Genomic DNA, 72,089 nt, shown 5'->3' on the forward strand with positions numbered 1-72,089 from the left:
AGAAAAGGCCAGACAAGAAACAATGGATGGAAACTAATCAAGGAAAGAACCAACCTTGAATTAAGGAGAAACTTCCTAACAGTGACAACCAGTGCAACAGCTTCCCTTCAGCAGTTGTGATTTCTTCATCACTGGAAGTTTTTAAGAAGCAAAAGGGCAGCCACTTGTCTCAAATTGTATAGGATCTCCTGCTTGAGCAGTGGGATGGACTAGAAGACCGCCAATGGTTCAATTCTGCAAGCATAGAATGTGAGTTAATTCAGTAACTTTGATTGTGTGGTATGGTTTTGGCTATTGGGCAACTTCAAGCCAAATCAGTTTTCCACAAACTGCTCTACTCACTAGATTGTTCTTGTGAATGAGGGAAGTTGCCTATGCCCATGTGTGTTATACTCCTGGAAAAAACATAGGGTAAGTGTTTCTCTGAATTCCATTCATTGCAATAGGAACTTCTTTCAAACCAACTTCCTTTTAAAGCATGTGCCATTATTTTATATGTTTATCTTAATTTTGAGGAAGGAAGCAACTATACACCCAAAGCCCTGCTTCTTTTCTACATGTTTCACCATCTTGACTTCTTTGACTTTCTCTCTGCAGATGCCCTGGGGACATCATCCCTTCTTCAAAGTCTATCTTTTATTTTTCAGAATTAAAATATGAAGCATTCCTTCTAGGATCAGACATGAATAGGCATCTACTCTCCCCATTTTCTCTTCACAACATCTTTCTGAGGAGAGTTAGGCTGAGAGATAATGACTAGTCTTAAATTTCCAGTACTTAACCTAAATCGTGTACAGCTGAAACAGCTTCCTGCTCCCTCAAATTATTCCTTCACAGTCACTGGTGAAGGTATACATTGCTGCTCCTTTGAAATTTGTTGCATTTTTATAATAGATTAATTTGCGGCCTTTAAAACTATTGTAAAGTAATTGTTGGAATCTTTAAGCACCAAAGCATATAATACCCAATTAGAAGTATTAAAATGCATTCATATATATTAAAAATTGTTGGAATCTTTAAGTACTGAAGAATAAAAATACCCTATTTGAGCCATGTGACCTGCTTCCTCTGCTCAAGGGATTCTTCCAAAATTACATTTGCTATATGCATCCATCATATTAACTAAAAGAAAAAAAAAAGGTTTAACTTCCCCCATCTGCTTCTGTTGGCTTACAGTATGTAGAATAGAACCATCATATACTTCATGAAGACTGCAAGAGAGAAAAGAAAAAAGAATTATCAACACTCTTAGCCAAGGCTGGTCAATACCCAGATGCTCCATGAAGTTATAGTATTGTTTCCCAAATGGTAGTTTCCAAATTCACAGATTTCCATAGCCAGCTTGGCCATAGATGAGAGTTCTAGGAATTGAAGTCTATACACCAAGGTTGGAAAGTGCCAAGGTTAGAAACAGTGACCTATAGCATCAGCAGCCTTTTCCCCCCAAAATTATAGCGACAGATTTTAAAGCATGAAGATGCAGATATAGATCCACCTGTACAAATAAAGCTATGATTTCATCTTTCTGTCTAAAATGACCTCAGGAAAGATGATTCCCTTCACAGGAAACCACTGTATCTGTAAAACAGAAGTTTTCTGCCTGATATTGTTTGCGAGAGAAACAGCCTTTGGCATTTATAGTGTGCTGGTGCTGGTTCAACATTAATATTTACTTGAGGAGATGCAGTAGGTAAGAATCTAAATGGTTTATGATCATGTTAAAGCATATACTAAATGAAATTTTTATTTTCCCTAAAATCTGGCCATGTGGAAGATTTTAAACCAGCGTAATTTAAGTTGCCTGAAGTTACTAAGATACAAATGAAAGCATGGAAAGGGATAATCATAAAAATAGAATTTGAATAGACTATACAAATACATGTATGTTCCTACCACAGAATGCATGTGAGCATACATAGAACCTGGGTCTAGTTGTGTGTGGAGATTTTGTTCAATCCACATTTTGAAATGAATCAACTTGATCTGCGTCTCCCTATTTGATATGAAAATTGGAATGCTGTTTTCCTGTGGGAATTTTACTTTACCAATTTGGGGGTGTTCTTTCTGCTTGAAAAATTATATTTTTACAAATAAATGTATTTAGAAATTCATATTTTGGGATAAAATAGTTTGTAATATTTTCAACTTACACTTACATTTTCACTTATCTGTAAGAAAAATGCCAAAATTCACAGTAAGACAGTATTTGCTATTTATTGGGGAATAATTTTAACCACTAATTCTAATTTATAGTCTGATAGTTAATTTTGCATTCTGGCCTCTTGTAAATATCTCTGGATGTGTGTTTCTGAGCAGAAAGATATCCATACAAGTTACATATTAAGTAGCGAACAGATTCACAATACTCACACAGACTTTCATTAAATGATATATTTGAATGTGTAAAGGTCAAAAAGCAGCCGTTCTTTCTGCTGTAAATTTGTTCAGCAAACAATGGCTTCCAGAGGGGTGATTGAATGATTATGTTTCATCAAGTTAGTGACAACTTTTAGTGATCTCATTAATAGACCTCCAGGATGAAGTGTCTCTAACCTGGCCTTTTAGATCTCCTAATACTGTACTGCTGTAATCAAATCCATCCACTTCATGGTTGGTTGCCTTCTGTTTGTTTCTGCCTTTTTTCTAGTATTATAGACTTAGTGGAATACTTGATCTCACTGAGCTTGTTTTCTTGCAGACATTTCATTAACAAACTAGGTAATGTCATCAGTACTGATAATGTTACTTAGTTTGGTAATAAAATGTCTGTAAGAAAACAACCAAACTCAGAGAGCACCAGTGACCCCACTACAAATATTTTCTTCCATCAGTATTATAGACTTTTCAAGAGAGCTAGATTTCTGTATAATGTATACAAAATGTGATAATTTGAGAGTGGTTATTTGTACCTCAATTGAAAACTCTGATTTTATTTATTCAATATTCTTTCTTTCTTTCTTTCTTTCTTTCTTTCTTTCTTTCTTTCTTTCTTTCTTTCTTTCTTTCTTTCTCTTTCTCTTTCTTCTTTCTTTCTTTCTCTTTCTTTCTTTCTTCTTTCTTTCTTTCTTTTTCTTTCTTTTTCTTTCTTTCTTTTTTCTCTTTCTTTCTTTCTCTCCTTTTCATTCTCTTTCTTTTTTCTTTATCTTCTCTTTCTTTTTTCATTATCAGTGTTACTTTCAGAAACTTCTCCAATACCAAAGTTCAAAAGTTTCAGAGAGAAAATCATTGCATATAAGATTTTTGTAGATATCAACATATCATAGCACCTGAATATTTTTACAAGACCTTGATTGCTACCCTACCAACTGCTAGTCTGTGCAATATGTTTGGATGCTGGTTCATTTACATGTTGATGTTTGTTTCCAGTGTCAGTTCTGACATTGGTTCTAATGTTGTCATTAGTTTGAGCTTCTGGTTCATTTAGATGTTGATGTTTGTTTCCAATGTCAGTTCCAACATTGGTTCTAATGTTGCCATTAGTTTGAGCTTCTTTATATTTAATCTTAGTTCCATTGTTTCACTGTGCTCTTTCACTTTCATTATTAGAGCTTGCATATTATTTCAGCTATCATTTTATATTACCAGCATAACACATTATATTTTTCCTTCAGTTACAAAATCATATTCATATTCTTTTAGCCCATATTCCCTCAATGTATATTCAGTGAAGAGATTGAATAAATAAGAAGAGAGTATATACAGTAGTTTCATCTCATTCTTGCACTAACCTAGAATCAGTCTGTTGTGTTCCATGTGGACTATACTTTCCTAATCTGTCTATAGGTTTGCAAGAGAACAATGGGCTTCCCATTTTCCAAAGGAAAAGTCATAACCTGATGTGGTCAACACAATTGAAGGCTTTGATATTAATAATTAAGCACATGTGGACTTCTATGGAGAATTCTTTGGCTTTCTGAATTATCCATTGCCCAGAAGCAATAATGTCTTTTGTTCCTTCATTTTTTTTCAACCAGCATGAACATCTGGCATTTCGCCTTTCATGTAGGGCTCCATCTGGGATGGATGATACTAAGCATTATCCAGAAGGGTAACCACTGTTTATTAGTCTGCTGAAGCAATAACTAAGCACCATAGGGTATATTTACATTTAGGACTTCCTTTAAAATATTACTGATAATTCAGAATGCTCTGACAACTTAATATCCTGTCAGCAAAAACAAATAAAGTAGAAGTTTAGACAACTGTTTATAGAATTGTGATATGTATATGTATGTATACATGTATACATAAAAAGGTAAAGTTTCCCCCGCACATGCGTGCTAGTCGTTTCCAACTCTAGGGGCCAGTGCTCATCTCCGTTTCAAAGCCGAAATGCCAGCGCTTGTCTGAGGACATCTCCGTGGTCATGTGGCCGGCATGACTAGATGCCAAAGGCGCACGGAATGCTTTCTTTCCATTTAGTCCGTTATAATAAACTTGTGTTATGGTTGGCTGAGCTAAGAAAAAAAAAGTGCATTAGAGCACTTCCTCCAATCTTGCAACAGGAAATCAAAGAAACCCTAGAGCCTGTAGGGTGTCATCTCACAAATTGTAGGGTATTAGATGGCTCTAGCTCTACTTTGAGCTAAACAGATGCCTAACTAAACTAGAGGTATGGAAGATCAGTGGGATGTTCACCAGCCCTCAACAAATTTCTTCTAATATTGATCTAGCCCTTCTTCCCTACATCAATATTGTGTCCCAACATATTCCAATGTGATAGATTGAATGATGTTCTCCATAGATTAAAAAGGTCCCTACGAATAGATCATTGGGATTCAATGCACCTAAATGAGTCTGACAGTCCCAATATCAGTACTGGTCCAGATGCCAAGTCAAATCTTCTTCCACCCTAATATACTTTCTCTGGATGCTGAATAGCTACCATATATAATTCTTATATCGCACTGACCAGCATCTATTATGTACTGTGAGAATTAAGCCTGGTGGCTTCATTAACTATTTCATTCTGGATTCCATCCAAAAACCACAGAGAGTTCTGAGTAGATTGCTCATGTGGAAGAAACAAGTGTTAAATGCTATAACATCAGGAGTTAGTTTCAGCACTTGGACCTAATGAGGTGCAACTTCAAGAACTTTAATTTGTCTTGTTGGGTGGAGATAGAAAAAAAGAAGTCTTCAGATGATAATAAGTTGTACTCACATCTTATAACTAGTACACTAGCACATATAGATGTTGGAAGGGTATTTGGAGAGTTGCATATTGTCCATCGCAGTCAAAAGGAAACAAGATTATTTGGCTTCTTATCCATCTTAATATACTGTTGTATATTTACCTTATGCACACAAGTAAAAATCTATTTATAGAACAAATGTGGAGAAAGCAGATGTCAGGGGGTAAGATTTAAGCTCCGGCTACATTATGGGATTTAAAGATATAACTTGCCAGCTTTATCATATAATTTACATGCTGGAAGTTTGGCTCTGTTTATTTCCATACTTACCAGCACAGCTCAACAACATGAAAATTATCTTACATCAAGGCAGGCAATTTTGATCAAATCTTTTTTCAATTTTGTTCATGGATGCACTAATTGTATTAGGGGTTTCTGCAATCTCTGAAAATTTGGAGATATCAGAATATCCCCAGTAGTAGATTCCAAATTATCAATTTTAATTTGATAGGTAAGGGAATAATTGAATATATGAGGTGTCACATAATAATTACATTTAATCAATTTTAATGAGATGAAATGTATTTTTTTTTGTTTCAAACCCAGGTAGTTATTGGAATGTAGCCTTTGATGCTATATTATTGATTAGTTTTTATTTATTATATTCAGAAGCTGCCAGATTCCAGAATGCTGGTTATAAATGGAGTACTTCCAACTGATGGAAATTGAATCTGTAATCTTTTTCATCCACAGCATGAAATATTCATATTAATGTTCTTCATATTAATTCTGTACGTATTTGCTTTTCCACAAGTCTGGTAATACTTAAGAAAACTATTCCTGAATCTCTTCCATATTTTATCATTGTCTATCCTGCCATATTGACTCTGTTAAAATATTGTTATCAAGGCCTGCTCACAATCATTCAGTTCTTACACATTGCATTTCCATTCCCTGATCAAACAGGAAAGTGATTTGATATGCATAAAATATTTAAAGTGCAGGAAAGATGCCAAAAGAGTAAAGGGGAGAGAAAACAGGTATTGTACACTTTCAACATGAAGTGTTCTCAAGTCAGATATTTTACAGGATGGGGTACTACAGTACTATATGTAGCCCACTTATCTTTGGAAACTGAATCAGACAGTATTCCCAGTAATTATTTCTTTGTTGCAATGAGATTTACTTTTGGATTTGCTGATTAAATTCACTCTGTGGTTTAATTAAAAATAAAAAAGAAGCAATCGGAAAAGAAAAGAAAAAACAAAACAAAAATAATACCGAAGGATTATCCTCCCACCACAAAAAACCACAACAACAGTAATTTAGTGGAATGTTAACTGATGTTGCTTTTAAGATTAGTTGGTTGGAAAGTTGAATCTAGTAGATTCATTACAGTGCTGGATTCAACAAGTCTTGCCTTCAAATCAATTAACTTTAATACATTCAAAACACAAAACAAGAGTGAATGTAAATCATCTTTATATACGGTCAGGATGTTAGTTGCTATAACTCTTAATTTTCTAAAAGACAAGTTCCACTTATTTGGGAACTTCTTATCCTTTAGTTATCGTTTTTTATGTGTGAGAGAGAGGCACAGAAAGCTAATTCTTCCCTGTTCCTACTAATTCTTGTTCAGTTGCTTATCTAAACTTTTGAGTGATTTCAAAGTTAATAATTCAGTATTAATGTAAATATTATGCATTAATTCACTAATTTAAGTGGGGACATACTTGTCTTTTTTTGGTTTGCCTTTTTTGGTTTTGTTTGTGGGGAAAATCAGTTTTGATGTTGCTTTATTGGAATATGCTACTTTATCTGTAACAGGGCAGATTTTAAACATTAGAAACACAAAAAAGTTCACATCTAATACCGTATGATTTTGTGATACACATGTCAAGTGACAGATTATAATAGATTATAAAACAGATTACAAAAGTCTGCCTGGAGGCCACTGAGTAGCTCAAAGTTAATTTTATAATATCAAGGCAAAACAGGAAAGACGGTACTTGAGAAATTCCAAACTATAACAGCTTTTCTGTACTCTTTCCTGTATGTGAAGCTAGCTATGGCATGAGTCAAAGTGTGTCAACAGAAGAAAGAAATAAGTTAAAGTGTCTTGGGAACATAAACATACAGAGTAGTTTAGTCCATGTACCTGCAAAAAAAGGAAAAGTCTCAGCTGATTTTGCATTTTCATAAAAATGCAAGGGAAATCATGCCTCTCTTCTGCATTTATGGAAGGACTGGTGAAGGGTCCCTCCACTGGTCACTTTCTCACACTTTGGAAGCCTTAATAATACAAACTCTAATAGAACTGACTGAATGATTTGTAAAAATGGTGTTTGACAGTTTCCAGTTTCATTTTGGTAGTCCTTGTGATACCAATACTCTGCTGTACCTTGGAAGCATAAATGATTTGGGGTTCTATTTGTGGACAGATTCTCCAGTAGGAAGAGTAAAGGTGAATTTGTTTTAAATGCTGGGTATTCAGGTATCAGAATTATGTCAGGATTTTTTCGATAAAACCATTGCTTATAAAAATCTATTGTATTTATATTTTTTAAAATATTGTTAGGCATTTAAATCTGATTTTTCCCTGTTTATTTTATTTTTGGATACATAATCCTATCTCACGTTTCACACAAAAAATAATTTTGACAATAGAAATATCTGTCAAAGAGAAAAAGAAAGTATTCCCAGCCTGTAGTTTTAATATTTCTACCATGTAGACTTTTTTTAAAGGCTCTGAAAACCAGTTGAGTAACATTTACCTGGAATGAAAAGAGGGAGCAAAGTATCACATCACACAAAAGATTCCACATGATAATGGCATCTTGCTACCACCGAATGTGAAGACTCTTATTTTAAAAATATCTCAGGCCAGAAATATGAGTGTCAATAGGGAAAGGAAATAGGTTGTAATAAAAGCTTTATCTATTCCATGTAAAAGGCACTATTTGATTCATTATTAAACAATTTTAATTCACAGAATGGATAGGTGGAAAATGAATTACTAGAAAGCTGGTAATTTGTTTAATATCTACATTTTGCCAGTTGTTCAAAGTTCTAAAACTGCAACTCATATCAACAGTGTAGTAATCAATGGAAAGTGATTCATCTACATAAAAGTTCTACATATATTTGCAGGCTGACAATGAAGATATGTGTTCTTATTTGCTTCATTATCTGTACACATAAAATCTTGAATTTCAAGGATTAAGAATCTCTGAAGACTGAATGGGTTGTAGCAAAATGGGAAGGCAACTGAAGGAAATCTACCATTAATATCCCTATAATGAATTTTATGGTGCAGATATGAGCAACATCTAAAAATGTCTCTCTCTTTTCCAAGCCAATGTTTGGCAAATAATTGTGGAGAATAATTAATTCTCCTACTTGTACAATTTTCTACTTTTATTTTTCTTTTCAAGGACATTCTGAAAATCTGAGTCATGGAAACAATGATATCCCTCAATACTAAATTATTGTTATAGACCTGGAGGCTATAGAAAATCTGAAAAAGACTCTGCCAATTTAAGGGCCTTAATTTGTTGATATCATTTCTTTTGTGGTCACAGTGATATGTTTCTTGGTACAGCCTTAAAAAATAGGTTCTTCAAAGTGTAATCTTCTGAAACATGTACTATAATAAATGGATCAGATTAAAATGACACAAAAGGAGGTTTGGGTTTACCAGATTTGAAACTGTATTTTGATGCTTGCTATTTGGTCTGGCTAAGAGTGGGTGAACTTCCGAAATAAGAGGGTCATGAATTAAGATTTGGTTGGCACAGTTATCTATGGCAGGGCTTTTCAACCGGTGGTACTTTGGCACCTGGCAGTTGGTACGCAACCATCCTAGAAAAATGTAGCAGGGGAGGAGAATGAGCTGAAGTGGTGGCAGTGCCACATAAGCCTGAGAGAGGCACAGCTGGAGCTGCAGGGCCGTCGGGGCTCGGTAGAAGCCCAAGGATCAGCACGCATGGCTACATGCTGATCAGTGCTTCTGCAGGGCTGTTGGGCTCAGCAGAAGCCCCAGGATCAGTGCTGGGCTCCAGCTGTTTGGCGCTTCCGGAAGCAGCACATAGCTGGAGGTGCACCGAAGAGAAAAGGAGGCAGGCAGGAGAGAGGAGAGTATGTGAAAGGAGGAGGTTTTGGTGGGAAAGAGAGAGGAATAAAACAGACACTGTGGGGGAAAGAGAAGGGGATGGAGAAGAAGCTGTGGAAGGAGAGCCCAGCAGGCAGAGAGGAAAAAGTGAAAGGAGAAGGAGAAAGGAAGAAGGGCTGGCCAGAGAGCTGACCACCAAGGTAGTGGTGCATATTAATAAATATGGATAAATTCATCATACTTTTGTCAGTGCCAAGGGAAAATGATTCAGCAAAGGAACCACCACTGAAGAAATTATGACCGATACTTTTTCCCTCTTTTTTAGGGTTTGCAACATTTTATTAAATTATAGAATAAAATACAAAAATACAAAAGAAAATAGTAGGACACAGTGGGGAGGAAAAAGGGGGGGACTGAGGGGAGAAGGGGAAAAGAAAAGTCATTGACTTCCAAGTCCCTCTGTTGCAGTAGAATGAAGGATTAACATTGAACCTCAACTTCTTAATTTTCCATAATAGTATAAACTAGCCATTTTTATAACAATAGATGAATCTAATCAGTAAAACCCAACCTCTCGCCCCCTTTTTTTTAGTCATCAAATTTTTGACACCTTGCTTAGCACTTGAATATGTACTCAAATATGTCCCAAAAGTAGAACAATCTGTGAAAAGATTGAAAAGCCCTGATTTATGGTATGACAAGATTAAAGTAACCCCTTCATGGATTACTGCCTTGTCGTGGTGAAGGGGCTTGCGTAATTCAATGAAGCTATGAGCTATGCCGTGCAGGGCCACCCAAGACGGAAAGGTCATAGCAGAGAGTTCTGACAAAACGTGATCCACTGGAGAAGGAAATGGCAAACCACTCCAGTATCTTTGCCATGAAAACCCTATGGACAGTACCAAAAGGCAAAACGATATGACGCTGGAAGATGAGCCCCTCAGGTCGGAAGGCGTCCAATATGCTACTGGGGAAGAGCAGAGGGCTAGTACTAGTAGCGCCAGAAAGAATGAAGCGACTGGGCCAAAGCCGAAAGGACGCTCAGCTGTGGATGTGTCTGGTGGTGAAAGGAAAGTCCAATGCTGTAAAGATTTTTTCTCCATAGGAACCTGGAATGTAAGATCCATGAATCAAGGAAAGCTGGACGTGGTCAAACAAGAGATGACAAGACTGAACATCGACATCTTAGGAATCAGCGAACTAAAATGGACAGGAATGGGTGAATTTAATTCAGATGACCATCAGGTATACTACTGTGGGCAAGAATCCCTCAGAAGAAATGGACTAGCCTTCATAGTCAATAAAAGAGTAGGAAAAGCAATACTGGGATACAATCCTCAAAATGACAGAATGATCTCAGTTCGAATCCAAGGCAAACCATTCAATATCACAGTAGTCCAAGTCTATGCCCCAACTACCAGTGCTGAAGAGGATGAAATTGACCGGTTCTATGAAGCCCTACAGCACCTTATACAACTAATACCAAAAAATGATGTCCTTATCATCATGGGGGATTGGAATGTTAAAGTAGGAAGCCAAAAGATAACTGGAATAACAGGCAAGTTTGTCCTTGGAGTACAAAATGAAGCAGGGCACAGGCTGATAGAATTTTGTCAAGAGAATACAATGGTGATAGCAAACACTCTTTTCCAAGAACCCAAGAGACGGCTCTACACATGGACATCACCAGACAGTCAACACAGAAATCAGATTGACTATATGCTCTGCAGCCAAAGATGGAGAAGCTCTATACAGTCAGTAAAAACAAGACCAGGAGCTGACTGTGGCTCAGACCATGAGCTTCTCATTGCAATGTTTAGGCTTAAACCGAAGAAAGTAGGGAAAAGCACTAGGCCACTCAGGTATGAATTAAATCATATCCCTGTTGAATATACAGTAGAGGTGACAAATAGATTTAAGGAATTAGATCTGATAAACAGAGTGCCTGAACAACTGTGGACAGAGGTTTGCAACATTGTACAACAGGTAGCAACCAAAACCATCCCAAAGAAAAAGAAATGCAAGAAAGCAAAATGGCTGTCTGAGGAAGTTTTGCAAATAGCTGAGGAAAGGAGGGAAGCAAAAGTCAAGAGAGAAAAAGAAAGATACGCCCAATTGAATGCAGAATTCCAGAGAATAGCTAGAAGAGATAAGAATGCCTTCTTAAATGAACAGTGCAAAGAAATAGAAGAAAACAATAGAATAGGGAGGACCAGAGATCTCTTCAAGAAAATTGGAGAGATGAAGGGAACGTTTCATGCAAAAATGGGCATGATAAAGGACCAAAATGGGAGGGATGTAACAGAGGCAGAAGAGATTAAGAAGAGGTGGCAAAATTACACAGAAGAACTATACAAGAATGAGCTTAATGTCCCTGATAATCACAATGAGGTGGTCACTGACCTCGAGCCAGACATCCTAGAATGTGAAGTGAAGTGGGCCTTAGAAAAGCTGAGCAACAACAAAGCTAGTGGAGGTGACAGTATTCCAGCTGAGCTATTCAAAATCTTAAAAGACGATGCAGTAAAAGTGCTACACTCAATTTGCCAGCAAATTTGGAAAACTCAACAGTGGCCACAGGATTGGAAAAGATCAGTTTACATTCCAATTCCAAAGAAAGGCAGTGCCAAAGAATGTTCAAACTATCGCACCATTGCACTCATTTTTCATGCTAGTAAAGTTATACTTAAAATCCTACTCCAGTAGTATGTGGATCAAGAACTACCAGAAGTCCAGGCAGGATTTTGAAGAGGCAGAGGAACTAGAGATCAAACTGCCAACATATGCTGGATCATGGAGAAAGCTAGAGAGTTCCAGAAAAACATCTACTTCTGCTTCATTGACTATGCTAAAGCCTTTGATTGTGTGGATCATAACAAACTGTGGCAAGTTCTTAAAGAGATGGGCATACCAGACCATCTTATTTGTCTCTTGAGAAACCTATATGTGGGCTAAGAAGCAACAGTGAGAACTGGACACGGAACCACTGATTGGTTCAAAATTGAGAAAGGAGTCTGGCAAGGCTGTATACTGTCGCCCTGCCTATTTAACCTATATGCAGAGCACATCATGAGAAAAGCAGGGCTAGATAAATCAAAAGTTGGAATTAAGATTGCCAGAAGAAATGTCAACAACCTAAGATACGCAGATGATACCACTCTAATGGCAGAAAGTGAAGAAGAACTAAAGAGCCTCTTGTTGCAGGTGAAGAAGGAGAGTGCAAAACATGGGTTGAAACTTAACATTAAGAAAACCAAGATCATGGCATCTGGCCCTCTCAATTCCTGGCAAATACATGGGGAAGAAATGGAGGTAGTGACAGATTTTATTTTCCTGGGCTCCAAGATCACTGCAGATGGGGACTGTAGCCAAGAAATTAAAAGACGCTTGCTCCTTGGGACGAAAGCCATGGCAAATCTAGACAGCACACTAAAAAGCAGAGACATCACCCTGTCAACAAAAGTGCGTATATTTGGGAGGGGTTTTGTTTTGTTTTGTTATAAATAAAATGTACTGTAAAACTTTTCAATAAAAAAGTGCGTATAGTCAAGGCTATGGTCTTCCCAGTTACAATGTATGGCTGTGAATGTTGGAGCATAAAAAAGGCTCAGCGCCAAAGAATTGAGGCCTTTGAACTATGGTGCTGGAGAAGACTCCTGCGAGTCCCTTGGACTGCAAGGCGATCAAACTGGTCAGTCCTAGAGGAGATCAACCCTGACTGCTCTTTGGAAGGCCAAACTCAAATACTTTGGCCACCTAATGAGAAGGAAGGACTCAATGGAGAAGAGCCTAATGCTGGGAAAGGTTGAGGGCAAGAGAAGAAGGGGACGACAGAGAATGAGGTGGCTAGATGGAGTCACTGAAGCAGTAGGCGTGAGCTTAAATGGACTCCAGAAGATGGTAGAGGACAGGAAGGCCTGGAGGAACATTATCCATAGGGTCGCGATGGGACGGACACAACTTCGCAGCTAACAACAACCACCAAGGTTAAAGTAAATGATGTTAAAATCAACATTTTCTTTAACCTTGTCATACCATTTTGTTAGACATGTCATTCTAAGAGTTTGGACTAAATATAAAATAAGGTTTTGTACGAGGATGCCTCTTTTGGTTTTCCCCCAGGAAGCTTTTTTTTAGAAAAAAAATGGTGCCGAAGCCAGACTGGTGGACATATGGTCAAATAATATCTTTTAACTTTGGTGATCTTATCCTTAGGTATAAGGAGAAGTTAGAATCAGAAGGACATGTCTGCCATTGGTTTACATATTTACAATTGAAAGAAAGATTTAAACCAGACAAAGAGTTATGGGTTTGATTTTGTGAAAAATTAATTGGAAATCCTATTGTGAGGTAGTCATGAACATATTATTGCCAAAGTTTATAAATTATTATTGAATTTGGAGAATAAATATGCAAAGCACTGCATGATTCAGTGGGCAAGGAACTTTGGACATGTCATGCTTGAACAATGGGAGAATGTGTTAAATGAAAGGTGTAACATTTACATTAAATTATAGCTTAAATTTTTTATAAGATGATGTATCATTGCTATTTAACATCAGATAAGTTGTCAAGAATGTATAAAGTAAAGAAGGGACCGTTTATCACTTATGACATATGACAAAGCAAAGAAATATTGGAGTAGAATTCACATCTTAATACAGAAGATTCTCAAAGTGAATATAAAGATAAAAGTAGAAACTTTTCTTTGGGGTTTAATGGAAAAAGACTTGGAAAAGAAATGGAACTTTAATGTTATATATCTTGACCACAGCAAGATTACTTTATGCGTAAAAATAGAAGGACACTTTGATTCCCACAATGGATGAATGGCTGCAGAAGTTGGTGGAGTTAGCAGAGATGGCTGAATTCACTGCTTTGATTAAAGACAAAAACACAATCACTTTTGTTTCTGCTTGGAAGCCACTTCTGGACTTTGTGCTTGATGTGGAAAAAAATGAAACTTTGATTTTGGGTTTTACCGATTAGATGGGTTTGCTGTTATACAAATGGCTAATTTATACTATTACGTAAAAGTAAAACATTGAGGTTTGATGTTGTTATCTTATTCAAGAAGTCAATGCCATTTTTTTCTTTTTTCCCTTTTTCCTACACTTTTCTCTTCCCTTTTCCCTCCCCTATCTTTCCTACTATTTTCTTTTCCATTTTTGTATCTTATAGTATTAATAGATAAATAAATGAACTAGAAAAAGAAAGAAAGAAAAACTATGTTGTTTTGGCTCCAATGGATTAGCATGACTTTTCTGTTAAAGGTTTACAATGGAAGGTCTTACAAAAAGAAACAACAACATGAAATCAGAATTCAGGAGCAGCTTTTTCCAGCTACAACAGATATCAGAGTGTATTTGTATTCATAAGTTTAACTACATGAATTATAAAACTTTGGATAGGCTGAAATGGAAACAGATATTGCTCTTTCTCTGGACAGATTTCCACTGCTGCAATATAATCCTTCATAGGTCATGAGATAAATGCAAGCAGCTCAGATAAATTCTACAGGTGAAACTCAAAAAATTAGAATATTGTGCAAAAGTTCATTTATTTCAGTAATGCAACTTAAAAGGGGAAACTAATATATGAGATAGACTCATTACATGCAAAGCAAGATAGTTCAAGCTGTGATTTGTCATAATTGTGATGATTATGGCTTACAGCTCATGAAAACCCCAAATCCACAATCTCAGAAAATTAGAATATTACATGCAATCAATAAAACAAGGAGTGTACATAGAACAATATCGGACCTCTGAAAAGTATAAGCATGCATATGTACTCAGTACTTGGTTTGGGCCCCTTTTGCAGCAATTACTGCCTCAATGCGGCATGGCTTGGAAGCTATCAACCTGTGGCACTGCTGAGGTGTTATGGAAGACCAGGATGCTTCAATAGCGGCCTTCAGCTCTTCTGCATTGTTCGGTCTCATGTCTCTCATCTTCCTCTTGGCAATGCCCCATAGATTCTCTATGGGGTTCAAGTCAGGCGAGTTTGCTGGCCAATCAAGCACAGTAATCCCACGGTCATTGAACCAGGTTTTGGTGCTTTTGGCAGTGTGGGCAGGTGCCAAGTCCTGCTGGAAAATGAAGTCAGCATCCCCATAAAGCTCATCTGCGGAAGGAAGCATGAAGTGCTCCAAAATCTCCTGGTAGATGTCTGCGTTGACCCTGGACTTAATGAAGCACAGTGGACCAACACCAGTAGATGACATGGCTCCCCAAATCAACACAGATTGTGGAAACTTCACACTGGACTTCAAGCATCTTGCAGTGTGTGCCTCTCCATTCTTCCTCCAGATTCTGGGTCCTTGGTTTCCAAATGAGATGCAAAAGTTGCTCTCATCAGAAAAGAGGACTTTGGACCACTGAGCAACAGACCAGGTCTGTTTTTCTTTAGCCCAGGTAAGACGCTTCTGACGTTGTTTGTTGTTCAGGAGCGGCTTGACAAGAGGAATACGACATTTGAAGCCCATGTCCAGGATCCGTCTGTGTGTGGTGGCTCTTGATGCACTGACTCCAGCCTCAGTCCACTCCTTGTGAAAGTCCCCAACACTTTGGAATGGCCTTTTCCTGACAATCCTCTCCAGGCTGCGGTCATCCCTGCTGCTTGTGCACCTTTTTCTTCCACACTTTTCCCTTCCACATAACTTTCTATTAATGTGCTTTGATACAGCACTTTGGGAACATCCAACTTCTTTTGCAATTACCTTTTGAGGCTTTCCCTCCTTATGGAGGGTGTCAATGATGGTTTTCTGCACAACTGTCAGGTCAGCAGTCTTCCCCATGATTGTGATTCCTACTGAACCAGACTGAGAGACCATTTAAAAGCTCAGGAACCCTTTGCAGGTGTTATGGCTTAATTAGCTGATTAGAGTGGGACACTTTGAGCCTAGAATATTGCACCTTTTTACAATATTCTAATTTTCTGAGATTGTGGATTTGGGGTTTTCATGAGCTGTAAGCCATAATCATCACAATTATGACAAATCACGGCTTGAACTATCTTGCTTTGCATGTAATGAGTCTATCTCATATATTAGTTTCCCCTTTTAAGTTGCATTACTGAAATAAATGAACTTTTGCACGATATTCTAATTTTCCGAGTTTCACCTGTAGAGTCATAAGACAGAACTGAAGGACAATTGAAACCAAGTACTCTTTCTTTTTCAGGCATGCTGAACTTTGTGCTAGTTTGAAATCTACATAATATTCCTATAATATAATCCCCACACTACCGTAGTAAAAGGCTACATTAGACTCTGCTACTTTGGAGAATAGGGACTGAAAATAAAAAATATGCTGACAATAATTTCCACACCTAACTAGCTTGCAGGAACAAGTTCAAAGTATTTATCATCCTTTATTATAAATTTTCAGTCTAGAGCAAGTAACCTAGAGCAAATAAATCATATATATTAAAGAGGTGTCATCTCTTTCAGATAGATTGTACATAACTAAAATTGCCAATGACATCCAGCTTTTCTCAGGAACCAGCATGGAGGATAAAAAAAGGAATTAACTTGTGCAAGCTAGGTCTGATGTCAGCATTGTTGATGATTATATCCTTGACCAAACATTGAAGCTCTTTCCTACTGTTCATCACTGCTGCAAGAAGTTTATCATGCTGAGTAAGTTAAGGGTAGGTACTCATGTTTGCATTCTTATTGCACTGAATTTTTTTTATGTTTTATTTCAACAAGTGAAATCTTCCCCTTCTGTTTTTCTAATTGTTAGATTTTGTTTGATTGCTCCTGTTTGTTTAATAGACTTTTAAAAATGTTGTTATATGGGCAGCCATATAAACGATTTAAATAAACTGATCTTAAAAAAGCAAAACAAAAAACAAACAAACCAAAAAACCACTTGAGAAGCTCTTGAAGCCACAAAACAGGATGCATGGCTGTCCATAATGATGGGCCAAAAAATTGTTCATCTTTGAAGTAATCCATAAAAATACCCTCCATTCACTCACAACACCTTCTTAGATTGCAAACTGAGATGAAAAGAGGAAGAAGACATTCAGTAGGCAATAGTAATAATTCATTAATCTACAAGATCACTTAGGAAAATGGCTTCACTCATAGTACCACCTCATATATGAAGCTAGTAATGATCTCATGTTGACAATGACTCTGAATAGAACCTTAAAATCAGAGGCTATCACAGGCCTGACACCAAAGATGCTCCCTGTCCCTCCACAATTCAGAGAACACTGTAACACTCTGAATGAGGACTAGAAGTTAATGCTTTTGTGTAGACATGGAAACATCCAGAAGTTGATCCTGCCACAAAAATAAAGAAACAAGAGTCTATTTATATAACCATGAAAGGGATTCCAAGGTCATGCATTAATATATTAAATATAAACAACTAAAAATGTTTGGTACTTAAAAATGAAATTGAAATAGAAAAAGGAACTTTTCTCAATCCAGTAAGAGATCTGACATTCTGGTTGCTAATAACGAAAAAATAAACTGTTACTTTTATATCTGCTACCAACCCCTCCATAAGTGGCTCTGCAAACTTTGCTAATTGGTTCTGTAGGGATTCAAGATATAGATTACTGGCTATGAAATAATTGAATAGCAAGTTACAGCCAGTTACAACCTCTTTCTCATATCAAAACACCTCCCATAATTGATATGCCATTATTGGTCTAGGTGGCGGAATTCAGAGACACCATGGGCTAATTATATCTAAAAGCAATAGAACTAGATGGCTTTTTTCAAGAATGCCTTCCTTAATTAAAAATGAAGGAAAGAAGGAGTAAAAAGCTACATATAACTGAATAGTCAGCTTCTATAAAGTATACCAATTTTAATAGATGATAGTGATGATAATGGTAATGATAATGGTATACTTAATTATTACACTTTTTAAATGTTCAAGGCACTTCTTAAATACTAATGGTGATTTAAGACATCAACTCCAAACTTTGCTAAATGTATCCTAATTAAAGCATCCTAAAAAGATGATTGTCCAGTCTCTGCAACCTGAACTCAAACAGTATTTTGTCAAATAAACATACTGTAGCTGCAACAAATATTTAAATAGTATATAGTAGTGTATAAACAGACTACAACTATAGATTTTAATTAAAACAAAGCAGAAGCTTGTCTTACTTACTTAGTTTACTTCACAGCAAATTTAAAATCTGAAGTTCTGATTTTCTTAACTCATAACCCAGTCTCTTTGCCCTTTCAAACTCCTTAAATGCCAAGAATGAATTCTGCCCAATCCCAACACCCAAATATATTTCATTTTACTTATCACAATATAAAAAGCTGCTAAATTTAAGTGCTGAATGTTTAGTTTTATCAACAATTTGACACTCAATGTGTGCGCTGCTGATTAAGGCCCCAAACATTTGTTGGAAAAATAAACAGAACACCAACTCCTTTCTTATCCAATTCTAAAGGTACAGCCTCTCACCTGAAAAGAAAGTATCAACCACATATAGAAACAGCTGCTATCTGAACATAGCTCACTGTATATTTCCTCACTGAGCAGAGTATTGTGATTATATTACTATAAACTAAGGGTACTTTAAGAAACATATTTTGGATAACAAATACAACTTTCCTAAGAAATAACTAAGAATAGAATAAATTGCTAATCTATTACACCCTAATGTAATTAAGCTAGTAAACTTAAACTGTCAAGGGATAGTAGTGTTGCTGTCATTTCTCCTTACTTCTGCTCTTGGCTAGGCAGCAACCTGAAGGTTTCACCCATGGTAAGAAAGAATTTTGATGTACAACTGACCTTTTTGTTTTCAGAATCTGTCATTTATATAATAAAATTTATAGGATATTTTAATCACAGTTGCAATGCTAGGATGTGAACTGGCCCCACCGCAAGATCAATTAGTAACTGATACAAAAGTTTGCATCTCAAGGCTGACTCTAAAATCAGACCACATGGCTACAACACCTGAATAATTTTGGCTTTTCCTCCCATATTCCTTTTGTATGATCTCAGAAGATCAGATCATCAGTGCTGCATAGACAGTTCTGTGATTTTGGTCAGTCCTAATAAAAGTACAGTTCACCTATGTATCTATAGTGTGTGTATGTGTATGATGAATTTAACATGATTTGTTGGTATGTGTATGCGTGTTGCTTATTTTGGAAAGCAATGTAATCAATGTGCTGTATGGACTGAATATTTTATAATCATTTGACCAAGAAGACTTGGGGTAACGTTGCTAGTAGATCTATTATATGTGAAGTTTATACTGTATTCTGCAAATTAATAAACAAACAGAAAAAATATTTCCAATGTAAGTTAAAGTCCCATCTTATATAGCTCCCTTGCTCCAGATGTTTTGTGACTACAATTCCATCAGTTGAGAGATGGTTTCTACAAACAATTATTGGAACAGACGTGCTTAAGATTTGGCGGTTTGCTGGAGTCTGCATGTTCCAGCTGCAGAACCAATTGTTACATTTTCTGGATTTTATAAAAATGATTTGAACCAGAACACCTGATGTGCCAATCAGCTGTTCAACAACTAGTGGTATGGTGTGGCAGTAGTAATGGAATTAGCAGAGCCAGTGATTAAATGTTTATCAACACACATTGCTATGATTGCACTGTTGTTCCTAGTGAAGGGATGAGAAGTCCTAAGAACTAATCTGTTTTTGTATTTCATGCAAAATTCAACTTTATTCATTGTTTTGCTGCTTAAATATTAGAATGTGGCTTCAGCAGGCTTGCATATTAATGCTCAAAAAGCATAATATATTTCAGTGTGCATTAAATATCAGAGTGGAATATTTTTGTTTAAACACCTGCAAAGCCTCTTAAAAATGCAAATAAATCAGCTTGATTGTAGATAGGATTTTTTTTCCCATTCCATTGACCGACTTATATTTTAATCTCCATTGGAATAAACTGTAAAAATCACCTACATGCCTAAGCTATCCTTTGGCAGAAAAAAAATATTCTTGAAATTAGTCATTGCTATGAGATTCCTGTCTAGTGCTTTTCATTTCTTCCCCCAAATTCCCTAAAACACAATTTGGAAAGAAAAATAAGGATACTTGTAGCTCCACAGATTTTCATCATCAGCAAACCCCACTCTCTTCTACCACTGTTGATGTTACCTGGTTTGGTAATGAAACATCTGCAAGAAAACAACCATGCTCAGAAGCACCAAGGACCCTACAGTTCAACGCTGAGCTACAAATATTTTCTTCCAAAATAATTATTTCCTCTAAGGCACCGGCACCATTGACGACAGCCCTTTTCGAAATGATCAGGTCTGTGAGGTGAGGTATCTTTTAAAATCTTATACAGATTTGGCTATTGTATGGAGTGCTTAATTATATTAAATATAACTTTTCCATATACTCATAGTAGGAATTCTAATACTGAGTTCCTTGAAGTTGGCATACTTAGTAAAGCTGAGTCTCACTGAACTTTACTTTTGAGCGTCATGCTACAACATGCTGTATACAATTAACTTTTCCTCAAAATGAAAACCTTTGCAAGTTTGCTAGATAACCCTAAATCACCTCTCCTGAAAGCTATGCACTAACTGCTCACTTCAGTTTAAATTGTGTAATTTGGACACATTCCATACTCTGCAGTTGGCTTTTAGGATTTTAAAACTTGTCTTGGAGAACTTTGGAAACTATTTTATTGATTAAGGGTTTCTTCACAATATCTCTCTATATGCTTCTTTACTCTGTTCATTGACTTAAGCGCAATTTGATGTAGAAATTACAGGTTACAGAAACAAGTAAATAGCAGTAGGCACTTGAAGATAGTGAACATTTTGCTTACTAGTTTTCTAAAAACCAATTTTGTATTGCTAACTTGAAAAATATGACCAATTGTAAGGAGAGCTCTTCAGCAAGGATAACTAAGTGCATCTGCACCTTTTCATACAGAAAGATCCCTTCCAAGGCCTGTCCTGTCCTATCCTATTTTGCATTCTCCCTATGCAACCAAACTTCTCTTTTACAGTATCTTATTCTAAGACATTCTAAAAAAAAACCACACCAATATCTCTGAATTATCATCTCAAAAAAGATTCGGTGTATAAAGATATTACTTTAGTGAGCTCTTCCGTCTCTGGCATCACATCCAACAATGATATCAAGACATGAATTGTTACTTAAATAGGAAATAGGACAATATATATATATATATATATATATATATATATATATATATATATATATATATATATATATATATATATATATATATATATATATATATATATATATATATATATATATATATATATATATATATATATATATATATATATACACACACAGGGAAAATGCTTCTGACAGTATAGTTTAAGCAGAAGGCTGCAATTTCCACAAGGGACATCTTTCTTTGGCAATTTCTCATGAGCAGATGAAGCAGTTAACCCTCATCTCTCTATATTAAACTATCTAGGCTACTGTGACCATTAGTAGCAGATACCTTTTCCCCTTATTTTTACTGCTCAAAGATCCTACAATCATTTTAGCAACAGCATGGCCTTAATTAACTCTAAAAGGAAGAAGTACAGATGCAAAATGTTTTATAATACTTTGTAAGAAAATATTACACATTTGGTGGAAAGGAGCAAACTGAGGATTGGGTATGTTCCACTCCATAGGATTGGGTGAAGAGTACAAATTTTATCTAATTTTGCTCAAACTCAGCAGTGGATTTGGCATTGTTTCTGCAATCCTTTCTAATCATGTGCAAGATATAATGCTATTTGGCTATTTTGTGCATACTGCAAAGACCCTATGCTGAAAAGAATCAATGGTAAAACTTCACTCTATATCTAAAACCATTTAAATATAAAATGGCCTGTTATAGGCCCAGGGTCTTTTGATGTGGCACTAGTTTTGTTTTATGCTATCTCTGGATTTTCATGATATGCGATTGTAAAATGTTTCTCTTCTGATCAGAACCAAATATTCTAATTAGAAACAATCTAATTAGAAAGTTTCTAAAGCAACTTTCAAATAAATGTTACTCTATTACTACTAACAAGGACCAGAAATGTTTGTCCTATGTATTCATTAGCTGAGGCACCAAAAATATTCCACAATGAGATGATGAATATATCATTATATTCCATAATGATATGTTGGAAGTTATACTGTGTAGATGTGTAGCCACTTAGAAGTCTTATGGATATCTTAGTACCAGTGGCCACTATCCTAATGATCCCAGTCTGTAATGTCTGGTATAATTTGGTTTTAAACCAAAGTCTAAATGCTGGGGATTGAGTTTAAGATTTCCTGCAAGCAAATACACATTCTTACTATATATTGTACTTTTAATCATTTGTTATATCCCTGCATCATTCATTCATTCATCTACTGATCTTGGTTTGGTCCATCTTTTCTATTATTGGAAATAAGTTTCTAACTCTGTTTAACAATCAGAAAACATATACATTAACAAGAACTTTAAAAACACACTTTTTAAAGATAGTTGAAATCAAGCTGTAGACATATACGGTCTGAATATGCTTGAAGGTACAATAAATCCTTATCATATCTATCTCACTGTTTTGTTTTTTTATTACTGTATCCTCAAGGCCATGCTTTCTGTTATCAGCAGGAATAATTCTCCAGTTCTCAAGACACAATGTAGTCAAAGACATTAACATTCTTATCATACCTGGATTTATCTGACTGTGGAAAACTACATTACCATTCAGTTATTGCTAAACATAGCTTTAGTGGTGTGGTTTTTTTTTTCCTTTTTCTCTAAGCATAACATTAACCTTTTGAATTTTAATTTTGTCCATTTGCTATATATTAGAATCACTTATATGGTAGAGCAAATGGAGTATACAGCAGATATATGCTAATTATATTTTATATGATGCAAGAATAGGAAGAGGTACGCCCTAAAGTTTAGGCTTCAACTCAATCAATGCTAGGCAGCAGGACCAATGACAAGAGAATTTTAATCTAATCAACAGTTCCCTTTCATAGTCCTACTTGAGAGAATAGCTACCAATATTTTTTTTTGTTTGACATAAGTTTCTGAAAGTAGTAAGGAGAGTTTCAAGTGGTCTGAAAGGAATCTCTACTATCAAACATCTGTACTGAAACCAGAGGATGAGATATGTAGGAAAACAGCTTTCAGTCTCTTTTAATGAAGTATATTACTAATATTTCAAAACTGACCAACCAGAAAACTCTGTACCCCTTGGGTAAAAAAAACAAGTATCCTATCCTTAAGCTTAAAAAGTATTATAATGGAAACATCAGTAAATATGTTATCTGCAATGAGCAATAATTCTAAATACTTTACTTAGATGTAGCATTCAGTAGCTACCTACTAGACCAACTCAAAAATCCCAAATATGTATGAACTTTTAAGTTCTCCACAATTGACTCGATCAGGTGAGATATTATACAAAAAATAGGATGAGAAGACAGAGGCTTCTTTGATGTTAATACTGTCTCCCAACAATTTTGGATTTTTTTTTCATGCTCAAGGTACTTTTAAAAAAATTTCTATGGGTAAGAAAACAAGCATTCATAACATATACCTTATGGCAGCAGTTCTATAAAGTACCACTGAAATCACTAGTGCTTATATCTAGTAATTCTTGAGACTGTTACCCCAAAATGAGATTATATTAGCAGGAGTAATAAGCAATAACACCATTGCAATCTGCCTTGGTTAGATGGCCACCTTGACTATTATGTTATTTACTAGACATTGTATTGTAAGAACAAATGAGAAATTGGAAGAGGTGCAAGGAAGACTCTCCTTAGGAGAGACTCAGTAGTTTAATCTTGATCAAAGAAGAGGGGGAATATAAGAGCATTTTAAAAAGACCCACAGAGCATCACACCGAAGTTAGGACTCATTCCCCATCATTTCAGAGTGTAGTACATGGAATAATAGTCCTAAAGGAATTCAGTGTTCATTTGAATATTAAGAAAAATTCCCAATTGTAAACAGTTCAATGGAGAAACTGATTTATAGAGAGCCCATCCACTAGATATCTTCAAGTAGAGGAGGAATAGCAATCTATTGGGGTTGATTTAATTTGGGTTTCAGCATTAAACAGCCTGTTGGCCTCTTAATGACTCTTTTTAATGTTATAATTCTATGAATAAATTAAACTTTGAATCCTGTAAAGCATTTGAAATGTGAATATCTATATATATTGCATGATTTAGCAGAATCCGGCACAAGTTAGGATTCAGTTCCAATATCAGATACCAGACCTTAATAGTAAAAATACTTGGCCTCAATTGTTATTGCTTTAGGCAATTATTTGTCCACAATAAGTTATAACCTACTATGATAACACAGATTTCCACAATATATAAAAACCCATAAAACTGTTCTTTTTAAAAAATTGGCAACTGTATTAAAAGATATTGAAATGAATAAACGTCTGTCTGGGATTTAAAATTACAATTAGAGATTTTGTTTTTCAGATACATTAACAATTTGTTTCATTGCTGGTTGAAAATACATCATTTTGGAGGAAAACGGAAAAAAAGGTGCACGCACAAATACTCTCTCATACAAAAGCACACTAATACCTGTGAACGTGAATAATAAAAAAAAACCCTGAAATCCATGGCAACTAAAGTGAAAAGTCTCAAATGGATTAAAAAAGAGGAAAATAATTCCATTAATAATAGGCCCTTTTGTTCTCTCTTGTTCACTGAAATAATTACTGAAAGGAAACTGTTAACTAGGGGTTTTGGGGGGCAGGGAGTAAATAAGTGGGATTTTGGAATTTCCACAGGTTGGCACGGGCTGCAACAGCTGCTTTGAAGGCACTCTACACACACAGGGGCGCTGTTCACCCTGTGCCACATTTTAGAAACTCTTTGTACTTTACAGATCTAGTTGGTTATTGCCAACCCCCCCTCCTCAAATTGAATAAGGCATGTTATTACTTTGCCTGCCCTGTCTGTCCCCAGCCATTCCACAAAGTACATACAACTTTAAAACTGTGCAGGTCTGTTAGTGTTTTCATAGCTGATTTTTTAAAAAAAAAACCAACACAAATAAATGCTCTTCATTCCTTCCCTTTCAATACAAGTAAACAAAATAGATTTCACAAGTAATCAGCAGATATTTCTGTGGCACCTCATGCGCTGTATTGGCATCCGTATTATTAAAGTCCCAGGCAGTACTTGTGCAATACTTCTTCAGATGGAGATAAGCATGGTAACAAATATTCCAACTTTGCATAGAAATCCTCAAAATCAAAAATTGCCTAGTCACTAGCTAATTTCAGGCTGACAAGTGTGAAAGATTTGAACTTCCTCCACATGTACTTCCTTCCTTTGATGCTTCCCTTCGTTTCTTATAGGTGTGTCTCTGTGTGTTTAATCTTCCAGTTATAAAGCAATTCTTAACTCCCTCCCTCTGCCCCTGCTGCAAACAACACAGGAACTTCTCCTACTGGTTATCAATGGCCAATACAATCCTCCCAATTGAGGCAAGTACAAGAAATAAGCAACAATCAAACCGCTGGCATGTACATGCGGAAAGCGCCACATTTCCAAAGATTTTTTTTTGTAGTTTTTCTTTTCCTTGGGAGGAATCAGATGTTAACGAGAGACAATGCGTACTCATGACACCGACAACCACCCGCAGCAGCATGAGTATATAAACTATAACCTGGAAGGGATCCGGGTGCAATGCAAAATTTGTTTCAAAGGCTTGGGAGTTTCACAGGATGACAACACTGCTGCTCCAGCTGCCGCCACCTTTTTCGTGTGGTGCTGTTGCTGTAAACCTTTTTTATTTCGAAATGTAAAGAAAAGGAAAGAAAATAATAATAATAATAAAAAACACCACATAAAGCAACGCCGCTGTGCTCGTCTCCGCCACCCTCCCTCCCCCCCCTCCTCCTCCTCAGAGGATAACACAGGAAGAGCAGCACTGATCGTCCCCGTTGGGTTGGGAAGCGTAGTTCATTTGCCGGACGATCTCGGCAAAGAGCTCATCCACCGAGGCTTTGTTTTTGGCTGAAGTTTCCATAAAGGGGCAGTTCCACTCCTCCGCCAGAGCTTTGCCTTCCCCGAACGAGACCTCCCGCTCGCCTTCCAGGTCCACCTTGTTGCCCACCAGGATCATGGGCACCTTCTCGTACCTCTTGACCCGAATGATCTGATCCCTCATGGGCTTAATGTCCTGAAAGCTCTGCTGGTTCACCAGGCTGTAGACCAGGATGAAGCCCTGCCCGTTCTTGATATACAAGTCCCGCATGGAGGCGAACTGCTCGGTGCCGGCCGTGTCCAGGATCTCCAGTACCGACGGCGAAGAATCCACCTCGATCTCCTTGCGATAGAAGTCCTCGATGGTAGGATCGTACTTCTCGATGAAGGAGCCCGTCACAAACTGGACGGTGAGAGCGGATTTGCCCACCCCGCCAGAGCCAAGCACGACCACTTTGTATTCTCGCATGGCTCTTTCACGCACACCCAGGGCGGGCGGGCTGAGCGCGGCTGGCTTCCTTCGCCGGGCTCCTATTCTTCTCCCCTCCCACCCTCAGAAAGGAAGGGGCGAAAAAAAGAAAAAAGACAAGCGGGAGGAAGGAGGGAGGGAGGGAGGGAGGGAGCGAAGAAGAAGAAGAAGCCGTCCCCCGACGGAAAGGGTGCTTCCTTCCTTCGCTGGAGATAAGGCGGAGAAAAGCACTCGGGAAGCGGCAGCGACGGCGGCAGCAGCAGCAGCAGCAGAGGCGCCGAGCAAGGAAAGGAGGCGACTATCGGGGCAAGATACTCTCTGGCTTTTCCCTGCGCCCAGGCAGAATGAAACGAGTCGCGACGGGAGCTTGGAGACGCTTTCGCCCGGCAAGACCTGCGCCTCAACAGCTCGAGGAGGAGGAGGAGGAGGAGGAGCAGGGGGAGGAAGGGAAGCAGTGACGGCGGCGGCGGCTGCTGCTGCTGCTGCTGCTCAGGGTGGCGCGGAGGCGGCGCGCGCTAGTTCCGATTGCGTCCCGGCAGCGAGCAGAGCGCCTCAGCCAGGCGCGCGCCGCTTCAGCCCCGCGTTGTCTGCTTGCTCCGCCGCGAGCCATTCCTTTTTTTCCCCTTGCGCCCAGCCGGGCTGCGGGTCTTGCTTAATTACCCGCTTTCCCCCCCTTCTTCTGCCGACCCCATTAGGCACTATAGGACGCACCCCTTTCCCCACCTGAAAGGGAGGCGGAGGAGGGAAGAACAGACGCTCACGCCCCCTAGCCTCCCGCCTTTCTGGTTGGCATTGGCTGCCGTACAGTGCTCGTCAACCGGCCACGGCTTATTGGGCGAGAGAGGCAGCTTCCTCTTTTTAGATTGGCTGTAGGGGAAAAGGACTGTCGAGAGAGCAGCTGTTTCTTTCTTTCTTTCTCTTTCTGGCTGCCTCCGCTGTTTGTTTCTCTCTCTCTCTCTCTCTCTCTCTCTCTCTCTCCCCCCCCTCCCCGTTTTTGTAAAGGCGAGAAGTTTTGGCGGACAATTTAGAAAAGGAGAGGAAGAGCGCAGCTGGTTCTTCCAAAAATGTATCCTTGAAAAACAAGTTCCGGAAGACCAGCTTGAAAGAACCCTTGGAAGATCCAAGGGTGAAACTTATTGCCTACTCACAAAGCGCTCGGCTAAAGTCTGACTTTCGGCGTGGCGATAAAGCAGGCAGTGAAGTTAACGTAGTGATCCATCTTTCAGTTGTTCAAACAGCCGTAGATATGACACGATGGTGGGCAAGTGAAAGCTGGTGGATTTTTATTTTTTTTATTTTTTGATGTCTTTAGTTCACTGTTGCCTGGTTAGTCCATGCAGGTTTTTTTTGGCAAGGTTACAGAAGTGGTTTGCCCTTGACTGCCTCCTAGGGCTGAGAGAAAGTGACTGGCCCAAAGTCATCCAGCTGTCTTTGTGCTTAAGACAGCACTACAACTTGGTCTCCCAGTTTCTAGTGTGGTGCCTTAACGACTACACCAAACTGGTTCTTCACTAGGTTTTTAAAAAGCTGAATAAATCTCTACTCCGTCTACTCCTGTCATAAGAAACCTACTGCTTTAGGGCCAGTCTAGTTCAGCGCTCTGTGTCAAACACGCTCAGATGCATCTAAGAAACTCCTTTGGAGGACATGAAAGTAATAGCACTCTTCCACGGTTTCTTCACATGCTCTGGTTTTTAGGATATGCTGCATTTGGAGGCTTTTGCATTCAACAAATATGTTGATTTTCAATCAATCCCAGCTAAGTGACATAATTTGACATGAGAAAGACACTAATTGATGAAGATTGATGTATATATTTGCAATCTCTGGATGAACAAAACGGGGTGAGCATCATACAACAGGATGATTCCGTGGTCTGTTAAGACTTAGGAGTCAATATGATGGGGAGAAATGCAAAAAATATATCATTAGACAGAACAAACTACTTGAGAATTCTGGCTGAATAACATTTCTGTTGTTGTAGCACAATTTATTTAACAGCGTAATTGAGTAAATGCTGAGTTTCTTTTAAAGAGAGACTTACAAATTATACCTTAAGTTAACTTTTTTCATGCTTGTGAAGCAAACCTGAAAATACACTGCATGTTTTGAAATTATGATTTCCAGTTAATCTGGAAATACCTAATACATTGGTGGATATAGAAAACAGAGACCCTTTTCACTAATTTGAAAATCCCCAGATGGAATTTCTTTCTGAAACTTTTATTTTAAAATAGCCACATTAAGTAGGGTGAGGAGAACAGGAAAAAAATAATCCCAACCATAAGGCTGGAAAATAGCAGGTAATTCCATGAACAAAATCAGGAATAGAAAAATAATAATAAAATATTTTGATCATTTTCATTACTGAAAGTAGGGAGAGGATTAAAAAAGAGCAATGCCTCCTTCATAGGCAGTCCAAGGTTCAGATGAGTGATATTGGCATTTCAGATGGATTACTAAATGCATTGCATCTGCTATGATGTACATCTCCAGGCATTACAGATCAGGCTGGAGTTAATTAGGATTGTAAAACTCCTTTGGTCAAACTTTATAAGCCATCTTTATACAACAAAGGGACGCGGTGGCTCAGTGGGTTAGGACGCTGAGCTTGTCGATCAGAAGGTCGGCAGTTTGGCGGGTCGAATCCCGAGTGCCGCGTAACAGAGTGAGCGCCTGTTACTTGTCCCAGCTTCTGCCCACCTAGCAGTTCGAAAGCAAGTAAAAATGCAAGTAGAAAAATAGGGACCACTACGGTGGGAAGGTAACAGCGTTCCGTGCACCTTTGGTGTCTAGTCATGCCGGCCACATGACCACGGAGACGTCCTCGGACAAACGCTGGCTCTTCGGCTATGAAACGGAGATGAGCACCGGCCCCTAGAGTCGGAAACGACTAGCACGCATGTGCGGGGGAACCTTTACCTTTACCTTTATACAACAAAGCCTAGATGCACTAAAATTGAATGGTAAGTTGACGGCAAGAAACATTTTTGTTGAAGCAATGAGGCATAATGAAATAGTCTACCTTGATGCTTCAATCAGAGACACAATGGTGCAAGAGCTATCATTTCTGTGTTGCAATGCCTTTTTTTTACAGTAATCAATACTAAAAAGCATCAATGCCATTTTAGTTACAGCAATCAATCTGCGAAGCAGCAAAGCTTTAGTTATTGTAATTATTGTTCTGATAGTTACAGTAATTATAATGCCTGTACATACTTAAGTTAACTTAATGGTTAAAAAGCAATTGCCTTTTATATTACTGTGCTGCAGATTATCTGAAAAGATAGGGAAGTGAGCAGTCACCCAAACTAAGGGCTATTTCTTCAGGTTAAGGAGAAAGTTATAGCTTAAAGGGCAGTTCTGAGAAATAAACAATTTAACTGATTCACAATTGTGACTCAGCCATGAACCTTGCTGAGCTTGCCATGTTATGATAAGCTGTGGTTCATTTGATTGTGTCTTAGCTTGTGTAACATGAGCCATTGTACTTTGAAAAATGTACTTCATATCTTGCATATCAATTTAGCCAGTGGTGGCTTCTTTAGCAAGCCAAGAGTTACTGCAATTAGCCCAACACAAATGTATAACTTGAAAGGAATGTTGGATTACAGATTGTACCTGTACTGTATTTTGAGATTTGAATTAAACTGATATTGCCAAAAAAATGTATTCTTTTTTCTATCATAAAATAACATGATCATACAGTAACTCTATCCAAATGTGCACTCTGTTTTTTCTTTGTACTTGAATTGCTTGTCATAATAATCTAAACTTAATGACACTTAATAAACCTATCCAAAATGCTGGGCAAAAATATTATGCATTTTACCTGGAACCCTTACCTAAGAAAATCAGAGTTAGTTTTCTACCCCACCTAAATAACTTTCAGTTCCTCAAAATGTATTAATTTAGTACAGAGTTTACTGATCTACAGACTCTATAACCTTAAATCAATTTAAGAAAAGCTTTTTTCCACTCAACTGCATTCTAACTGGTGAATCATTTTAGTCCAGTGTGGGATAACTGCCACATGATATTATTTCAATTTTGTCTTTGTTAATGACAACCAGACTGGCTGTGATTTGAATTATAAGGAACCCTGGCTATTTGCCATAGTCATAGTCAAGCTATTTTATTGTTGCTTGCTTTGTCAATCAGGCATTGCTTTAAGAGAAAAAATGTTACAATTTCCAGCCTTTGCTATTTCTGTCCAATAGTCTGTTACAAAAGTTTTAATTCTTTAGATTCACAAAATATGCAAATGTAAAACTTCCACTGAATAAACAGTGTTGGCTAAAAAAACAATTACCACAAGCTTCATCTCCTTCTCTGTGTGGGATTCTCTTCTTGTACCATTCACATCAACAGGGTGATCAGTGCCTAACTGCTAATGAAGGAAGAATAATGCATTATGTTTGAAAGCCACTATTCTGGCAACATTGTATAGGGTTTCTTAGAAAGGCAAGCCTGCTCGTTACAACACTCCCCTGCTTAAAAGCTGAAAATGCACCACAGAGCACCAGCTGATAACTTTAGTTAATGTGCTCTTTTATACAATGAGAGGGAAGTTCCTGGAAATCTTGAATGTGGTTCCCGATGCCTTCAAAAACAATTAAAAAGTCATCTTCAAGTCAAGCTTAGTTTCTTCCTGGTGACTTTGTGTAGACATCCTTGTAGATTTTTTGGAAACAATGTGGAAACAATTTGAAACTGTTTTCTTCTAGTTTCCCCACCCCCATCCCATTTTCTCAGTCCTTGAGGCCTTGGAATTTTCTGATCTTCCATCCAAGGACTCTGCTGAGATAAAAACTATTACCAAACGGGATTTTTTTTAATATGACAAAAGAAGGAGATCATCCAATACACCACTAATGAATAATCTCATATTATAGTATTGTATTAAACATAAAGACAATTGTTTTTTTTTAAATTTTGTTCATAAAACGTAGGATTATGATCAAGAAAAGCCAGGTTCAAGGCCACCTCAGCTATGGCAGTAGGTAACTTTGGGCTGCTTGCACCCTCTCAGCCCAACCTACCTCACAGCATTTTTATTGTGGGGAGAATTGGTCAAGAGATGCTATGTGTAGCCCCTTGAAGTCTTTGAGGAAAGTGGGGACAGAAATTTAAGAAGAACTGCTATGACTTTGATCATTGAAATACAAAATTATCTCTTCAGAATAAACACAAAAATGTAAGCTACCTTATCATATAAAGATCTCACCAATGCTTTGCTTCCCCCCTCCCCCCCAAAACAGAGTTTGAGTCTTCTTTTTTTTTTCATCTCCATGACGCATTTCTGTTCAAATATTACCAATTCAGATATTTAGCATCTTTGGTGATTATCAGTTTGTCACTGAGCCATCACCTGGCAATATTACCTTGTGGGGCAACATAAGTATAGATGAACTAACATAAAATGAGATATTTATTGACAAGTAGAGTTCTTATGAAACAGCATGAGACAGATGCCTTAAGGTAAGTGGGTTTAAGCCACAGCAGTTCTGTTAGCCCTGAGACTCTTGAAGCAGAACTGGGCTATCTCTGATAACCTGAGTGCAATTTAGTGTAATAGTAATACCTTAGTATTAAAATAATAATTGGCTGTGTAGCCTTGTGTGGGGGTCACTGGGGCCCCACACAACTATGGGGCTGGTTGGCTCCATGATCAGCCTCCCCCCCATATTAACTAGTCCCATCTTGGAATTATTCATATTTTAAAATGTTTATAATATTGTTTTATAGTTTTAATTTTTTAATCCTAAATTATTCTGATTTTAACGTTTAATTTTATTAAATTGTGCACCACCTAGAGCCCCTTTCTGAAAGAGATGGGAGGTTAAAATGCATGAAATATAAATAAATAGTTGCAAACTGAGGACCATATTCCAAACAAACAGAAGGAAATAAGTTAGCTTCCAGTTGCCTAAGGATTGCCACCTTCTATTCTACAAAAACATAATCATTCAAGAGGAGCGTTTGGACAAATGCTTGCAATCCTAGGACTTCCCACTTCCCATGTATCAGAGCATTCTCTTAACAACAAAGGCAATCATAGTTTACCCCTTCTCCAAAAACTTTTTTATTTCAATAATAGTACTTAATGAAGTCATCGTAAAAAAAATCCACATACACTCAGATAAAAAAAGAGTCCTGGAATTTAAAAATAGAAAAAAACCCCACACTTTAATGCATAAAGTTTATTTTTAAAAGTCAGAATAATGTTCCAAAATCATATATACTATATGTATTTATATATCACACTTGTGTATTGCTCATCTCACCTAAGTGACTTCATGCCAATACAGACTTATATTAAAATAATTGAAAACCTATACAGATTTGAGGAACTGGCTTTAGCCAAATTCATTATAGAAAAACTGGCAATTGACATTATCCTCATTTTAAACAAGAACAGCATTTTTTCTTGATGTTTATTTTTACTTTTATGGAATTATTGTAAAGCTCTGGATTTTATACTTCAGTCAATAAAAATTGCTTAAAGCAAGCAGCTTTATATTTTACCTAACAAAAAATGCCCCATCAAAATAAAAAATAAGCAATCTTGTGCTCTGTGCAGTCCCAGCTTAAAATGTTCCACTACCTATGGCAGCAGTTCCCAACCTTTCTGGCACCAAGGACCGGTTTTGTGGAAGACAATTTTTCCATAGAAGGGGTGGGAGGATGGTTTCACATGCAATCTAGATCCCACACATGCACAGATAAAGCTTTGCTCACTCACCTGCTGCTCGTGTGGCCCAGTTCCCAACAGACTGTGGACCGAAATATTGTACATGAAATAAAATTTATTACTATTTATCTTTAGAAGAACTATACAAGAATGAGCTTGTTCCAGAAAAACATCTACTTCTGCTTCATTGACTATGCTAAAGCCTTTGATTGTGTGGATCATAACAAACTGTGGCAAGTTCTTAAAGAGATGGGAGTACCAGACCATCTTATTTGTCTCTTGAGAAACCTATATGCAGGTCAAGAAGCAACAGTGAGAACTGGACACGGAACCACTGAATGGTTCAAAATTGGAAAAGGAGTCTGACAAGGCTGTATACTGTCGCCCTGCCTGTTTAACTTATATGCAGAGCACATCATGAGAAAGGCAGGGCTAGATGAATCAAAAGTTGGAATTAAGATTGCCGGAAGAAATATCAACAACCTAAGATATGCAGATGATACCACTCTAATGGGAGAAAGTGAAGAAGAACTAAAGAGCCTCTTGATGTGGGTGAAGAAGGAGAGTGCAAAACTTGGGTTGAAACTTAACATTAAGAAAACCAAGATCATGGCATCCAGCCCTCTCAATTCCTAGCAAATAGATGAGGAGGAAATGGAGGTAGTGACAGATTTTATTTTCCTGGGCTCCAAGATCACTGCAGATGGGGACTGCAGCCAAGAAATTAAAAGACGCTTGCTCCTCGGGAGGAAAGCCATGACAAATCTAGACAGCACACTAAAAAGCAGAGACATCACCCTGTCAACAAAAGTGTGTATAGTCAAGGCTATGGTCTTCCCAGTTACAATGTATGGCTGTGAATGTTGGAGCATAAAAAAGGCTGAGCGCCAAAGAATTGAGGCCTTTGAACTATGGTGCTGGAGAAGACTCCTGCGAGTCCCTTGGACTGCAAGGCGACCAAACCGGTCAGTCCTAGAGGAGATCAACCCTGACTGCTCTTTAGAAGGCCAGATCCTGAAGCTAAAACTCAAATACTTTGGCCACCTAATGAGAAGGAAGGACTCACTGGAGAAGAGCCTAATGCTGGGAAAGATTGAGGGCAAGAGAAGAAGGGGACGACAGAGAATGAGGTGGCTAGATGGAGTCATTGAAGCAGTAAGCATGAGTTTAAATGGACTCCAGAAGATGGTAGAGGACAGGAAGGCCTGGAGAAATGTTGTCCATAGGGTCGCGATGGGTCAGACACGACTTCGCAGCTAACAACAACAACATTTATCTTTATTCTTAGACACTCAGGGCTCTTCTGTACAACTGCTTGCCTCTGGTGGCAAAAATCATCTAGAAATTAAACTAAATTAAGAAATTGATGTTTAGATTTCAATCTGTTTGTCAGCTTTGGCACCAGGCTGCCAAAACTAAAGGACAGCTTTGAAGAACAAAGTTGCTTTGTCTAGATGATGGTTATCAGGACTTCTTTTTGGTAGTTTTGGTGACTTCTTCACTTTTGCCCACCCTTGCTGGAAAAACATCCTTCCGGTGGGAACAGGGTTTCCATTGCTGGACCTTTTGCACAATCCCTCTCTATCAACTCCCTTTTGTGTTCAAAATTCTCCTTTTGCTGTACCCATCAATGGATCAGTTTGAAAAGGGGTAAAAAAAGCAAAGAAAACACCACAAGAAAACTTCCTGTCATTTATCCTAATGGCTGAACACCTGTTGATCTTACCTGGTTAAAAAAAAGAGAGAGAGAAAGGTGAACAGGTGGAGGATACATGTGTGTGCATGTGCACACAGATACACAAACAGAGTGCCTTTCCCAGAACTACTTGTGAAACTATAAAAAAGGTCTACATCTCCTTTCTATTGAAGGTTCTTTCAAAAAAGTAGTAGGATGAAAGGAAGGGGACATTCCTACCACAGCTCACAGTAGCCAAGTGGACCATAGGTGTTTGCATTCTATGAAATGACAGAATTCACTGTACTCCTTGGGCTGGCCAAAGTCAGAAAACCCTATTTTTAACCCAAAATAAGAAACTAGTGAGGTGAGCTGGGAATGATTTAGGATGACGTAATGTATGTGTGTCCTTTAAAAATATTTAGTGGACTGTCCTCATGCTGGACAAACAAGACATGCTGATGAGTTCTTGAGTATTTGATACCTTGGAGAATGGCTAAGTGATGGCTTTGTTTTTCATGAACTTACCAGTATTTTTAACTACAGTTTGATACAACTATCACTATTTCAAGTTTATGTTGTAAAATAGAAGGTATTGTAGTATACAGTACATGTTTTTCCATTTCTATAGAACCTACTAGTTATTTCTTTAGATAATCCAATATTCTAGTGTTTTGAAATAATTCTCTTTACTTGCCAGTGCATTCATAATGAAACTGCTACTATCAATAACTGCTACTATTAATTCTTCAAGTGAAATGGTATCTATTTATATGTTAAGTGCAATTGGTTTATTTATCTGTTAATTGTGTTCTGTTCCGGTTATGCCTGGGATAACAAATGTAAAGCCCAATGATCCATGTTTACATTAAAAAAAATGATTGAATTCAACATGATTACTTCTAAGAAACTGCACATAGGATTATAATTCTATATGCATAATTTAATTATTTCCATGGCTGTAATGCATTGTATACTGTCAACATTAGATTTTAATTCATGTAAAGTCCTAGTGTCCCACATGCTTACATCACATGCAGTTTTCTTGACATGATACCAATGTAGTTTGGCATTCCTTTTTTTTTCTCCAGGACATTTTCCCCCCAAATTTCTATTTTAGTCTACAACTTTGTGCTTTCCAAATTATTCCCATCCAAGTAGTAACCAAGGCCAGGCCTGCTTAGGATTCTAAGTGCAGCTAAGGTCAGCTATGTGGTCAGCTAGTTGGATAGTTCTCTTCTTAATAATGTTCATAATCTTTTAATAACTATGCAAACAGGAGACATTTAAAAGTTCCTTGGAGATGGAGAACAAATGACAAAACAAATGTGACACCACACAAACTTACCTAATTGCATCAGGGTGCAACTACTGTATGCAATAGTGACATTTGCATTATGAGGTTAGCATTTGCACATCTAATCATTTTGGAACCATTTGCTAAAGATGCCACTGCTGGGTTACAGATATAGTTATGGGATATATACTGTCTACTGATATATAGCTGCCAAAGACAAGGCAACCAGAACAAACGCTGGCAGCAGCAGAAGTGATGAAATCTGTGATCAAAGATTTGCAGTTTTCAGCGGTTCCTTGGAACAATTTGTAGAAAGGGAGAGTTTTCTTTGCCTTCTTTCTTCTGTTTGTTCTTCTACATGACAACCAAGCTAAAGAGTTCTATAAAACTCATGCTCATGATTCTGTCAAACTTCAGCTTATTTTGGTAAAATTATCAGCATACCTTGGACTTATATTAGAGAAGAGAAAGATTGTACTATAAGTAACAGCAAACATTAGATGAGAAAAGTGTAGCGTATACTTTGCATTAGATAAATGAAATTAATCATAAAGAGACTTGGATTAAATGTAAATATATTTCTGTTCTGTGTATTTATTAGAAATGCTCATTAGAAACATACTCTTTCTATATGCATTACTGGTAAATGATTCTCACTATCATTTATGATAACTACTTGTAACTAGATATGTTTATAGTAAGAGTCAGTTTCTCCTTTGGCTGAGGAAATTAACTGCCATATGACTAAAGCTGATTAATGCTGAGTCACTCATTTCCTGCTTCCCTGCTATGTGACAGTTAACACCTTGATAAACAGATATTCTCTACTCTCAGAGGTGTTCTCATTATACATTAGGTTTACTCTCACATTGCATTTGGGTGACATAAGGATTATAAAAAGAGTTAACTTCCAGAGGATGCAGGTTTTCATGATTTGCCTTGTTGTTTTAGCACAGTCTTTCCTTCTTCCTCCTATCCCTGCCTTGACTTTTGACCTTTGCCTGTTTGCAACTATTCATACCTTTGTTTTTTGTTTTTTTAATTCCATGTGCCCTGAGCCCTAGAAAAATTCAGACAGGGAAGGTTCTGCCGTCTCTTCCAATCTTGGTGCAGCCCCAATCTCTAGAGCCCTTGAGTTCCTGGCCTCATGGTTTGTACCATCTGAATTCATGAGGGCAGGCAGGCAGGCAGGCAGCAAAGAGAAGTAGGCTACACAACTGAAAATGTCAACCAGTGGCTGTCGCTACAGTCCATAGAGAGTAAACACCACTTTTTAAAATAATAATAATAATAATAATAATAATAATAATAATAATAATAATAATAATAATAATAATAATAATAATAATAATAATAATAATACTTTGATGGATCTGGGAATGCATCATCCAGCCTGGCTGGCCAGTTCAAAAATATGCTGGAAAATCCAGATGTTTAAAAGTTTGCCTTCCCCATACCCTCTGGCAACATGACTTTTGTCCATTTTAGTTATTTTGTCCTTTTTTTAGTTACACACTATCTTCAAGGGCCAGCCTATGAGAAAATAAAAGGGAAGGGAATTTCAAATAGATCCAGGCTGCTTAGATGGTATTAGCACCTTCAAAATGTAACTAGGTGCGCTGTTCCTTTTTACTGCAGGAATGTGTGTTTCTGGACCAGTCAAAAGCCATACATGTTAAAACATGAGATGGAGTCAGACTCAAATCTAAGTTTGATTTCATTTTTTGAAATATTTAATTCAAATAATGTATATTTCATATTATCCTCTTTGGCAGGGGTGTCAAACTGCTGGCCCGCAGGCCGGAGCGTCACAGAGAAACCGCGCCCATCCCATTTTTGGCAATGGGAAAAAGTTCCGATACGTCATGTGACGTTGCGAGTTTGACATGCCTGCTCTTTGGTGATATGTTTAGTAATTTGCTTCTTTGGCAACATGAACAATTAGTTTTATAATTACTTTTGAAGGTCTGTGGATGCTTAGTTAAGCTTTTGAGCTATCAGGTTTACAAAAAAAATAGAATAGCTGTTGTATGAGATTTTTGTATTTAACCTATTCCTTTCAGATGTTTTTATCAAGTAGAATTATAATCAAATTAAGTACCTTATTATAATCTCTTAAAATATGAAGTTTTTAACCACGGTAACAACAATACAATTTGCATTATGTCAGTATTGTCATTACTACACCTTTTCTCTCTCTGTCTCTCATATACAATTATATAAAATATAAAATATCACTCAAATGTAAATGTAAACAGAAGGTGTTCTTTCTCTGAATGAAGAGGCCTAGGACTTGGTTGTTTTAACTTTTTTATTTGAACTAATTGTTTAAGCTTCCTAAGCAGAGGATAAGAATTCTGAAAACGCAATTAAGTTCATTAGACAATGGAAAAGAGCTAAAGAAGTATGAATTCCCCCCAAACATTTATTTTAAAATGGAATATTATAAAAACAGACAAAAATGTCTTAATGATAAGCACATAGCCCATGCTGTCATTTAGTCTTGCTGGAACTTTAATGCACAATCCAACTTTCTGATTGCTACAACTTTTTGTTTTTAAGTCTACTTCTCTGGTAGAACCTATTTGCTCTACAGGACTTCACCCTCTGCCTTGTGTTCACACTATTGGTAATGTTTTACCAAAGGTTCTGTTCTCCCCTTTGATCACATGTTGCAACAGCATTCTGATTTATCATGCTCACATACGTTAGGTCACAAGGATATTTGATTAGTCAATTCATATGCATTCCATTATTCATCAGATTTTATGCTAACATCCTTAGCACACCTTAAAATGTAAAAATGTCAATAAAAGGCATAACAAGATCAATACAAATCAGTAAAACAGCCATAGTAAAATAGAAATGTCAACAATAAATGTCAACAATAAATAATAAAACAATCCATAATAAATAAGGCATTTGTTTTCAGCCTGTCTTTATTATTTATACAAATAACTCAGAGTAGCGACCATATTCCTTTCTCCTCCTATTTTTCCCAGGACAACAACTCTGCCAGGTGAGTTGGGATGAGAGAGAGTGACTGGCACAAAGACACCAGTTTTCCTGTCTTAAGGTGGGCCTAGAAGTCCCCTCGTGCTTTCAACAATAGACCAAATTGGCTGAATAGAAAAATGCCATAGCACTCTACTACCATGGTTAAATTTTTAGTAACCCTAAATATAGCAGTTCCATAGCACTATCATTAAAAGGTAAAGGTAAAGGTTCCCCCGCACATGCGTGCTAGTCGTTTCCGACTCTAGGGGGCGGTGCTCATCTCCGTTTCAAAGCCGAAGAGCCAGCGTTTGTCCGAGGACGTCTCCGTGGTCATGTGGCCGGCATGACTAGACGCCAAAGGCGCACGGAACGCTGTTACCTTCCCACCATAGTGGTCCCTATTTTTCTACTTGCATTTTTACGTGCTTTCGAACTACTAGGTGGGCAGAAGCTGGGACAAGTAACAGGCGCTCACTCTGTTACGCGGCACTCGGGATTTGATCCACCAAACTGCCGACCTTCTGATCGACAAGCTCAGTGTCCTAACCCACTGAGCCACTGCGTCCCTAGCACTATCATTGTTGTTGTTGTTGTTGTTAGTTGCGAAGTCGTGTCCGACCCATCGCGACCCTATGGACAATGTTCCTCCAGGCCTTCCTGTCTTCTACCATCTTCTGGAGTCCATCTAAGCTCACGCCTACTGCTTCAGTGACTCCATCCAGCCACCTCATTCTCTGTCGTCCCCTTCTTCTATTGCCCTCAATCTTTCCCAGCATTAGGCTCTTCTCCAGTGAGTCCTTCCTTCTCATTAGGTGGCCAAAGTATTTGAGTTTTAGCTTCAGGATCTGGCCTTCTAAAGAGCAGTCAGGGTTGATCTCCTCTAGGACAGACCGGTTTGATCGCCTTGCAGTCCAAGGAACTCGCAGGAGTCTTCTCCAGCACCATAGTTCAAAGGCTTCAATTCTTTGGCGCTCAGCCTTTCTTATGGTCCAGCTTTCACTGCCATACATTGCAACTGGGAAGACCATAGCCTTGACTATACGCACTTTTGTTGACAGGGTGATGTCTGCTTTTTAGTGTGCTGTCTAGATTTGCCATGGCTTTCCTCCCGAGGAGCAAGCGTCTTTTAATTTCTTGGCTACAGTCCCCATCTGCAGTGATCTTGGAGCCCAGGAAAATAAAATCTGTCACTACCTCCATTTCTTCCCCATCTATTTGCCAGGAACTGAGAGGGCCAGATGCCATGATCTTCGTTTTCTTAATGTTTAGTTTCAACCCAACTTTTGCACTCTCCTTCTTCACCCGCAGCAAGAGGCTCTTTAGTTCTTCTTCACTTTCTGCCATTAGAGTGGTATCATCTGCATATCTTAGGTTGTTGATATTTCTTCCGGCAATCTTAATTCCAATTTTTGATTCATCTAGCCCTGCCTTTCTCATGATGTGCTCTGCATATAAGTTAAATAGGCAGGGCGACAGTATACAGCCTTGCCGGACTCCTTTCCCAATTTTGAACCAATCAGTGGTTCCGTGTCCAGTTCTCACTGTTGCTTCTTGGCCCACATATAGGTTTCTCAAGAGACAAATAAGATGGTCTGGTACGCCCATCTCTTTAAGAACTTGCCACAGTTTGTTATGATCCACACAATCAAAGGCTTTAGCATAATCAATGAAGCAGAAGTAGATGTTTTTCTGGAACTCTCTAGCTTTCTCCATGATCCAGCGTATGTTGGCAATTTGATCTCTGGTTCCTCTGCCTCTTCGAAATCCTGCCTGTACTTCTGGTAGTTCTCGATCCACATACTGCTGGAGTCTAGCTTGTAGGACTTTAAGCATAACTTTACTAGCATGAGAAATGAGTGCAATGGTGCGATAGTTTGAACATTCTTTGGCACTGCCTTTCTTTGGAATTGGAATGTAAACTGATCTTTTCCAATCCTGTGGCCACTGCTGAGTTTTCCAAATTTGCTGGCAAATTGAGTGTAGCACTTTTACTGCATCGTCTTTTAAGATTTTGAATAGCTCAGCTGGAATACTGTCACCTCCACTAGCTTTGTTGTTGCTCAGCTTTTCTAAGGCCCACTTCACTTCACATTCTAGGATGTCTGGCTCGAGGTCAGTGACCACCTCATTGTGATTATCAGGGACGTTAAGCTCATTCTTGTATAGTTCTTCTGTGTAATTTTGCCACCTCTTCTTAATCTCTTCTGCCTCTGTTAGGTCCCTGCCATTTTGGTCCTTTATCATGCCCATTTTTGCATTAAACGTTCCTTTCATCTCTCCAATTTTCTTGAAAAGATCTCTGGTCCTCCCTAGTCTATTGTTTTCTTCTATTTCTTTGCACTGTTCATTTAAGAAGGCATTCTTATCTCTTCTAGCTATTCTCTGGAATTCTGCATTTAATTGGGCATATCTTTCTTTTTCTCCCTTGCCTTTCGCTTCTCTCCTTTCCTCAGCTATTTGCAAAGCTTCCTCAGACAGCCATTTTGCTTTCTTGCATTTCTTTTTCTTTGGGATGGTTTTGGTTGCTACCTGTTGTACAATGTTGCGAACCTCTGTCCATAGTTCTTCAGGCACTCTGTCTATCAGATCTAATTCCTTAAATCTATTTGTCACCTCTACTGTATATTCAACAGGGATATGATTTAATTCATACCTGACTGGCCTAGCGCTTTTCCCTACTTTCTTTAACTATCATTACAAACCCCAAATTAAAGATAATTAATTTATCTTTAGATAAATTGGACATAAAGATAGTTCTCCCCCCCCATTGCCATCACTCTGCTGCACAATTAATTTCTACAGCACTGTCTCAATTCTCATCTTTTTTCATCTTCTCATCTTTCCTACTATCTTCTCCTGTTGGTTTCTTATTATTTATCATTTGTTGTTTGTAACTTATGATTAATGACTGTAACTATGATTATGACCAATGACCTATTACTTACTATTTATATGTACATTATGAGCTTATGCACTGGAGACAAATTCCTTGTGTGTCTGATCACACTTGGCCAATAAAGAATTCTATTCTATTCTATTCTATTCTATTCTATTCTATTCTATTCTATTCTATTCTATTCTATTCTATTCTATTCTATTCTATTCTATTCTATTCTATTCTATTCTATTCTATTCTATTCTTCTAGCATATGGCATAGTGACATTCAGTTAAAACTCTCCAGGTTGTCTTTCTGCTTACTGTAGTGTTCTTAGGAAGGCCATCTCAGTGGGTGCTGTTATAATATGCAAAGAGAGGCTATTTCATAATGTTGGTGCGCTAACAAAAAAACATTGTCATCTAGCTTTAGCCCCTTTAATTTCATGTGAGATAATTTTGAATTAAGAGGTGTTTCTGCTGTGAGGAAGACACCCATAGGACTGATCCCTTCTGGTTGAGTCTGTAGATGTTTTAGTGTACACCATAACAATCAAAAACAACACTTTAAATTAAACTTGGAAGCTTTTCAGCAACTAATGTATGGCCTCAGCAACAGATGTAATGTACTCCTGCCAGTAATCAGTGTGCCATATTTTGAATTGATTTATCTTCTAGCAGACTAATTTAGATCTTCCCTCTTGACAGACAATCCTGGAATCAACTAAGAATCGTGATGGTTAAACAGCAGTTTCATTTTTTTATTTTTTGGTTCAGCTTATGTTCCCCCCCCCCATCTATATTCTAATAGCTTTCAGATGTCAGGACATAAATTCCATAGCATAATTCCTTTCTTCCAAAGTAGCAATATAAGCTGACTATTAACAGCATACTGATGATACAGAACACAGACTGATAGATGATCCTGCCTATGGGCTTTGTACACAGGAAATGGGACTTAGTTTTGTGGTATCCACATATGAGCAGACAACCTGTCTTCATCTATAATTATGACTGAAACTGCCCACTAAAGGAAGAAGAAAGCCAATGTAAAAATGCATCTGCAATCCCTAGTCCTCACAGTTGTCAAGAAAGCTACAAGATTTGTGATACTGAGTACTGCTGAGAGGAGTGGCTTATTGATTAGATGTGATCAAAACAGTATCATCTCTTAGTGAACACATAGATGGATTTTCTCCATGATGATCTGTCCCTAACTTGATCTTTCAGGTCTTCTATAGGTGAACCATCACCACTGTAACTAAGTCTATTCACCTTGCTGCTGGCCATCCTGTTCTCTTTCATTCTACCTTTCCCAGGATTAGAGCCTTCTCCAGACTGCCAAGTCTTCACATAATGTCTCCAAAGAAGAATTACTTAACTTGGGTCATTGTACCTTTAGTGAAATCTCTGAGTTGATTTATTCCATGATCTGTTTCGTTTTGTTTTTGACTCTCCACGATATAATCAACAGTCTTCTGCAACAAAAAATACTCAGAAATATCAGTTATTAAGCTTTGATTTAATTTTCCTTTCTTTTATCTTCTCATTGACCTTCCATTTATCTTCTCATGTTCATTTTGAGTTACTGTATATCAAGAGATGGACTTTCATGCCTTTTGATGTGCTTAATGGCAAAAATGGCCATTGTAATCCAAATTCACGATTGTATGTGGAGGCCAGAGTTTCCACATCCCCAAATATATGTTAGGCAATGTATATATAGGAGAAAACTGTGAGTTCTAGTCCTACCTTAGGCAGGAAAGCCAGTTGGGTGATTTTGGGACAATCACTCATCTCAACCCACTCACAGGGTTGCTCTTTTGGGGAAAATAAGAGGAGGAAGGCATATGAGTATGTTTGCCACCTTGAGTTATTTATAAAAATAATAAATGTGGAATATAAATAAATATTGTGTTTGCTATTTAAGATAAGATAAGAGATAAGATAACCTTTATTGTCATTTTTTTTTACTGTGGGCACAATGGCACACATCAAAAATGAAATTTAGTTGCCCGTTCTTAAAGTGGAACACATACATGACACACACCTATCCATACTATATACACATATGTACAATTTTAGATTTTAGATATTATTTCCTTTCATTCCGAATAAATATACCCTAATGTTTTTTTAACTGTAGTAAGCTTTTTAAAGTTCATTTCATATTTGATTCATTTGATTCATTCATTTCATTCATTCATCATGATTCTCTTTTCTTGTTCTTTAGTTGACCAAACTGACTCAGAACTTGTGATGCTTAATGATCTGCATTGCAACATTTTTGCCATCTATGCCCTTGAGCAAAAAATCAAGGAAAAGCAATATTTGAAGGAGAGGGAAAAGCGAACTGTGAATTGATTATCAAAAGCAAGTTGTGCTTTGTCTCCCAGTACTTAACAAGGATGACCAAATGATCAGAGCACAATCAAAGCCATAAAAGAATGTAAATGAACATCCACGCTTAACAAAGAATGCCTTTTCTCTGATCGATGCCTGAAGTAATATTGCCAAAAGTTTAACAAGATGCCATGTTCCTAGAGAAGAGTCAACTTTTGTTCCCAGGCACCAGGCTAGAAAGCAGGAAACTGTGAGCTTTAATCCTGCCCTAAGCACAAAGCCATTTGGGTGTCCTCAGGCCAGTCATTCTCTCTCAGTCCTAGGAAACAGGCAGTGGCAAACTGCTCCACAAAAAGCTTGCAAAGAAAGCTGCAGGAGTCAAAAATGACTTGAATTCATTAAAAATAAAGGCAGTGTGCATGAAATTGCTTATGGATGCTAAGCTATTTTGCGTGTATTAGGTACTGACTCAGAGAGGGTTAATAAGAAAAAGAAAAATTTTTTTGGAAAACCACAAAGATTATTATTCATTCTTATGTAAGTTCCATAAGCTCAGTGGTACTTCTCAGTAAGTGTATGTGGTTGTAAACTTGTGATATACAGTAAAGCTTCCTGGGCAATTAGGCTCTGAGGAGCTACAAAGACCTCTGAAGTGACATAGTGCATTTTTTACTTTTTGATGAATGGATGTTTTGTGATTGGCCACTAGGATAGCCATTTTATAAAGACATCCATAGAATGCTTTCTAAATTTCAAATCTACAATGTGACCTCAAAAATGGGAACCCCAAAACTAGGTTATAGTATGGGTTGGGATGGTTTTTGAAGAACCAGCCAGGGAGCCTAGCTATTGAGGTTTATTCAGTTAAAAAGAAATAGTCTCTTTTTCTCTCTTCTTAGGTAATATTCGTTGTTTATTTATAAGTAACACAAATCATCACCCAGACAAATTAGGTTAAGTTAGTGCTACGCTAAAGTGACTGCAACTGTGATTACTTTGGTCACCTCAATTTTCCCATGAGGAATCCTAACACTTCAAGGTAATTTGCCAGTCTTACCTTCTAGGGTCTTATATTCTCATTCTGTTTCCTTTTGATAAGCCCCACACTGTGCCTGGCTCATTTTGCAGCCTTATGATGTTTCCAGTGATATGTACCTGTTCTTTGTACCTGGATCAAGACTCTTGGAGCTGCTCCATCTTTGGGATGGAATTTAGCACATCTCTTCTGAAGTTAGACAGTGTTATAACTCTTACAGAAATATTGCTGTCACTGCTTTGCACAAGTTACGGTGCTAGGTTATAAACAGGATTATAATGCACCCTGAGAAATCATTTATATTCAACATTTTTTTTCTGGCTGAGAATTTTGGGTACTATAGTCCCAGCCCATCCAAAAGTCACAGGATTGCATACATAATTGTCAGAAACAATATAATTTCCTATTGTATTTATGCAATTCCCTACATGTGTAGGACAAATTTTATACTTGCACAGAGATAATTATAATTGGTTTCCTTTTTTGTTGATTAATTAAGGAACAGTTCAGGAGGAGAGACAGCTTTTAGTTCAATTTGCAACTTCTTGTGCTTGCTTTAACTCCTAGCTTGCAGTCTAGCTGAAGCTAATAACATCAACCTTATTTTAATTCCCCTGCTTATCAGTAAGCCAGTTAACAAGCTTATCTAGTTGATTAAAAACAATGCGATAAAAACCAATGATATGGTTCCTGTGGGGGCCCTTACAGTTATTTACATGTGTGAGACTTATTTGTTTCCTCTATATATGACTGATTGATAAGCTTGTATATTTACTTCTTACTCCAATGGAAATTCTGTCCCAAAGTACAAATACATCTGACAAAATCCAAAAAAACTTATGGCACAATTAATCTGCTAAAGTGTCTATAGGGCTGCTTTATCTATACAGTCCAGTAAATAAAATTGTTCCTGGGTTGTGACATTGAAAAGGAAGCTATTTGCCTATATCAAACCCCATTCAATTAATGATGATTGCTGCATCATTAAAAGTTTGTCCTAAAAATTGATGGGCATCACTGGCATCATTCCTCCCCCCCCCCCGCACTTTGGCTTACCAACATATTCCCTACTCAACAGGACTGTGCACATTTCCAAAATTATTCAGAAGTGCTTTAGACCTTGTGCAATAACAACCTCTCCATGTAATTCATTAAAGCAGCCTCTCAGGTTTTTTTTCACTCAAATTTCTGCACAAGCCTGAGGAAGAAGGGCGGAAATTTTTTAAAGATTCAAAGAGCAGTTGATAATGGTTAAGGCATAAGGTTAGAAACCTGGAGACTGAGACTTCTAGTCCTATTTTAGCCAGCTGAGTGACCTTGGGCCACTCATTCTCTCTCAGCCACAGAAAGAAAGGCATGGCAGACCAATTCTGAAAAACTTTACTACAAACACTGTAGGGACCTGTCCAGGCAGTTGCTAAGAGTCAATACCTATTTGAAGCCAAAGCAAAATAAAAAAACAAATAAAAAACAAGCATATACTTTAAGGATTCCTTGAAAGTAGCTTACACAGAAGCCTAAACATAATGGACATGCCTTAATGAATGGTAAAGATGTGATACATTAGTCTGAGATCACAAACACTTCTGAATGTTAATAAATAATTATTAAAATGAATTTGAAAAAATAAAAGTGGATGAGAGACTGAAGGAGGAAGGAAATGGAAACAGGTTTCATATTTTAGCATACTCATTGTGATATTTTGGTTAGCAATCTAGTTAAATCTTGGTGTACATGAAATTATGCTCAGATGAATAATTATCTGAGTGAAAAAATGTACATAAAAGATTTTCATTGGTTATTCTACCAGAACCTATAAGAGTCTTAGGATATGTTTCCTTTTATTTTAAACACAAAAAGAATCTGGGATGGGTGTTTGTTCTGGTCCATGATCCTGATTCTCCCCCTCCCCTTCCTTTTTCTCTCCTATAAGTCTTTTCTTTCATGATTCTTTTGTCCATTAATACCCAACTTCATGAATTTCAGCTCCTCAGTTCAGACCAGAAACTTCTTCTGAGTCATAATCCTCCATCATCTGTGTTTTCTTTAAAATAAAAGTGGCCGTCTAAGCTGTTTTTTCCCCCAAAGGTATGACTAAAAGGCCTTGTAGTTTGTCCTGAAGAAATGAGATTGGACTGCTCAAGATTTGAGAATGCAGGGAGATAATGCTGACGACTTCTATGATGCCCTTTCTTTTATCTCCTTTAAAGTTATAATACTGTCTAATACTATCTAAACATTCCTTTTGCAAACAACAGCATTTTGGACTTCGCTTTTAACTTCGGTAGTAAAACTCTGCAGATCAATTGTGTCAGTTCATCAGCAGGATTAACTGTACCTCTTGTTTTGGGTGAAAATAAGTGATCTACCTTTCCTTAAATTTCATAAGTAAAAGGCATTAGTGCTGTGCCAAAAATTTCCCCTATATTTTTAAAAGTAATCTATTTTCATTTGATGAACAAAGTCCAAAGTTTTTTTAAAAAAATCCAAATTTGCACCTCCCTGTGTTTAGCTAACTAGTTGATAGAAATATTTGGAAGTATCATAACTTATGAATGCATGTTTTGTTTCCTTCATCATCTATGAAGCTGCTTATCAGTTCAATGCAATTTAGTTACTGTTACTGTGTGTTCTCCAAAAAATAAATAAACAGTATTTGAGATAAGAATCATGTTATTTATTTCAACATAACCTTTTTTTAAAAAAAAGCTTAGGGAAGCAAGTATCTATGAAAACCAACAATTTAAAATAAACATATTAGGAAGTTAGTATCATCTCTTTTATAATATTCAGTTATCTCCTACAAGTCCAGTATGCAGAAAGTGGCAACTATAGATGATCAACAAAAGCATAATACTAAATAGCCTGGTGTTAATAGGGTTTTCAGGCTTTTGTCAGCATAATAACTGCACCAATCTGCCAGGTGGAATCCATGGCTTCGTTGTGCACTGCTGCAGAAAAGTCGAACTTTAAACATGTGGCATTTTATAGATAAAGGTGAATTGCTGCCTGGACCAGCTGAGATGTAGATTGTGTTATTCACCTGAATGCCATTCCTTCTTTCCTTTCACTTCAGCCCCCATCCTCCCCATCAAGTGTACAACTAAAAAGATATCATTAATGGCAGCAGTTTTGATATAAAGTACATCTAGACACGAGACCATAGTTGGCTGCTTAGACTTGTCTGCATTGTGGTTCATTCAGAAGTCAAGATGACACAAGAAATAAAGATTTATGACTGCATTTACAATCGTCTGGTAAACTTTAGCTCCTCCTCCCACCTTTTCTTTCTGTAATTATCCCACATTTGAGCCCCTAAGCAAGTTATGATTAATAATATGAGAGAACTTCAATGAATGTAGGCTGAAAGCACACTGTTTCTGCATGTGGCTTTCCCATATATAATGAAACTCTAGATATGGTGCATTGACACCAGTTCATGGAAATGAACAACTTGTATTTATTTATCTAATTTATGTAGCATTATAGACTCTATCAGATTAGATTCTGAAAATAAAAGACTTCAGAACAATTTCATAATAATAAACATTTACTATCAGCACCAAAGCTATAATTCTATTGAATGAAGGTAAAGCTAAGTTTATTCTTACTACATGATAGGAACAATAAAATGAAGCTTTTTAAAGAACTTCAAAAGGACGCCATTCCTCAATTTTTAATCCCAGCAGTAAGATGAAAGGCTGTCTTTGAGCTCTGTGTAAAAAAATGATAGCAGAGTTGTGGATTCAGAGAACCAGTCTGCAGTAGATCTTCTCTGACCAGTTGCTTGTTGTCTACATTGGGACAATAATTCCCACAATTCCCAATCAAAAGCATCTGTTCTGGGAATTCTGAGTACTGTAGTCCCAACATAATTGAAAGGCAACAGTTTGGATAAAATAGATTACTTCTTTTATTTTTTTTTGTTAGGTGTATAAATGCTCAGAGGAGCATATATAACATTCTTTCCTCCGATTTTTCTTTACAGCAGATATAAGTTAGGCTGGATGCAAAGACACTACTGCCCAAAGTTCACATATTAACTTCCATGGCTGAGGGTATCTTTGAATATGAGTATTCATCTTTATCTAACAGCATACTTTTCTTTCAGTGTTTAAACTGAGAGACAACCTATATAAGATTTTCAGTGCATGATTTTCTGGGGTTTTATGCACAATTTAAGTGAGTGGATTTTTTTTTAAAAAATAGTTCCTTATTTTGAATACATAAATATAGAGAATTCCTGAAGCCAAATTGCTGACTAAACAGATGAACATATAAATTCTTGGCAGCAATTTCTATCACCTTCTTTAAGATTTTATAAGGTGTTTTTTTTTACTTCCCTGTCTAGCCTATATTTCATAACTCTTAAGGCTTCCTATACAAGTATTAATTGTGCTAAATGGACACAGAGGTAAAGGAGAAAAATACTTCAGGCTTCTATCATGTACTGTATGACTTGTCCTGTTACCTAATTGTTTCCCAGACTTTTACTGAAAATCTTTTCCAATCTAAGGTGGGTTTAGACACAGGAAAGATAAAAGCCACCTTAGTTTCAGAATGTGATAAAAATTCACAACCATCTAATCCATTATCTATATCTAATCTCTCTACAGAGGCCAACCAGATGTTTATAGGTCCCCAACAAGTTAAGTATAAGGGTGTTACAAACCAGGAGGGTGAAGATAATCTAAAACAACCCTGCCAACATTCCTCCTTCCAAGAGTTCTCCAATAAAATGTAATTAGCACAGACTACCACAGTCAGGCTAAACATCTTGTCACTATTGTCTACAACACACAGAGAGAGAGAGAGAGAGAGAGAGAGAGAGAGAGAGAGGGGGAGGGAGGGAGGGAGGGAGGGAGGGAGGGAGAGAGGGAGGGAGAGAGGGAGGGAGAGAGAGATACTGTCTAATGGTCATGCAGCTGACTTTGTAGCTGAGGCAGGGTTAGAACTCATAATCCTGTGCTTTCTACTTGATGCCTCAACCATTGCACCAAAATGGCTTCACAGTGTTTACAAATCATTCTAATTTAAGTACCTTATTGCTTTCCAGTATGCAATACTGTTTAAAAAACAGATTCAAAACAAATTAAAAACAAGATTGTACATTATTAATGCATAGAAGTCATATTCAAACCAAAGAGAAAACACAATCCATTATCTGGAGGAATAGTCATACTATACTAGTCAGAAGAGAAGGGGCCAATCACATGATGGGTGAATATTTTTGATAATATTGCAAAAAAGAGAAGCAAAGGCTGAAAGTTGGCTTGAGGTTGGCAATTCCTAATAAATTCCAACTCTTTATTTCATGTGTCATAAGTCTCATCATAATTTCAACTTTAAAAGGATTGACCTTTCAAACTACATCAGAAATTCTATCATCTGATTTCAGAAACAGACTCCGTCAAATACGATAACATGGTAGGCTTCTTAAAGGCAGTCAAAGCGTCTGTTGTTCAATCTCTATTCAACCCGACAGGTAGAAAAGCTTGCTTTACTAGATCTTATTAGGTAGGCAGAGGTTACTAGGAAAGGGTGTCTGCATCACAAAGCTCAGAACTGCAGAATTCAGCAAGCCTTCTGCCAATCTTGGGAGACAAGATATAGTTGTAAAAATGAGCAACTTTACATATGGATAATTTTTTAAGGAGAAATTCACTTCTAAATCCAAATGCCCTAAAAACCTTTAGATATGCAATATTTATTGGCAAAGAGGAGGAACATGGAAGAAGCAAGGGAAAGCAAGTCAGCCCGAAAGGATTTCAAATGAAGCACAACTGTAGGCTAGTTAAGCTAGCTATCTTATTAAATCCTTAAATAAGGAGAGAAATAATTGAAGATAGATTACTTGGGCTTCCGGCTTGGATATTCATAGCAGATTCTTGTTGTCATTATTTCTCTTCCTCCTGAGCACATATCCTCAGTTTTATGGAATAGGAGATGATCCAGGAAAACCAGCCTCTTTGGGAAGACTATTTATTCACATAAAGGCAATAATCATAAGTTGGATCTCTCTTTTGATTAGTTTCCATCTGCTCCTTTCATGTGCTTTGGAAAATAGCAAAATAATGGGAGTAAAATTAATCCCATTAGATTAATCCATCTATGGTATCTTGGATCTAGCTGACAAGACAGAAATTATTCAGCTACAAGCAAAATCCATCATTCTAACAATCGATGTGAAAATGACAAGAAAGTCTTTGTTTTTTACCTATGTATACAAATGGAATGGAATGGGGTGGTCCAACTGGGGAGGTTGAGTTTGTCCGTTGAAGCCTCTCAGTATGGGGCTAGCATGTTAGATGCTTTAAGGGATACTTTATTGCATATCAAAACTAAGGATTGGTGCCAAAGTGCAACCACCTTTTTAATGATTACTTTAAACAACTTGCACTTAGACATGCTGTCTATAGTCCTGGTAGGAATATATCACTATAGTGCTAAATGCTATTAAACACGTGTCTTCCCCAAATCTATCAGAATTTCCCTTCATATATGTCGGTGGCTATATTCACATCATGTAGCAGTCAGCTCCATAGTCGTTTTGCTACATGTACAATTCACTGAGAATTTTGAGCAGTTTCTGAAGTAAAGTGTAGATTGTATGTTGATACAATAGACATTGTATATATGGTAATTGAGCCTGTAACTATGGTCATAAGTTGTGATGGTCATTAAGCAGAACATCATGTGACCATGCCTGATTTTATAACCTTTTTTGTGGTAGTCCTTAATTGAATGCAGCAGTTATAAAGTGAAACTATTGTTCCCCATGAAGTCCTTTTTTTGCCAGAAGTAAACACTGGTTTCTGGCAGAAAAATGTCATAAATCAGGATTATGTGACCAAGAGATATGACCAAGAGAGGCCAGTTGCTGAGCAACAAAAATGCAGTCACGTGACTGGGGGGACAGCAGTCAGAACTTTGAGTCTGAATCCCAAGTAACCTTTTCTGGGTCAATCATAACTTTGAACACCATTAAGCAACTGATCATAAATTTGAGGACTACATGTATGATACTGATAGCATACTAATTTTGTTCCTTTGGATTATTATGACAATGCTACATATTATACAGATATGTAAATAAGACTAAGTAAGAAGAGGTTTATAAGAATGGCATATTCTTATATCCAGAGATAATCTTTTGGCTCCACTAATATGATTAAGACAGACTGAGATATCATGATACATGGATTCAGAATCCCCAATATGTCAAAAAATCATAATGTTGTGGAAGTGGTGGATGGTGGCTTCACTTCTTTTGGAAGTGTTATTGACTGGTTGATTTAAATCTCATCTCTCTTTTCTGGGTGCTGTAGGGAAAGTTCTGCAGATTGTTGTTAGCTGCGAAGTCGTGTCCGACTCATCGCGACCCTATGGACAACATTCCTCCAGGCCTTCCTGTCTTCTACCATCTTCTGGAGTCCATTTAAGCTCACGCCTACTGCTTCAGTGACTCCATCCAGCCACCTCATTCTCTGTCGTCCCCTTCTTCTATTTCCCTCGATCTTTCCCAGCATTAGGCTCTTCTCCAGTGAGTCCTTCCTTCTCATTAGGTGGCCAAAGTATTTGAGTTTTAGCTTCAGGATCTGGCCTTCTAAAGAGCAGTCAGGATTGATCTCCTCTAGGACTGACCGGTTTGATCGCCTTGCAGTCCAAGGGACTCGCAGGAGTCTTCTCCAGCACCATAGTTCAAAGGCCTCAATTCTTTGGCGCTCAGCCTTTCTTATGGTCCAACTTTCACTGCCATACATTGCAACTGGGAAGACCATAGCCTTGACTATACGTACTTTTGTTGACAGGGTGATGTCTCTGCTTTTTAGTGTGCTGTCTAGATTTGCCATGGCTTTCCTTCCCAGGAGCAAGCGTCTTTTAATTTCTTGGCTACAGTCCCCATCTGCAGTGATCTTGGAGCCCAGGAAAACAAAATCTGTCACTACCTCCATTTCTTTCCCATCTATTTGCCAGGAATTGAGAGGGCCAGATGCCATGATCTTGGTTTTCTTAATGTTAAGTTTCAACCCAAGTTTTGCACTCTCCTTCTTCACCCGCAACAAGAGGCTCTTTAGTTCTTCTTCACTTTCTGCCATTAGAGTGGTATCATCTGCGTATCTTAGGTTGTTGATATTTCTTCCAGCAATCTTAATTCCAACTTTTGATTCATCTAGCCCTGCCTTTCTCATGATGTGCTCTGCATATAAGTTAAATAGGCAGGGCGACAGTATACAGCCTTGCCGGACTCCTTTCCCAATTTTGAACCAATCAGTGGTTCCGTGTCCAGTTCTCACTGTTGCTTCTTGACCCGCATATAGGTTTCTCAAGAGACAAATAAGATGGTCTGGTACTCCCATCTCTTTAAGAACTTGCCACAGTTTGTTATGATCCACACAATCAAAGGCTTTAGCATAGTCAATGAAGCAGAAGTAGATGTTTTTCTGGAACTCCCTAGCTTTCTCCATGATCCAGCGTATGTTGGCAATTTGATCTCTAGTTCCTCTGCCTCTTCGAAATCCTGCCTGTATTTCTGGTAGTTCTCGATCCACATACTGCTGGAGTCTAGCTTGTAGAATTTTAAGCATGACTTTACTAGCATGAGAAATGAGTGCAATGGTGCGATAGTTTGAACATTCTTTGGCACTGCCTTTCTTTGGAATTGGAATGTAAACTGATCTTTTCCAATCCTGTGGCCACTGTTGAGTTTTGTTCTGAACCAGCCCTCTTCTGGCCTTGAGTAAGGCAAACCCCTATTCAGAAAGAAGAGACTGGAGAGCGTCCAAGGCTAAAAGGCATCTGCCAAGATTTAATTACGCAGTTAACAAAAACACTAGAGCTTGTCTTCTCAAGCGGAAAAGTTGCTTTCAGCAACCAGCCCCTCCCCAAACACTCCTTTTATAAAGAGCTCAGGGCGTGGTCTCCCTGTGCCTCCTCCCGAGGAGTCCCACATTCTTTCTTTGTTTGTTCCTGCTCGACTGCCTCCTGCGTCGGGCGTCCTTGAACAGGGCCAGCTGTGGGTCATCATCTTCCGCACTATCGGGCTCACGCAGCTGAGAAGAGGGCCCCGGCTGGGAACTCTGCCAAGCCTCCACGCCATCATCAACCGGTTCGTCTCCCACACGGTCCTCCTCCCCCTCATCTGAGTCATCCGACACATCTGAGCCGGCTGCCGAAACCACAGGCTGGCCCTGAGTCACAACACTATCCCGCACCGCAGGGCCCTTCCCCCGGGTCTGCCGATCCGGATGCGGTCGGGATGGGAACTGTTCGTGAAACGCAGTCACCAACGCAGGGGCATGAACGGCGGTCGCGTCTTCCCATGTGAAGTCCTCCGGCCCGTACCCTTTCCACTCGATCAGGTACTGGAAGCGACCTTTCAGCCAGCGGGAATCCCGGATGCTGGCGACCTCGTACTCGGGGGTGCTGCCTCCATCACGAGTTCCTGATGGGGGAGGTTCCGCTTGGCGAAGTGGACAGGCCGGTTGTTCGGGGACCAACAAGGACCGATGGAAGACGGGGTGCACGCGCAGGGAACGTGGCAGAGTTAAACGATAGGCGACCGGATTGATGACGGCCTCGACTGGGAACGGTCCAAGGTAACGGTGGTCCAGCTTCCTCGCCGGCCGAGTGGATGGTAGGTTCCTGGTGGACAGCCAGACCCGATCCCCCACCGATAGTGGAGGCGTATCCCTTCTCAACCGATCGGCGAACCTCTTGTAGTCGGCCTTGGCCTTCTCCAGTTGCCGTCGCACCAACTGATGGATCGCCTGTAACTCCGCCATAAATTCGTTCGCTGCCGGCTCCAATGAGTCCACGGGAGAAAGGGGGAAAAACCGGGGGTGATAACCCACGTTGGCCAAGAACGGTGTCATCTGCGTGGAGGTGTGCTGCGAGTTGTTAAAGGCAAACTCGGCTATGGCCAAATAGTCCACCCAATTGTCCTGCTGCAGGTTAACGTAGCAGCGCAGATACTGCTCTAAGATGCCGATGACCTTCTCGGTACCCCCGTCGGTCTGAGGATGATGCGCGGACGAGAGGCAAACCTTAATGTCCAACGCCCGCATCAACTCCTGCCAGAAGCGGGCTGTAAACTGGGCCCCCCTATCGGAGACGACTCTATCGGGAAGGCCATGCAGCCGGAACACCTGTTGGATGAACATGCGACTAGTGGCGCGAGCTGACGGTAAGCCGCGACAGGGGATGAAGTGCGCCATCTTGGTCAACATGTCCACCACCACAAACACTGTCGTGAAGCCGGAGGATGGGGGTAGATCCATCAGAAAGTCCATGGACACAGCCCCCCAGGGTCTCTTGGGTGTTGGCAAGGGCTGCAGTAAACCAGGCGGGGCCCCTGTCGCTGACTTGGCCTGCCTGCAAGGAATGCAGGAGGTGACATAAGACTGGACATCGTGTCGGACTCGGGGCCACCAGAAGGTACGGGAGACCAGGTTCAGAGTCTTGAACAGGCCAAAATGCCCCGCAGCCGGGTTATCATGACACTGGCTGAGGACGAGTCCCCTGAGTGGCCCTCCTGGAACATAGAGCCGGTCACGATAATACAGGAGTCCATCCGCGACCGACCAAGGCGAATCTGGCCCCACCTCTTCCTTCCGCTGAGCCACCCACGCCTCCTGCTGCTGCGCCTCCCGGATCCGAGCCCATATATCCACCGGCTCCCGCACCGCAGCAAAAGACTCGACGGGGATCACTGTCCTGGGCGGAAGCTTGTCTTCCGCTCGGGTGTATTCGGGCTTTCTGGACAGAGCATCCGCTCTCTGGTTGTGCCCGCTTGGAATGTACCGCACCCGGAAGTCAAACCTCGCAAAGAAGAGGGACCACCGGATCTGGCGTTGATTCAAATTCCGAGCGGTCTGCAGGCTTTCCAGATTCTTGTGGTCCGTCCGGACCTCGATCTGATGCCGCGCCCCCTCCAGATGATGCCTCCAAGCCTCGAACGCCGCCTTGATGGCCAGCAGCTCCTTCTCCCAGATGGTATAGTTGCGCTCCGAGGGGTTCAATTTCCGAGAGTGATACGCGCAAGGGAAAAGGGTACCGCTGGGCGTCGTTGCCTGGAGTAACACGGCCCCAATGGCAATGTCGGAGGCGTCCGCCTCCACGACAAACGGCCGTTGCGGGTCGGGATGTTTCAAGATGGGCTCCTTCATGAAGGCGTCCTTCAAAGCCTGGAACGCCTGTTGTTCGGGGGCGTTCCACTGGAACCGAGTCTTCTTCTGCAGGAGCCGGGTGAGGGGGGCTATCAAGGCAGCAAAGCCAGGGATGAATGTCCGATAGTAGTTGGCAAATCCAAGGAGTCGCTGAACGTCCTTCACGCGACGCGGGGGTTGCCAACTCTGCAACGACTCGACTTTACTCGGCTCCATGGCGATGCCCTCAGGAGAAATGCGGTGACCCAGGAAATCGATGGTCACCTGGTAGAACTGGCACTTCTCCAACTTGGCAAACAGCCGATGTTCCCGGAGGCGCTGCAGGACCTGACGGAGATGCTGATGATGCGCTTCACGCGACGGGGAGTAAATCAGGATGTCGTCCAGGTAAATCACGACAAACTGGTCCAACAGATCCCGAAAGATATCGTTCATAAAATGCTGAAACACAGCGGGGGCGTTGGTCAGGCCAAACGGCATCACCGTGTACTCGAAATGTCCATAGCGAGTACCAAACGCCGTCTTCCACTCATCACCCGGCCGAACCCTGACGAGGTTGTAAGCTCCACGCAGGTCCAGTTTCGTGAAGATCTTAGCCTCCCGGAGTCGGTCCAAGAGCTCGGGGATGAGGGGCAGCGGGTAGCGGTTACGCACCGTGATGGCGTTGAGTTTCCGGTAGTCACAGCAAAGCCGTAACTCGCCCGACTTCTTTTTGACGAAGAGCACGGGCGCAGACACTGGCGAGGACGAGGGCCGGATGAAACCACGAGCCAAATTCTTTGTCAGGAAGTCCCGCAATGCAGCCAACTCGGGCTCCGACATGGAGTACAAACGCCCCACTGGGAGAGGCGCATCAGGGACTAGATCAATGGAACAGTCATAGGGCCTGTGCGGGGGTAATTGGTCCGCCTCTGACTCGCTGAACACATCAGCAAAGTCGGACAGTTCGGGAGGCAAGGAAACCCCTGAGGAACCCTCCACCTGGCCGGCACAGATATGGCGGGTGTGGTCCACGCACTGCAAACTTGGGAAGGTGACCAAGTTCTGAGACCAATAGATCTGTGGATCATGCGCCCGGAGCCACGCCAGTCCCAAGACCACGGGGAAATGCAGATCCGAAGTGACGTAAAACTGAATGGCCTCCACATGGGTACTGATGGCCATACACACGGGTTGCGTGGCGGCCGTAATAGGCCCGGACAGGAGCACTCGACCATCGATGGTCTCCACAAGCATGGGCGGATCCACTGGACACTGGGGAACAGCCCATTTGGCCACAAAGGCCGAATCCATAAAGTTAGTGGTAGCCCCAGAGTCAATTAAGGCATGGACCGGAATCCCCTCTGGCTTGCCAGGAAGGATCAGTCGTGCCTCCAGAATCAAATGCCGTGGAGGTTCACAGGCACCGTCGGAACGGCGTCGCTCAGCGTGGTCGTTGTGGGTCGCCCGATCTTTCACACCGTCTAGATCGGGCTCGGGCCGTTTCCCGATAGCAAAGCAGGGGACTTTCTCGGGGCAGGCTTGGTCACTGACGCCCGCTGACGCTTCTTCGGGCAAGAAGCAGCCAAATGTCCAGGGTCCCCACAGTAAAAACACAACCCCTCCGATCGTCGTCTGTCCATTTCCGTCACCGATAGACGGGACCTGGCAGCACCCAGCTCCATTGGCTCCTCCCTCTGGACTGGGGGCTCACGCACAACAGGGGCGGCAGGGGTCTGTGGGGTGGCACGGCGACTCTTACGCTGCTGCAGCCGGGCATCGATCCGCAGACAAAGATGGATCAGCCCATTCAGGTCTGAGGGAATGTCCACGCGGGCCAGCTCATCCAACATCTCCTCTGACAAGCCATCCTGAAAGGCATCCACGAGCGCAGCCTCATTCCAGGCGGAATCCTGGCTAAGCAGCCGGAAATCGCTGATATAGGCCTGTAGAGGGCGCTGACCCTGCCTCAAAGCTTTCAGGCGTCGGGTGGCAGTCTGCGCCTTAATCGGGTCCTCGTACATGAGGCGCATATGGTCACAAAACCCCCCAAAGTTATCCAACAAAGGGCTAGGCTGTGCCAACAGAGGCGTGCCCCAACGAGCTGCATCTCCCGACAGAAGGCTCAACATGAATCCCACCTTATCTCGGTCAGTGGGGAAATCAGCTGCTCTCACGCTGATATAAAGCTGGCATTGTCCCAGGAAGGCAGGAAACAGTTCTGGTTTACCAGCAAATTTATCCGGCATAGCTATCTGACATTTCCTCCTGGGTGGGGGTGCAGCATGTACCTGAGCTTGCAGTTGTGCCACCTGAGCTGCCAGCAAAGTGAGTTGCTGGGTGAGCTGGGCATTCTCGGCAAGAAGCTGCTCCATCGTAGTAATAAGGGGTGGGGGGCTGAAAGCAAACTGTTCTGAACCAGCCCTCTTCTGGCCTTGAGTAAGGCAAACCCCTATTCAGAAAGAAGAGACTGGAGAGCGTCCAAGGCTAAAAGGCATCTGCCAAGATTTAATTACGCAGTTAACAAAAACACTAGAGCTTGTCTTCTCAAGCGGAAAAGTTGCTTTCAGCAACCAGCCCCTCCCCAAACACTCCTTTTATAGAGAGCTCAGGGCGTGGTCTCCCTGTGCCTCCTCCCGAGGAGTCCCACATTCTTTCTTTGTTTGTTCCTGCTCGACTGCCTCCTGCGTCGGGCGTCCTTGAACAGGGCCAGCTGTGGGTCATCATCTTCCGCACTATCGGGCTCACGCAGCTGAGAAGAGGGCCCCGGCTGGGAACTCTGCCAAGCCTCCACGCCATCATCAACCGGTTCGTCTCCCACACGGTCCTCCTCCCCCTCATCTGAGTCATCCGACACATCTGAGCCGGCTGCCGAAACCACAGGCTGGCCCTGAGTCACAACAAGTTTTCCAAATTTGCTGGCAAATTGAGTGTAGCACTTTTACTGCACTGTCTTTTAAGATTTTGAATAGCTCAGCTGGAATACTGTCACCTCCACTAGCTTTGTTGTTGCTCAGCTTTTCTAAGGCCCACTTCACTTCACATTCTAGGATGTCTGGCTCGAGGTCAGTGACCACCTCATTGTGATTATCTGGGACGTTAAGCTCATTCTTGTATAGTTCTTCTGTGTAATTTTGCCACCTCTTCTTAATCTCTTCTGCCTCTGTTAGGTCCCTGCCATTTTGGTCCTTTATCATGCCCATTTTTGCATGGAATGTTCCCTTCATCTCTCCAATTTTCTTGAAAAGATCTCTGGTCCTCCCTATTCTATTGTTTTCTTCTATTTCTTTGCACTGTTCATTTAAGAAGGCATTCTTATCTCTTCTAGCTATTCTCTGGAATTCTGCATTCAATTGGGCATATCTATGTTTTTCTCCCTTGCCTTTCGCTTTCCTCCTTTCCTCAGCTATTTGCAAAGCTTCCTCAGACAGCCATTTTGCTTTCTTGCATTTCTTTTTCTTTGGGATGGTTTTGGTTGCTACCTGTTGTACAATGTCGCGAACCTCTGTCCATAGTTCTTCAGGCACTCTGTCTATCAGATCTAATTCCTTAAATCTATTTGTCACCTCTACTGTATATTCAACAGGGATATGATTTAATTCATACCTGAGTGGCCTAGTGCTTTTCCCTACTTTCTTCAGTTTAAGCCTAAACTTTGCAAGGAGAAGCTCATGGTCTGAGCCACAGTCAGCTCCTGGTCTTGTTTTTACCGACTGTATAGAGCTTCTCCATCTTTGGCTGCAGAGCATATAGTCAATCTGATTTCTGTGTTGACCGTCTGGTGATGTCCATGTGTAGAGCCGTCTCTTGGGTTGTTGGAAAAGAGTGTTTGCTATGACCATCGTATTCTCTTGACAAAATTCTATCAGCCTGTGCCCTGCTTCATTTTGTACTCCAAGGCCAAACTTGCCTGTTATTCCAGTTATCTTTTGGCTTCCTACTTTAGCATTCCAATCCCCCATGATGATAAGGACATCATTTTTTGGTGTTACTTCTATAAGGTGCTGTAGGGCTTCATAGAACCGGTCAATTTCATCCTCTTCAGCACTGGTGGTTGGGGCATAGACTTGGACTACTGTGATATTGAATGGTTTCCCTTGGATTCGAACTGAGATCATTCTGTCATTTTGAGGATTGTATCCCAGTATTGATTTTCCTACTCTTTTATTGACTATGAAGGCTACTCCATTTCTTCTGACGGATTCTTGCCCGCAGTAGTATACCTGATGGTCATCTGAATTAAATTCACCCATTCCTGTCCATTTTAGTTCGCTGATACCTAAGATGTCGATGTTCAGTCTTGTCATCTCTTGTTTGACCACGTCCAGCTTTCCTTGATTCATGGATCTTACATTCCAGGTTCCTATGGAGAAAAAATCTTTACAGCATCGGACTTTCCTTTCACCACCAGACACATCCACAGCTGAGCATCCTTTTGGCTTTGGCCCAGTCGCTTCATTCTTTCTGGCGCTACTAGTACTAGCCCTCTGCTCTTCCCCAGTAGCATATTGGACACCTTCCGACCTGAGGGGCTCATCTTCCAGCGTCATATCGTTTTGCCTTTTGGTACTGTCCATAGGGTTTTCATGGCAAAGATACTGGAGTGGGTTGCCATTTCCTTCTCCAGTGGATCATGTTTTGTCAGAATTCTCAGCTATGACCTGTCCGTCTTGGGTGGCCCTGCACGGCATAGCTCATAGCTTCATTGAATTACGCAAGCCCCTTCGCCACGACAAGGCAGTAATCCATGAAGGGGTCTGCAGATAGAAATGAATAACCAGAAACACATAATTTTTTGAACAGCTTAAAATGGAATTTCACAATGTAATTACAGTATGTAAACTTTTTAGACTTTGTAACAGCCTTCTCCAGAATTCCTTACTGATATGCCTCAATCATTGGTAAAACAGCCAGTTAGGAAAGCTACTTATAACTGATATAAGAAAACCTTAGACACTCAGGAACATCGTGCAGAGTTTGTTTTGACACAAGTCTGTTCAAACCTCTGTGTAACAAGACAAGAAAAACAATACTCAATTCTCTGAACTGATTAACTTTGGTATAACCAAACAAACACTACTGTATACCTGTCACTAATGGAAAAGAAACAAGCTGAGCCATCTACTGAAATGAAAATGTATGAAAAGCTTAATAAAAGAGCAAAATAAATTATATCCACTTTCTGTCTTTTTCAGGTATGTCACAAAAGACCCCAGAGGTCCATAAAGAATCAGTTGTTATCGGGCTTCAGCACCATATTATTTTGGATCGCCTTATATTAATTATAATTAAATATATCTTAAGCTGTTTTTGAGTTTCTTGCAGGGATGTGTACCAATAATATATGCTTGATTCAAGACTGTATTGATAGGGTTGATCAGTCTAAGCTGTAAAATGCCATTGCACACCTAAAACACTAAGAAATATAGAGGGGAAATATTTTTTAATTCCTAATTTAAAGGAATTTAAATTGAATTAAATTGAAAGGAAAATATAAAACATGTTTAAAGAAATAAAGGAGAGACCAAAAGAAACCTATGCATTAATCAATTAATGTTGATTAATGCAGGCATACAGATACAATTCATCTATCTTTTAATTAATTATTAATAGGCAAATAGGGGCTTAAACTATATTATGGGAATAGTTCCTGAATCTTGACTTATAGTATAGAACATTTTTAGAGTTGCCCTAAGTTATCAGGTGAGTTGCAATACCCCCAAGATCTCCATTAATGCCATTCAAGGATAATTGATTCAATCAAGTTGTTGAAAGTGGAAAAATGATGAATTACCACCCACATTACATAAGATTACTCTACATAACATAAATGTAGGTCCCTAGGATACTTTTCATCATATTAAATCTTGGCAGTTCATATTGATTTTCATCATATTGATAGTTATCTGAAGGTGCATCAGTACTTCATGTATAAAAAAAGGGAATAGATTGGACCTGGCAAATTATTCTGTCAGTCCTTTGCTAAATATAATCAGTAAACTCTATACCTGATATTTAGTCTGAAAATTGTTAGACTGGATTCAGTTAGACAAAATAATAGCTGGCAAGATTTTGGATGGGGAGAATTTCTAACTTGAATAGAAGCCTAGAGGGAATTTGATTTCAAAAATAGGAAACAGAGAAGTGATGGGTATGAAAAAAACACCTTTGGAAATGAAACAATTGCCAAATATTAGAAGACAAAAAGCTTTCGGAAAGGTTAGCTTGTCAGCAGAGGGAAACACACAAGTACTCCTACAGCATGAAAGTTCTCTGTTCACACACACAAAATGTTACCTGATCTTTGTTGTTGTTGTTAGTTGTGAAGTCATGTCCGACCCATCGCAACCCTATGGACAATGTTCCTCCAGGCCTTCCTGTCCTCTACCATCTTCTGGAGTCCATTCAGGCTCAGGGCTACTGCTTCAGTGACTCCATTCAGCCACCTCATTCTCTGTCGTCCCCTTCTTCTATTGCCCTCAATCTTTCCCAGCATTAGGCTCTTCTCCAGTGAGTCCTTCCTTCTCATTAGGTGGCCAAAGTATTTGAGTTTCAGCTTCAGGATCTGGCCTTCTAAAGAGCAGTCAGGGTTGATCTCCTCTAGGACTGACCGGTTTGATCGCCTTGCAGTCCAAGGGACATGCAGGGGTCTTCTCCAGCACCATAGTTCAAAGGCCTCAATTCTTTGGCACTCAGCCTTTCTTATGGTCCAACTTTCACAGCCATACATTGCAACTGGGAAGACCATAGCCTTGACTATACGCACTTTTGTTGACAGGGTGATATCTCTGCTTTTTAGTGTGTTGTCTAGATTTGTCATGGCTTTACTCCCCAGGAGCAAGCGTCTTTTAATTTTTTGGCTGCAGTCCCCGTCTGCAGTGATCTTGGAGCCCAGGAAAATAAAATCTGTCACTACCTCCATTTCTTTGCCATCTATGTGCCAGGAATTGAGAGGGCTGGATGCCATGATCTTGGTTTTCTTAATGTTAAGTTTTAAGCCAACTTTTGCACTCTCCTTCTTCACCTGCAACAAGAGGCTCTTTAGTTCCTCTTCACTTTCTACCATTAGAGTGGTATCATCTGCATATCTTAGGTTGTTGATATTTCTCCCAGCAATCTTAATTCCAACTTTTGATTCATCTAGCCCTGCCTGTCTCATGATGTGCTGTGCATAAAAGTTAAATAGGCAGGGCGACAGTATACAGCCTTGCCCAATTTTGAACCAATCAGTGGTTCCATGTCCAGTTCTCACTGTTGCTTCTTGACCCACATATAGGTTTCTCAAGAGACAAATAAGATGGTCTGGTACTCCCATCTCTTTAAGAACTTGCCACAGTTTGTTGTGATCCACACAATCAAAGGATTTAGCATAGTCAATGAAGCAGAAGTAGATGTTTTTCTGGAACTCCCTAGCTTTCTCCATGATCTGGCGTATGTTGGCAATTTGACCTCTAGTTCCTCTGCCTCTTCGAAATCCTGCCTGTACTTCTGGTAGTTCTCGATCCACATACTGCTGGAGTCTAGCTGGTAGGATTTTAAGCATAACTTTACTAGCATATGAAATGAGTGCAATGGTGCGATAGTTTGAACATTCTTTGGCACTGCCTTTCTTTGGAATTGGAATGTAAACTGATCTTTTCCAATCCTGTGGCCACTGTTGAGTTTTCCAAATTTGCTGGCAAATTGAGTGTAGCACTTTTACTGCATCATCTTTTAAGAGTTTGAATAGCTCAGCTGGAATACTGTCACCTCCACTAGCTTTGTTGTTGCTCAGCTTTTCTAAGGCCCACTTCACTTCACATTCTAGGATGTCTGGCTCGAGGTCAGTGACCACCTCATTGTGATTATCAGGGATGTTAAGCTCATTCTTTTTTTTTATTAAAAAGTTTTAGAATACATTTTAGCTTTAACAAACAACAAAAACAAAACAAAAAAAGGGAAAAAAAAGAAACCCCCCCAGCCCCCTTGCCTCCCACCCTCCCCAACCCTCCCCAACCCCACCCTCCCTTTCCCCTCCCCCCCACTTCCCAGAGCAGAATACAGGGTATAAAAATACAAACAATCATAATCTAGCTTACGCAAACAATCCTGCACTATATAGACTATCGAACTTTAACTCATATAGATAAACTCCAAACATATATATATATATCATATCAATAATTATTCTAAAACAATGTAATACTTTTCAATCTACCCAATAAAAACAATCACAAATAAAACAATTTATATCAATTGTCTAACGCTGTTCTTCTTCCCAACTAAGCTTTAAATTCATATTATCCTGATATATTATACAAATTAAAATACCATAGATTACTTCCAAACTTAAATTTTTTTTATATAATCACATCATTCTTATATTCTTATATTCTATTACCTACTCCAATATTGCCCATAAAAGTATTACAAATTAATTTCAATCACACATAAAACAATTTATATCAGTTTTATAAAACTATTCTTCTATCCAACTAGACTTTAACATACTAAAACCAAATTAATACAACCTTTCCTTCTCCTAATATATTATACAACTTAAAATACCATACACTACCTTCCAGGCTTAAAACTTTCCATCCAAATAACAAAGCATAACCTACAGAATATCAATAAACACTACTACAAATCTTCCCAATTAAATTTTCATAATCATCTTAAAACTAAAGCAACACAAAATATTATATAATTATTTTATAAGGGTGAAAAATGAATCCCCACATACTTAATCCTTCTAGCATCCTTATTACATTATTATCTCTTGCAATTATGCAACTAAATCCTCAGGTTTGCTTCATTCTTCCAGAAGCAGCACACCTCCTCCAATTTCTGGCCTTCTCCCGTGGTGATGAAATTTGACCCACTCCTGTAACTTTCACATCTGTCTGCGTTAACCCTTCAACATCTTGTGGATTCTCTCTGGAACGTTGAGGCTCTCTGTCACCTTTTTTCTTTGTAGACTCCAAAGACGATATGGAGACTGCTTTTAAAACATTACTGTAAAAGTCACGTGCCTGAACCACCGTGGTAAGACAATGCATCGTACCTTCATAAGTCACCACCATACCCTCTGGTATTTGCCATCTAAACTTAATATCACGTCGTCTCAATTCTTGTGTCAAAAAAGCAAATTCTTTCCTTTTTCTTAAAATTCTTGCAGGAATCTCTTTTAAAATCAAAACTTTTTGCTCATCCATTACAAAATCAATATTATAGGAGGCCTGGATAACTTCATTTCTAATCTTTCTCTTTGTGAAATAAACCACCACATCTCTGGGTAATTTCCTTTGTCTTGCAATCCACGAATTAACACGGAAGATTTTATCTATATCTTCCATTATTTCATCTGCTGGTCACTCCAACACCCCTTCCAAAACCTCAGAAACCATTTTCATCAAATTTTCCTTAGGATTTTCTTTTAGGCCTCTGATTCTCAAAGCAAGCTCCATCTGAAAATACTGTGTCGAAATCAAATCATAATCCATTTTCGCTATCATATTTTCAGTTTCTGTCATTTTGGCTTCCATTCTAGTATCATTTTGAACAAGATCTTCCACTTTTTCATCCAAAATCTCAATGCTTTTAGCCATATTTAACGTTGCAGATGTGATGTCTGCTCTCATTTCTGCTAATTTCTCTGTAAACTTCTCCTCCAACTTTTTCTCCATTATCTCAACAAATTGTTGCATTTGCTTTTCCATAGTTTCTTGGAGCAAACTCTGCAAATCTTTTACTGTAAAAGCTGATACAGATTCAGATGCAGAGGACAATAAAGTTTTCGCTGAAGACTGCTGCCTCAGGGCAGGAACTTTAGAAGATATAGTCGCCATTTTCACCCTCTATTGTTAACTACTCACTTTCACATGCAGATTCAGCAAAGTCCATTGAGTTAAAGATCAAAACATCATCTTCACCAAAATCTCCTGCATCATTCTGCCTGCGTCCTCGTTCTCATAAGCTCTTCCTTGCTAGCAGGGATGGTTGCGAACACCCTGTTCTGCTCCGAAAAACCCAGAGCAGAGATGCCTCGCAGTCCGGAGCATGCCCAGGCTTCAGGGGGGCTCAATCCTTCCGCCACCAAAACTCTAAGTTCTGGTGGCCCCGGAGAGCTCTACCCCTACCTGGACGCTCACCCCCTCCTCTTCTCCCGAGGTGGGGGCTTCCAAGCCACCAAACAGCTGATCGGCGCTGTTTTCGGCGGCTCTATGGAGCCGCGAGGCTGACAACCAAGAAATGGCTGCCTCCGGTGTCGCCTTGCCATCCGGAAGGCAAGCTCATTCTTGTACAGTTCTTCTGTGTAATTTTGCCACCTCTTCTTCTGCCTCTTTAAGGTCCCTCCCATTTTGGTCCTTTATCATGCCCATTTTTGCATGAAACATTCCCTTCATCTCTCCAATTTTCTTGAAGAGATCTCTGGTCCTCCCTATTCTATTGTTTTCTTCTATTTCTTTGCACTGTTCATTTAAGAAGGCATTCTTATCTCTTCTAGCTATTCTCTGGAATTCTGCATTCAGTTGGGTGTATCTTTCTTTTTCTCCCTTGCCTTTCGCTTCCCTCCTTCCCTCAGCTATTTGCAAAGCTTCCCTAGACAGCCATTTTGCTTTCTTGCATTTCTTTTCTTTGTGATGGCTTTAGTTGCTACCTCTTGTACAATGTTGTGAACCTCTGTCCATAGTTCTTCAGGCACTTTGTCTATCAGATCTAATTCCTTAAATCTATTTGTCACCTCTACTGTGTATTTATCAGGGATATGATTTAGTTTAAATCTAGTTCTTTAAGGTGCTGTAGGGCTTCATAGAACCAGTCAATTTCATCCTCTTCAGCACCAGTGGTTGGGGCATAGATGTGGACTAGTGTGGTATTGAATGGTTTGCCTTGGATTCGAACAGAGATCATTCTGCCATTTTGGGGATTGTATCCCAGTATTGCTTTTCCTACTCTTTTATTGACTATGAAGGCTAGTCCATTTCTTCTGAGGTATTCTAGCCCACAGTAGTATACCTGATGGTCATCTGAATTAAATTCACCCATTCCTGTCCATTTTAGTTTGCTGATTCCTAAGATGTCGATGTTCAGTCTTGTCATCTCTTGTTTGACCATGTCCAGCTTTCCTTGATTCATGGATCTTACATTCCAGGTTCCTATGGAGAAAAAATCTTTACAGCATCGGACTTTCCTTTCACCACGATACATCCACAGCTGAGTATCCTTTCGACTTTGGCCCAGTCGCTTACCGTAATTCTTTCTGGCACTACTAGTACTAGCCCAGTAGTATATTGGATGCCTTCTGACCTGAGGGGCTCATCTTCCAGCGTCATATCGTTTTGCCTTTTGGTACTGTCCATAGGGTTTTCATGGCAAAGATGCTGGAGTGGGTTGCCATTTCCTTCTCCAGTGGATCATATTTTGTCAGAACTTTCTGCTATGACTTGTCCGTCTTGGGTGGCTCTTCATGGCATAGCTCATAGCTTCATTGAATTACGCAAGCCCCTTCGCCACGACAAGACAGTAATCCATGAAGGGGTACCTGATCTTACAACTATGATAATAGGTAGTAAAATATTATGGATGTTACCATGATTTAAACAAGGTAAAGCAGGAGTAATTCTGGTTTCAGTCTTACTTTCAGCAGTTTTTATAATCCATAATATTGGTTACTAGTTACTACTTGATCATTACTACTACCTTCTCCTAACCACCATTTTCTCAGTTTAGGAATGGGCAAAGTGGAATATTTTTTACTTTGGACAAGCACATATATTTAATTAGAACAAAATGCATCTGATTTTAATGGGGCTGACTATGGGATAAGGACTTATATCAGCCTTTAAAACAAATACGTTGTTTCTTACTTAGCTGCAACATTGCTCTTCCAAATCCCATCATGGTATCTGCAGCTTTTCACATCTCCTCTGGGGGCTAATGAGATGCTATCTTTCTTTAGATGAGAGACAAATATTTCCCAGATGTTTATTCAGTTATGCAAATGTTAAAAGTTTTAGAAAAATAATCTGGTGGGAAAGCAAAAAGAAATTCATTCAAATGCTCTATAGGCTACTTTGCTTTACAGTTTTGTTGCCATTTGCTTTACATTCTTTTGGCATTTGTTGATGTTAAATGTATGAATAATTCTCCAATGAATCTGATAAAATCAGAGCATAAAATCTGGTTAAAATGACCCCAGCAATGGCATTGCTTATAAGGAGATTTTATTCTTGTTTCTAAATTCATTGCTTGACTTTTTTGATTCTCTGTGTACCTGCCCCTAGTTAAGCAGTGGGGATTTTTTGTTAGGGGGGGGGGGAAAGCTTTTTGTTCCATCTGGTCATTTAACTGGGACAGGTGTTGAGATCGTAAACCTGCCTTTTATCCAAACGTTCCCTGACTGTTCAATGAAAAAACAGACTGTTCAGCAACACTGATAAAAGGATATCTTGAATTTCTGCTGAAGAGAAATGAAGATTTATTCAGGCTCAGAATCAAAGATGAAGGGGGATAGGATCAAATCAATGACAGGATGATAGCTTGCAGTCCCGGTGAGGCTTAACTGAGCATATAAGGATCATACAGCATGATGTGGTTTAGTTATACAGTTCAATCAGTTTTAAGAAACTATAAGGGCATGAAATGAAATGCTGTTGGTGCCAAAGTCTACAGAAAAGTATAAATAAAAGGAAGATGTCATTTCATCTTACAAGTATAAGAACTGAGTTATAAAACATGACATTGTTCTGATATAAGCACTAGCATTTATACTTATATACCTCTTCATAGTGCTTTACAGCCTTCTCTAAGCAGTTTACAGAGTCAGTATATTGCCTCCAACAATCTGGCTCCTCATTTTACCGACCTTGGAAGGATGGAAGGCTGAGTCAACCTTGAGCTGGTCAGGATCGAACTCCTGGCAGTGAGAATGCAGAGTTAGCCTGCAATACTGCATTCTAACCACTCCGGCACCACAGCTCATGGTAAGAATAAATGGGTACTGAAACTGTTGTTGTTGTTGTTGTTGTTGTTGTTGTTGTTGTTGTTGTTATTATTATTATTATTATTATTATTATTATTATTATTATTATTATTATTATTATTATTATTATATTTTTAAAAAGATCATGATTTAGGAAGCCCCAAATTTCTGTTGCTAAGAAAGTCAGTTGTTAAGTGTGTTTAGCATTTTACAATCTTCCTTGACACAGTTGTTAAGTGAATCACTGTAGCTGTTAAGTTAGTAACACAGTTGTTAAGTGAATCTGGCTTCCTCATTGACTTTGCTTGTCAGAAGGTTGCAAAAGTGATCACATGACCAGGGGACACTGCAACTGACATAAATATGAGTCAGTTGGCAAGTGCCTGAATTTTGATCATATGATCACAGGGGTGCTGCAAGAATCATAAATGTGATGAACAATCATAAGTCAGTTTTTCCAGTGCCACTGTAACTTTGAAAGGTCACTAAATGAACTGTTGTAAGTTGAGGACTACCTGTACTTGATACTCCCTCTTTATTTTCTGCTTGCTTTTTGTATATCAGTTTGCAAGTTTTTCCACTTGCTTCATAAACTTGCTTCACTAATCCTTATTCAGATTAGATTCTCACTCTCAGAAATATTCATACACTTACATGGAATGCTTCAACATCAGAAAAAAAATTGGCATGTGACTCAGTGGGCCATCAAGATACTGCAAACTTTGAAAGTCCTTGTAACAGGTATTCAAGGAGAACATAGGGAATTGCTTTGAAGTTTTGAACCTCACTGATAGAGAACCAGAGGAATGGGGAAATGGACTAAAAGAAGACATTAAGAATGAATGTGAAAAAAAACCCTGCCAAAGATACATTATTTCTAGTGCATGCTGGATAATTGAGAAAGCCGAAGAATTACTAAAAATACACCAATGAGTGTTTCATTGCAGGAAGGCCTTTGCTTGTAATGATGATAAATCCCATGTAATGAAACAGTTTCTGGGGAAGGCATTGCACTGTAGTCAGCCATAACTTTTAAGCTGCAGTTTATAAATCACATATGTTGAAGAAAGCTTCTTATTATGCTCAGCATCATGGGCGTGGGGTGACTTGACCACTTCTGCGTGTTATCAAGGTAAAGAAAATAACCCATCCTTTAGAAATGTGTGACGTGATATTTTCTTCAGATTAAAACAAAAACAAAATGAGTGATTCAACAGGAAGAGCAAAAATAAGTTTGGCAGGGAAATGGAGTGAGAAGAAGGAAGAGGCAGATGGGAGAAGAAAAGATGGAGAAAGAGCCAAGAAAGGGGAGCACTGCTAACTGATTGCTGCTGCTGCTGCTGCTGACTGTTCCCTGAGTACTGCTGTAATATAAATGGACTACAAGTAATCCTCAGTTAACAATGGTAATTGGGCCTGGGAACTCTGTCACTAAGCAACACAAATCTACAATGTCATGCGACTGACTCAATTTACAGTGCCAGTTGTGGCAGTTCTGGCTGTAATTAGGTCAATCCCACGTGGTTATTATGTGCAACAGTACTTGGTCACCATTTGTAACCTGCCAACTTTCCTACTGACTTCGTTTGTTGGAAGCTGGCAGTGAAGATTGCAAATGGTGATCCCATGATTGCAGGATGCTGCGATGGCATGCATAATGCCCAATACCTGAATCACAATCAAGTGACTGCAGGATTGTTGCAATGGCCACAGCTACAAGGACCAGTTATAAGTTACTTTGTTCAGCCCTGTTGTGTCTTCAAATGGTTGCTGAACAAATGGTCACTGAATGAGAATTACCTCTATTGGTTACTGCTGGTCCAGTTGAGGCAGCTTCAGGGGATATATAAGGAAGTCATTTCCCCAAAGACTGCACTCCCTGAGTGAGTGAATCAGGAGAGAAAGCCGAAGTGATTAGGGGGATTTGAGAGAGGAAGATCAGAGAGAAGCACTTTTGTTGCTGTTATAAGCATTTAATCAGGGGAAAACTATGATGGAAAGAACTGCTCCTGTACCCTCCAAAACATATGCCATCTTCATTTTCTTTCCTGAAGAAGACAGCAATAATTATACTATAACATGTATTATAAATTTAGACCTTGCTGATTATCACATCTGCATTCTCTTTTAAAATGATATATTAAAATACTATATGCATTTGTTTTTATTTCTTAGCTTACCAGAATATTTTAGAACTTGTATGGCTCTAACACAGTACCAGCTCAGCACACCTTAAATTGCATTCTGATGTGAGAGAAGTTTCCTGAAGATGGGTTCCAACATGAGTCCAAAAGCTCAAAAGGCTAAATCTCTGGTCCTGGTGAATGACCGAGATTGGACCCTGCATCGTCACATTTTTACAATCTGGTCACTC

The 72,089-nt window shown here is 39.3% G+C and overlaps 1 protein-coding gene across 1 annotated transcript; it reads right to left on the bottom strand.

Moving 5' to 3' along the window:
* Nucleotides 1-24,593: 24,593 nt before the first annotated feature.
* RAP2B (RAP2B, member of RAS oncogene family) lies at nt 24,594-30,303 on the bottom strand. The gene is made up of 2 exons (XM_081329519.1): nt 29,613-30,303; nt 24,594-29,246 (listed from the first exon to the last, which is right to left on the bottom strand). The coding sequence occupies exon 2, from the start codon at nt 26,682-26,684 to the stop codon at nt 26,133-26,135; it is 552 nt and encodes a 183-aa protein (XP_081185645.1). The 5' UTR covers nt 26,685-29,246; nt 29,613-30,303; the 3' UTR covers nt 24,594-26,132.
* Between the last annotated feature and the right edge of the window lie 41,786 nt (nt 30,304-72,089).

Source organism: Vipera berus (genome assembly GCF_964194415.1).
Source record: "Vipera berus genome assembly, chromosome: 5".
Taxonomy (NCBI): domain Eukaryota; kingdom Metazoa; phylum Chordata; class Lepidosauria; order Squamata; family Viperidae; genus Vipera; species Vipera berus.

Coding starts and splice junctions, on each gene's coding strand:
- RAP2B (XM_081329519.1), bottom strand. CDS start 26,684: ATGCGAGAATACAAAGTGGTCGTGCTTGGCTCTGGCGGGGTGGGCAAA.